Here is a 68,674-nt window from a genome sequence, read left to right on the forward strand (position 1 = left end):
TGTCCAACACGTAACTTATGGGCAGGTTAGATTCTGAAGATTGTGACATCACCGACATGATGGTGAAGATGGGATTAAGGTAAAAAAATGAGGGATTTGAGGGAGGAATGAGGATGGGGTTTGGTATGCGTTCTTAACTCACTGCTAATGGACCAATACCTGATTTGTGGATGCACCAGCTCTACTCCATTTTCAACATCTTCCTAAATTTGGCCCACCCCACCAATCCCACACATGCACACACAACCCTTGGGCTTACGCTGCAACATATTCCACAATAAATTCTATTTAAATTTTTCAATATAAAAAATATTTTTTTTGATTTTTTTTTTATAAAGCTTCTTTATACTTATGTCTTTCATTTTCTTTAAATGCTGCTTAAACTCTACCATAAAGAACAATTTTTTTTTAAAAAGTTCTCAAAGAATAGTTCTCAAAATTTGAAATGTTCTCAATTTATTTTTTATATTTTTAAAAAATAATTTTAAAATAAAATAACTGAGAATAAAATGTATTTTTAGAAAATATCATATTTTTTGTGATAAGTTCTCAAAATCTGATTTTTATAAATAAAAAAATATCAAATATATTTTCAAATTCAAAAAACACTTCTCAAACAAACTCTTCAAACTTATTCCAAAGAATAAGTTATTTTTTAAATAAATTCTAAAAAAACTATTGTTTATGAAAATTAAATATGTCAAACACGTTTTTCAAATTAAAAAACAATTTTATTTTATTTTTTTTCCAATTTCAAGAAGAGTTACAAACTGTTTTCAAGTGAAGAACAGTTCACAAAACAAGGTCTCCAAATTTATTCTAAAAAATAATGTGTTCTAAGTAATCAAAGATGTCATTCCTCTTTCAATTTAGACAGTGATGTGCCTAATCTGAAAGTCTGAGAGTCACTTACCCTTTAGATGTGCTATATGAATTCTCGTTTAAATTTTCACTTTTCTTTAATTCCATACTAGAGAAATGGATCTGTAAAAAATTATTTTAAAATATATAGGCTTTTGGATTATTCATTTTTACGTAAAAGAGAAAATAAAATAAAATAATTAAAAACAAACAGCCAAGAAAAATTTATTAACACTGAGGACCAAGGAAGGGAAAAATAATTAATACTTCCTCTAAATACTTTTTCTGTTTTTTTAATTTTTTTTTTAATATACATATGTATATACATGGAAACTCGTATAAAAAAATAAATAAATAAGCTTACATTGTGTTTTAAAGAATCATTTTCGAGGATTTAAAAAGAAATTAAGATTATAAAATTTTTTGAGTCAAATTCTTTTAATCAATTCTTTAAAAACCTTGATATTTTTAACATAGGTCTCTAAGAGTTTTTATATTTTACATATTTTATATAATTATTATTATTTTCTGTTTTTAAAATTAAAAAAAAAAAACGAAAATATACCTGTTTCCACTGAAAAAAATTATTATTTTTACATTAATACCATAGATAAAAAGTAGGGGGAAAACCTTAAAACAGTAAGAAAAATGTTATAAAAAAAAAATGGAAAAAAATTCTCCAGTAGAAACTTAGCAAAAAGCACATTACGCTATGATATATATTATTTTCTTTCGCTTTTCTCTTTTGCCCTAGTTTCTACTCCATTTTCTTTCCTTCCAACTTTCCTCTTCCCTGACTGGAGATTTCTTTTACCCGTAGATATGCATTAAGGATCCCATTTCCATGCAAATATGGACCACAAAAAAAGAGAAACATTTATGAAAATGAACACCCGCAAACAAACATCATACTTCATTTACTAGCATGGAAAAAACCCAAAGCTCCCAATTCCCCGGGGACTGAATAAGATCATAAACCCGGTTCTCTCAGGTTTTATGTCTCAACAGAATTTGCAAATAAAAATATTCAAGCTCCAATAGGGATCGGTGAGGAAAATACAGAGACAGAAAACACTCTAGGGCTTAATTTTCGGTATTAACTGTCTGTAAATCTACAACACATAAAAATGCCAATCATTATACCAGTCACTCACCTTGGGATCATGAAGACACATGTGCCTGCTCTGGTAATGCCTTGATGGATTTAGGGTTTTGGAGGATAACTGGCAGCTGGATAGCCATGAGCCTGAGGAGGTGGGTAACCGTAGGGCTGCCCGTATGCAGGCTGAGGTGGATATCCAACTGAAGGAGGAAATGGCTGATCAATGCGTGACATCTGCTGCACAGGGGGTATGGCCATGGGTTGTGGTCCAAACATGCCATCTCGCTTGTCCATTTCAATCTTGTGTTGGGTCTGCAATACTCCACAAGAACATCAGTTAACATAGTGTGACGTGATATTTAGATTTAGATACGGTTTCTCATTTGCATGTGTTTGTTGTAGCTCTTGCTTACCTGCATACATGCACAAACCCTACAAAAACAAAATCAAACAGTAAGATCAGAATGATGTCTTACAATTCACTTAGCCATTAGTTCAATAGAGGGTAGGAAAAGAAAGCCTTACGTGCAATATACCATATCAGCCAAACAAGATAGTAACTGAGAAGCCTCTTGAATTTCATCACTTCCAACAATCATTGCCACTATGGAAAATATGCATGCAATTTGTTGGAGGCAGAACATGAAACCCTACATATCAGCAGGTAACAAGATTAACCAAATGCAAATGTGTATAGATTGGGTTTGATTGATTCATTGAGAAAGCATACGTACAATGATGCAATTGTCACATTTTGTTGTCTGTATGTTGAACTCATCTTGCAACAGAAAGCGGGTTGATGCTACCGAATTTCCAAAGCAGAGGAGAACCTAAACAAAAAGTGGAAAAGAAGCTTGGAATAATTGCCACATCAAGATAATTGACAAAGCCTCAGTGAACTGACTAAAAGAATCCATGAATTTGTTACACCTTGATAAAAAATATTCTTATCCCTAACCGTCAAACTCAAGATAATGTTGTCTTCACAAATGAGATGCTCCATGATGCAAAAACAAAAAAGCCTATATTCTGGTGATGGAGCTAGACAATTGTGAATCTCACAATCAGTAGTGCTAAACAAAAGATGGTATTATGTACAGTGCACTAGAACAATTTGCCATTGATCCATCACAACTGAGAGCAAATATACACACTGAATTTGAAAAATGGATTGTGATAATGCCATTCATTCTCCCCTACAGTTTTATTACAAAATGCCTATCTTTGATGTCTAAATGAAAGATAGCAAACAAGTAATTGAAGGCAGCCAAATTTTGAGTCAGAAAATGACAACAACGTGTGAATTCCCTCAATTTATAAAACCAGTCCCCCCTTTTTTTGTCATCCCATTAGAAAATCAGATGGATGATTAAAGTATTCCAATAAAATCCTGAAAGGAAGTGGAACAAGTGAGCAGGATGCAGAGAGCACACACTGAGAACGAGCATGCGCTCACACTGAGAACGAGCATGCGCTCACACACACACACACACACACATAATATTCTAGCTTTAAAGAAAAGATTCTACCCTTTTCTTTTTCTGGCTTTCTGATAGCATCTGCCTCCTGCTTCTCAGAAATAATATACAAGATGTAAAATATTGGCACTGTGGAAGAGGGTCTCAAAAGAAAAAGGAGTCTGTGTATTCTACAATCCCCGGTACAGCCTCTTGGGCATGCAGATCAGATAATGCTTGTATTTCTTGGTCTAGCCTTCTTCATGTTGATGCTATAAAAATATTTCTGGAGGATAAGAGAACAGGAGTTTTTCTTCCTTTTTATTAATTTTTTATCACTCAATAATTTTGGCAAAAATAAAAAGGAAGAAAAAAGGAGTACAGTTGAATTACAGCATAGGCAGATATGTTCAACCAAGGAATTTCTGGAGACATAAGATACGGTTAATTTAAGAGAACAACAAAGGAAACCAAAAAAGGAAATTTCATACCTCAGTGCAAAGGCAAAATTCTGGGCATCGGCTTTCTCCACACCTTCCACTACAGGGCATATAACCAGCACAACACACATACCTATGCAGACATGAGGAAACAATATTTACACTGACATCAATTCAGTTGACATCAAGACTTCCAAGGGAAATGGAGAGCACCTATTACCTTGACATATCATTATAAAGAGCTCTTTTGCGAAGCAAGTATGACACACATGGTGCACTGCAATGAAAAATTGGCAAATTAGACACTATTGTAATGGGATGAAAAACTTTTTTTTTTTTTTGACAAGTAGGGATGAAAAACATATCCATGTCTATGGCATGTGAGTTTAAAAAGTAACCAAAATCTCAAGGAACAAAGGTCAAGAAGCCCTTTTCCTGGCACATGAGAGAAAGAAAGAGAGAGAGATAATACTAAATGATAGATTTTAAGAAATAAAATAAAATAAAGCTACAAAAAAGATGTTAAATAAAAGATATAAGAAATTTTCAATTACAAACTTGGCTGGGTGATCTACACTCATCAGAAGCACGATATTCAGGATGGATGAGTGTTAAACTATCAGGTAGCAGGTTGACAATGTATATCAAGCTTATCCAAGCTAAATCCGGACAACCTTCCTTTAGGGCTTGCACATAAGCTCAGGAAATAAACACCAGTGAGGATTGAACTCATGGCCTCCCACAAAACAAGGTTCTAATCCTATGTTATGTTACTAATTAACTTAAAAGTTTGAGCTATTAGTTAGTGGTTAACAATGTTTGTCAAGGTTATTTGAGCTGAAGGCCTACTAATCCTTGGGCCAACGATGCATTTATTTGGGCTAAAGCACTAACAATAAGCATAACAGTGATAACAAGGACACTTCCATTCACATTTTATATGCAAGATTAAAAGTTTAATCATGGCAGTGAGCTCTGATCAGCAAAAATAAACATTTTGAAAACACAACAGAAATACATTGAAGTATGAAAATAATTTCAATACTTGATAAAACAAAACTGAATGTGGTGACAAAATCACAATAAATTGCATGAACAACAAGAAAACAATCTAGCTTTCTTATTTATTCATTATTTTTTGTTTGTCTGTGTGAATGGGGCAGCATGTGGGTATCCTCTATCCCATTTAACCAATCCACTCTTAACTTTGCAAGTACAAGACTTCGGAAGTTTTTGCAAGTAAAGCTGCGTCCTTGAGCACTCAATTCTTGCCCATGCTCCACTGCAATATTTTACAATCTACACAGCAGATTCGATCAGTGGCACCCTGATGTGAGAAGAGATATCACAGTACTTTGAAAAGATATCACTTTACTTTGAAAATATCTGTTCTACTAACAGTGCACTCTCCACTGAAACCTAAAGTTCTAGCACACGCCTATTGCTTTTTTGTAGGTAAGAGAGAAAAACACCAAACAGGGCACATCCAAGTACACAGGAAGTATAAGCAGCCTATAACTCATCTGGGGACCAAAGTATCAATAAAATCAAAACAAAACCCTACTTTGCTCTATAGCCTAATCATTCATTCACACAGACAAGAAACACAGCATCACTTCCTTCAATTTTCTTTTCCAAAACTCAAAAGTTCAGTCCCTTAAAGAATTTGCATATTCCGCGCTTTCCATGAACATCAACCCAAACATCTAGGAGAGGTTTTCCACCACTTCTTTCTACCTCTACTGCTGAACCTGCCAAACCAACTTGATAGTACCTCCTTCATCATCCTTGGAATAACCCAACCAACAAACACACACATACACATAAAAGAAAGAAAAACGCTATAACAATATAGAGTCATAGACCATGACCCTCGTGCAACTAAACAATGTATCAATAAATAGTTGAACATCTATTCATCTAGCTTGCAAATAGAACTTCAATTACCAATGATCAACCCTCTCTAAATAAGTTGACCATCCAAAAAAGGAAAGCTACTTCTAATGGAACCCAAGTCCCCCCAAAACTGGTTTTCTGAAAATCTGAAACCTACTCAATTTATTTAGAGAGCCCTAAAGAAAGTTCTTTTAAAATTCCCACCTTTAGAAGTTGTCCAAGCAATAGGATCATCTTTATCCCCCTCAATCTTCACTCTGTAAACATGCTCTAAGAAGGAACGAACTCACTCTTGTTCAGTCATGGAAGTTTTTTTTGAACCTAATATTCCAGTACCCTGTCTCTGACCACTGTCTGTAATCTGCAACTATGGCTTCCTTCTTCACAGATATTCCTGAATGCCAACCCCTATGCCCTCCCCAAACATATCCACCACTATACATCTCTAGAGGTTGTTCCCTTCCACCTCAAACCTCTGCAACCATATCCCCAGTAGTGCTTTATTTAAGAACTTCAAGTTCCAAAACCAAACCCAGCCAACCCACCCTCATTTTCCTTTTCTCTGCTATACCTGTTGTTGCAGTTCTAGGGAGTCATATTTATTGGTCACTAAACCACAGTAGTCAATGAGGAATTGACGGATAGCCAGCATGGCTATCTCTGCAATGCCCATTGCAGCCAAAATGCCTTCAAAAACCAACTGATGAAGATAAAGACATATGCTAATCAGAACAGTGTTCTACAATATTTATTCAGAACGGGGGCCATTCTACCATAAGTCAAAGGTATTACAGACAGTGGTCATTGTTATTTATTTATTTATTGGATCCAAGGTATTACAGAGGGTGGTCATACTTATTTATTTAATAAAGAAATAATAAGAAATTGGATTTCACAATGTTTCCTCACAACAATGGTTGGGATTGTTTCTGTCTGGAGAAGAAATTAATCTAGGGTTGATTGAGTTGATGAAGAAGACATAAGAAACAAAATTCTAACCTTCAAAAGTGTTCCCTGTGTCAAAGCAATTGTAGTTCAGACCTGTACTTTTCTCTAAGCAAGCTTCAGAGATTTATGTAAGTTCTAAAAAAGTGAGGTTCATTTCTCGACCGGGGAACCATGTGTTTGTCTGTTTTCTCGTTCTCAAGTTTAGACCCAAGAAAACCTCTCACACACTTCAATGTTAATCAATTAATCAATTTGACCACCTCTAAGAAGGCTTTCCACCTAAATCTCAGCCTACTGTGCTCAATCATTGTTTTCTTTCTTCCATTAATTGCTAGCTCTAAGTCTCTACAGTTGAGAAATCCCGAGTGTCACCCTAAGCAATAAAACATAGCCTCACAACAACAATCATGATACGAAAGACAAATTAGAACACCAAAATAAAAGCAAAATCAGATCTGAAACACAGAAAACCCGAAATACACAACAGATCCAAGTACTCACCACCAAAAGGCAAAGCAGCAATCTGCAGATAAACACCCACAAAACACAAACAAGCGATCAGACAAAGCAGAGAACAGTTGAGTAGATAGACAAAAAGAACAAAAACCCAAAAAGAAAAAAGAGAAAAAAAAAAAACAATCAGAGAATGAACCTATAATTAGAGACACGGAGCAAGAGCTTACAACGAGTGTCGGCTTGAATTGTGCCCATGAGATCGGTGTGCCAGAGATTCCGAAAATTCTGGCGCCCCTGCATCTTGTCCAAATACTCCTGCGACGCCATGTTCGTAGGATTCCTGCTTCTCTCCTCTCCTCACCTCACCTCACAATTACAATTACCCCAATAAAAAGCCCTAGATTTCGATATCCCCGACGACCTCAGAAATGAGAAGACTTTTGGACTTTTGAAGAAGGGGAACACGGAGAGAATTTTAATGTTTTTGAAAAGTGGCCGAGAAGGCAGGGCAAGAGTGAAAAAGTAATGCGGTCAACGGGGCTGGAAAAAGTAAAAAACACGAAACTCTTATGCCACTTTGGAAATAAGTGAAGTAGAGGGCCCCACTGAAAAGTTGCCATGCTCGCCATATATGATGTATCTCAGCAGAAGTGGACTGGTCTGCTCACTCGTGGTCGTGGGTCTCTCGCTCTCTCTTGAAGAGAGAGAAAGAAAACCGAGAAAAGAGAAAATGGAAAATGGCTTTTGTTTGTACTGAGAAAGAGTCCATTTGAGGAGTGATTGAATAAACCACGAACCCAAGTGTCCTCATTTGCTTACCTGTGTCTGTTTCGTAACCATATTGAATTGAAGCATGCAAATACAGGAAGCAGAGGAAGAAATATATATGTATTGACAAGCTTCTCCTGCTCTGTCTAGTGTTTTCTTATCTTTTTCCGTTAAGAATTGAACTCCAATGGCTTCTGATCTCTTCCTAATCGACGATGTCGTTTCATCTGATATCGACGTCGACCTCCAGTTCCTGTCCGACGCCTTCTCTCCCTTCTCCGACTCGCCTCTCGACTTCCTCCAAGCAATTCAGGATGACCCAGTGAAGGAGAAGCCAGAGGATGAGGTTGAGGTTGAGGCTGAGGCCCAGGTGGTGGAGCAGGCTGTTCCGTCTGTTCCGATGCTGCATTCGTCGCCGCCTAGTCGGGAAATGGAGAGCCTCTCGCTTCGCCGGAGCACCCATTTGGCGGTGGTGGAGAATGGGACGGGTTTGGCGAGCGGGTTTGTGGGGCTTTCTGGTTTGGATGCTGTGAAACCAGAGCAACGTGGGGTGAGTTTGGAGGAGTGTTTTTACAATCCTGTTTTCGGCGCTCACAGCTATGGCGGTGATGAGAGTGCAGCGAGGATGATGCAGAGGAGCTTTAGCAGCCACTCGTTCGACGGGAGACGTGGGTTTTTGTTTCAGCCTGGCTTCAATGCTCCGCCGGGGTCTCCCAATTTCCAGAATCCAATCATCCGCTCGCCGGAAAACCTCTTTTTCAACGGCCACATGAGACGGGTTTGTAGCGCTGGAGACTTACAAGTTCGTTTCTTATCTGTTTTACCTTTCCTCCCACCTTTTTTACTCTCAGGAATATGACAGAAATAGAAAAATAAATTAATGAAAACACCGTTTCTCACACATTTTCCTTTTCTCTCATTTTTCCGAGAAAATGAAGTCTTAAAATAAATAAAAACTCCAATATCATATAAAATTTCACTGTCTCCCACACAGACCAACCACAGGCAATTCTCACCGGATGCGGCCAGCTTCAGGGTGGGGCGTTACAGTGCTGAAGAGAGGAAGGAGAGGATTGACAAGTACAGAGCCAAGCGCACACAGAGGAATTTCAACAAGACAATCAAGGTAACTTTCTTGATCACAATTCATTCAATCAATCAAATTCATGCTCTCCATCACTCTATCACTAATCTGAAAATGTGATCGTTAGTATGCATGTCGAAAAACACTAGCAGACAGTCGCCCTCGAGTACGTGGCAGGTTTGCACGCAATGATGAAATTGAAGAAACTCCCAAGGCTGAATGTTTCAATGCCTACGAATACGAGCAACAGCCATGGGTAATTCTCAATTTTACTCTTGAAATTGAAAGCACTTTTGTTACCTTGGAAAGCATCAACATTGACTTTCTCGCTCAATATATGAATAAAAGTTGGTGCTTATACAAGTGAAATGTTGATAGTCAATTAATAGGAGTTGTTCCCTGCTTACATGAGCACCAACCGACCTGAGAAACAGGACAAGAGACACAGAAAATTTAATTTATGACTCAGTAATGAGGTTTGGATTTGTATGTGCAGGCTCATGACTTCCATGAAGGAGGATATGGTGGACGAGCAGTGCGAGGAGGACCCTTGTACAACAGCTATGGCTCCACCCCATTTCAGTACTATGGCTTTGGGTAGTCCAAGCCTTTTCAGGAGGAGCTTTCTTGGGATGTATAGATCCGAAAAATGAGCCCACACAATCCTCTTATTCAGTAGAGAGGTACTTGAATAAACCACCAACATATGGGTACATAGTAGTTGTCTCCATTAGATAGAAGCCTTTTCCAAATGTTTCAGGCAAATGTAGTTGCGCTCTTGTCTTTTTCTTTTCTTTTTGGCTCACTTTTCATTCTCTAGTTTGTAAATGATACAATCAATTATGACTTTGTTATGATATAAATCTTTTACCTCATCTGGCATATCATGTGGTTATATCAATGGAGCTCCACAGAAAAAATTACCAACATACTAATTGGCCTAATTCCATTGAAGTGACTAAGATTATGTTATTTGCATATGGTAGTAAGAACAAGGTTCACAGTAGCTCCTGTTGCCTGATAATTATGGGAAGCGTTAATCTGGTTATCTTTAGTTGCTCAGTGTTGTTCATTAGCTGGTAGTTTCTGGTTGGTTCTCGTTACTGTGTACTGCATTGTTATTGGTTGCAAATTGGCACGCAACAAAAATGTTGTACACCATTTATGTGTAACCAGCTAGTTGTAGGATGTAAGATCACTGATGCATCTAGCATTTGCTTAGGTCTCGCTTCAAGCTATATGCGACAAAATTGCTTGGCGTGTGCAGTCTGTATAAGGTCTATCGTGAACCTTTGTTTGTGTACGGCGATTCTAATTACCATATCTGTACTATGCGTTAATCCTTAGTTCACTCTTGTATTGGCACTGTCGCCTATCAAGACACGACAAAAACATTCAACTTGTATCTTCCATATACTCTCTTTGAAAATGTAATTCTTCTTTAGTTTAACTCAACCGAGTTATTTTATTTTTGAAAAGCTGGAAGTATGAAATTTGCTGGTACATGAAGTACCTAAGATTAGGGAAGGTCATGTTGAAGGGCAGCTCAGAAATCATCAAATGACTGGATGTATTTGACAAATAAGGTAGCTATGTTCAAGGGCTGCTTCCAAATCTTTAGATAACAGGATGGTAATGGATGTCCTTGAGAATTAAACATCTAGTTCTTTAATGTTTTTTACAAATTGGGATGCAGGAGTCTAATTTATTAGACTAAGTATGCATGTTGGAGTTCAAGACCATGTCCTACAGACATGGTAGTTGCCGATATGTTAAATTCTCTTAGACAAGGCCAGACTTCTCTCATTTCAGGAAGGGCCTTCCCAGAGAGGCCCTAGTGAAGCCATTGTCTGCCAACAATGTTAAAAAAATATAGTAATGTCCCACCAAGATTCTTATGGGTATAAAAGTCTCTTTGGAGATAAACAGAATACTCTGATGAAGTTACAGCTTCTTTTGCTAAAAGGGACATCTCATAGGTGTATGAAAGAGACAAATCAGGCCGCATTTGAAGTCCTTACTGCTTAGGGCCTCAAAAAGAGGAAGTTGAGGCTTGTTTGTTTTAATCTGCAGGATGTTTTTTTTTCTGGTTTCCCTTAGAAACAACTTCAGTAGCTGCTCGGTGAATCAAGTTTTGCACGAACATGAAGCACCTAACAAACATATGAATCAGGTTTTCCACAAACACAATGCACCTGAGCCCAACACTAGTGAAGTTACACTTTTTCTTCTCATAGTCATTGTTGTAATCGATTAAGTTGAAAGAAAGCACGACGCTTGGCAACCATAACGCATGATGCTGCACTATGGAGATGCTCTGGTGGGGTCCAGTACATATAATCATGTTCAATTTGTTGTTTAACTGTAAGAAGCTCTATAAGGTTTTCTTGGGCACGACCAAATTTGGGGAAATCATAAAGGCAGAAAAGAATTAATTGTTTTCCATATCTTTAAGACAACAAAGGAAGAGAGTGGGACCTTGGTTTTCCATTAGAAGATTTTTTATCAGTTTTTTATATAGGTGTGGGGGTTGGAGGTTGGTGTTATGTATCGAATCAAGACCAGTCAAGGAATTTCCAAGGCTAGAGGATAGCCAATACCCAATTCTGCTTCAATCATTTTCTGGTTTGGTCAAGTCTTTAGCCCCAATGATAAAACTTGTGAAGAAGCAACAGGTGTTGAAGAAGTGTGAATGACACAAACCCCATCTTGCCAACAAGGGGAATATCTTTTTCCCCAGTTAGTATGATAAGAACTTTAAAATCAAAGTGTTGTTGATGAGCATCTTGTTTTATACCGAAAGCAAACCTATACGTTATATTGTAGCCAAATATGATTTGAAATCCAAGGGAAAGAACCGACCCAGTTTACAGGCATTGTCCACAAAAGGAAACAAGCTTAATATTCACACTGTCGGATCTCGAATCTTATTAAACTGGCTAACACCTTGAAGATTTAGAACACAATAGGATAGTTTTTGGGACCATTCCAGCATTTCCTTTGTTGAGTCTGGGCAAGCAAGTGATGGTGGAATGGTTTATTATATTAGGCAATAGAAAGAGATGCTTTGATTGTAAAGCTTGTATCTCACTAATAAATTCTCAGGTCATAACCCTCATCAAATTCTTAGCATCTTCAACTAACCATTTTTATATATCATTTGACCAGCTTCCTTTTACAGAAAGATATCAAGATTTTTTACTGATGGGACCCCCTGAAAGACTAGCTTCCATGTTTAGATGTACTGCAGCCTATGCTATCAGTGAAACCACATAGAAACACCATGTGCATGCATCCAAATAAGCCACAAAAGTAGAGACAAAGACATATCGTTGATCCAAGGCCCCTATAGGCTTTTCCTGGCCACAAATTCGATCATTCATGGTTGGTAGATTGCTGGAAACAATCTTTTCTGTTGTGATAATCAAATGTATGCGTGTGCGTGTGTGAAGTGAGAGATGGAAAGAGATGGGGAACTGACTTAATGGAGGGAGCAGAAAGCAAAAGAATGCTTATTAAATTGGATCAACAGCATGCACCCAACTAACAATGATTCCAGAGACTCACTTTTGACTAAGCACAATCTAAGAAGCATTAGTTCTTAAAAACTCTACTTCAATACCCTATCACTGCACTGCTATAGATTATGAGATGATTAGCCCATAAGCTTGTTATTCTAAGATGCCCTAGCTTTTATCAGGGCAAGAAGACTATGAGATGGAAATGAGTGATCGGAAAGTAGAGAGAATTGTGTTGTCCTTTTGTCCAGTCCAAGAAAAGGGCTCCTATGACTTGTCTTGCAATAATATGCAGAAATTCATATTATAAGCTTAGGTGTGCACGAATGGAATATGATTATCTAGTGGACCGGCTTATTTTTTTTGTAATATTGTCTACAGTTGACAGGGAGAATCCAAATGCCCATCAATGATGAAACTTTTGATAAAAGGAAACAGAATCTTTACGAAAAGAAAATCAGGAAAAGGAACCCTCACAAGCATTCAGAATTCGCGTTAGTTGTCATTTAACACCTAGCAGGAACTGAGAGTTAGAATCAGTTAACCAAGACATTAACAATATTGCTTTACCCTGAAAATAGGAACTTGGTCTTAAAACCATTCCAAATTCATTTCAGAAAACTGATCGTGGTACAGGTTGAGTTGGATTGCTTCTGGGCATTGTTCATTTTTTTTCTTGAGGCCACTGATGGCTTGTGTTTGACTAAACCACAAGAGGGTTCTATTAGAACAATATAGTATAGCAATTGCATTCAAGACTTTGTTATGATTTGTGCACTTAGTCCTCCTTTGCTGCAAACAATTTTTTATTCTCTCCTGTCTCCACTACTTACTGATATGGACGATGTACATGTATACTAAAGCAGAAAGTGTTGTAATTTGCTTTGTGCTCTCTCTCAGCCTAGTGCTTTTGAGTTGATTAAGTGAATCTTTTGCCTTGCTGGAAGTGGGCTTTTCCTTTTCTTTCTGTGAGCAATAGGTGTAATTACACTCTTTCTTAGGAGGGCATTGATAATCAACTGTAATTTATAAGACCTAAAGGCACCAAGGAATGTTGCAAAAGCAGTCAAAATGCTAGTAAGTACCTAGGTCCTTTGCAATGGAAAAAGAAAAAGGAAAAAGATTCCTCCAACGTGTGAAGAATCCAAAAAGGGTTCCATCAACTCTTGCTCTCTCTGGGAAAGTTCTTCAAGTTGTGTTGTTAGTGGGGTCTTTCACCAACTTCAGGATGGTGACAGCTTGGTGCATGCTTCATGTGGCTGCGCTTCAGACAGCTTCAAATTCAATACCTAACACAGAGTTGAGGCTTTCCCATCACCATTCAGCACTGCTTGTGACATATTTCTAAAGAAGCACAGAGCCGCCTCCAATCGCTTCTTCCACTTTCCCACTCCCAACTACTACATCCCTTTAGTGGAGCAGACTCTCCCAGTGACACTATGAAAAGTGTTTGATTTTGTAGAAAGTTACTGAGCTACCGGGTCTGTTTCTCGTTTTACCTCTCACAACCAGTTAGCTACCATTTAGTGCTGTTTTCACATAAGGTTTCTCACCAACCAAACATCATTGCTTATGAAAATAAGAAGACAAACGGAGAAACCCTTATGACTCCTTTCCAGAGTTTCAGCTGGGACCGACTCTGTCTTGATGAGGAAAGTTGACTTTGGCTGTGAGGGCCTCCCTCTTCTAGTTAATCAAATTTTTGCCCCATTCAAATAAAAATTTTGAAAGAACCACAACCAGAAATTTCAAAACATTTACCCCCTAGAAAGATAACTAAACGAGAGAGGGGAGAGAGCATTCAATATAGAAAAATCCAGCACAACGCTGCTTTCCTCGTAGACCCTGTTGAATGATTAAGCTATATTTCTATTTTGTTGCTAACACTAAAATATTTATTAAAATTTGAAAACACACATTGGGAAGATTCAACATAGGATAATCACCTGAAAATATTGGTTCAGAATCAATCTACTTTCTGCACAACCAGTCCAATTTTCTTTTCTTTCTTTCTTTCTTTCTTTTTTTTTTTTTTGGAAAAAAAAAATCTCCACGTTCACATAGGTTTAAACCAGAGGTATTTGTCAGCAAAACAATGCAATTCCAATCAAAACAAAATTTATATAAAACCAGTTTCCCATGCAGCACCTCTCTTCTTAAGGAGCACTGGATTCGTGGTTCTCTGGTGATCTGTTTGTTTCAAGGGGTGGTAGACTCAACACAGGCACTCTGTTTTGAGAAATATACAAAAAGCCTACTCATCTTGGCATCATATATTATTATTAAAAGGAAGCCCATCATTGTGGATGGTTCTTTAGTCATATTTCTCTCAGCCAAAGCGTCTCTTGAATAAATGATGTCTCTTGGATGGATCCTTGGGCTTACCCTTGATCTGGCCCTGCCCACCATGTTTGTTGCGTCCAGTACTGCAGTAAAGGAAAAGTAGAGTAAACACCATGCAAGTTAAGAGCCATATGAAAGAGTGGTAGACTGATTTTTCCGTGTTGAATTTAAAAAAGTGAAGCAGGACACGAAGGGATACCCATACTTGTATTCCATGTAAACCATCCCACTAGCACCAGACATGGCACTCATGGATCCCACAGATCGACGAGCTTTTTGGAGTGCTATGTCATCTGCATCTTCATCTAATTGCTCTAGACCAACTGCATCATCACCTGCACTTAATACCTGTGGTCCAAAACAGTTTAGAAATTTCTAGCTCGGTTAATAATGCTTGAAGTGCAAAGGGCACTAGAAGTGAAACCTTTCCAAGAAGTGCCAGTTGCTCATCCAGGCGGTGGTAGCTCAGATCAGCGCCAGAATCAGGCGGAGGCAAGCTTGTTATTATCTGTCAGTATAATTGGGAAAATGAGCATAATTGTGCCGATTATGACCTCCAAGAAGAGGAAGACAAAACACTGTAAATACATTAGCATCCTGACCATGGAAGTTTCCTACAGAACACACATAACTACAACTATTGCAAAAGGAGTTGAGCTCATGAAGGAACAGCCAGAGATGTAGCTGGCTCACTATTCTTGATATCTTGCCACATTTTATTGAAGGCGTTCATAAATAGGATAAGGTATTAAAAATGAGATAAATATAACAGAAAATGGAAAGAAAAAGTTTTCCTCAACTTATATAACTTCATTTTAACTGCTAAGCATCAAATGCCACGCTGCCTGATCACACTGGGAAACCATTCCTGAGTGTAACAAACAAAAGTGTGGCATGTTTAATGGTATATCTAGCTCTAGGCCATAGTGACAATATCCCCGCCGATTGCAGAAAGTGATCTGTCTGGAAAAAGGTGCAAAGTTCAATAATAAAATAATAAAAGCAAGTACCTTAAAGCTATAACCTTGATCAATCAAGAACTGCTGCCTTTTTGTTGAGTAGTACATCTCCTGTATTCAACAGAAAGCTCATGCATGAGCAATTGTAAGGAGGATAGATTTGGCAGTAAGGAGCAATTCTGTTAAGATGTAATTTAAGCATATCAAAAAAGGTTGGCAGGAGAAAAAGATAAAACACCTGTGTATCTGTAGATACGAGGGAATAGAAAAATGCATTGTACTCCTCTTTACCTCCAGCCAACCTATCCTGAAGTCGACCCTGCCAATCCAGTTGAAAAACTTGGGATAAATTATAATGAAAAACTTCAGAAAAGAAGCTTAAATGAATGGCATTATAAAATTAGGAACAAACTTATGGACCGAGCCTCAGATAAATGGTTGGCAGGACAGTAGATGCATGAGATGGCATATTTATATCCAATGGCTACTTTTCTTTTCTTAAGATGAAAAACAATTGGAATCTCATCCCCGTACAAAAACAGGTTCAAGTTTTACTAATAAGCATCCAACCAATCTCTATAACATAGGGTATCATTAGTTTTAAGAGTTACAAGGATACTAAAATAGACCATACTATCACAATGAAAATTTTCACATTATATAAGAGACTGAAATTAATAAGCACTGTATAATATGACATGAGGATTCAAATGAAGTGTGACTCAATATTGATTATGCATAATCTTCCATAATAATGCCAACCAAAGCTATTTTTCTTCCCATGAACCCACCATTAAGGTGGAGCTAGGAATTCACATATACTCATTGAAGATGAGGGAAACATACCTTTGCCCTAAGAATACGACCCAATCGCTGGGCTTCTTGACGTCTTGAACCAGCATGGGAAGAAATTTGAATAATCACATTTGCTTCAGGAATATCAATTGAATTATCTCCCACCTATGAACATCGAAATCAATGGTGTACCAATCGACTGAGATAAGTTGCCTCAACCTTCACATGCATGTGTGTTGTAATGGATATGAGAGATATGGTACTGGTAGAACCAAAAACTAATTCCCTTTCTAGATTGGTAATTGATTCAAAAACTGATGATGAACTTTCTCATATGAAACTAGCCCAAAAAAGCAGCCCTCTCCGACCAGTAGAAGCAACTAGTTATCATATAACTGAATTTCACCAGCAAGAATATGTGAGCTTGCCTACAGCCCAAATAAAACTTAACCACCCAGGCTTTAAAAAATGTAACTTCAAATAATTGTGTTGTAAATAGAGAAAATCATGAGCCACATAACATAGAATCTGAGCCTAATTTCAAAATATGCAGACCAATAGGATCATATTAACTTTTATGCAAAATACCTTTGAAAGAAAAATAGTGTTCACATCCTTGTGAGTTTTGAAAGCCTCAAGAATTTTTGTTCTTTCAACGTGGCTGCATGTCACACAAACAAATCACTAGTCATTGATGGGAAATAGCACATGGAAAAACAAGTTCCAATAAGTGGTAAATATCCATGAAAACCTGGTGGCACCATAGATCATAGGTTTCCGAAGCTTCATTGCATACTCTGTGAGTGCAAAAAGATTGTCAGCAAAAACAATTATCTTGTCACCACGCTGCTGCTCATGGAACCGTATTAAAAACTCACAAGCCCTAAACTTATTAGGGTTCATCACATAAAGTGCCTGAAAACATAAGACAGCAGTTAAGATGTCACAAAAATTACATAAACAAATGCATGTTGACATGTCACAAAGAAATAAATAAATGCATACAAACACATAGATTCATGCATATAAGTATGAATGTATGTGTTTTTATTGAATTAACCAAAGAAATGCTATACAGCTACAACTATGGTTTCGTAAAATAGTAATAAGGAAAGCCCATTTAAAGAGACTGACAAGCATAAAGTAGCATACTGATTTATGATGTTTAAATATGATATATTGATTTTTGAAGACCATCAAACCTGCTTTTTCTTGGAATTTTCTTTCTTTAAATATTCAGCAAAAAACTCCTTTGTCATTGGACACCATACTTCAGCACACTGTACATTTGCAATAAATCCTCCTTTAACTAAATCCAACCAGTTTGCTTCATAGAGCTTGGGACCAATCAGGAAGTTCAAATCTGTAATCCTCTCATCCTCTCTGACAAGTGTAGCTGTATTTCAATAAGTTAACAATTTTAAAATTTTCGGCAAGAAAGGTAAAGGTTGAATGTGAGGATGTGTATAAATGAAATTTATCAGGTAGCTACCAGTAAGCCCAAGTTTGCAGTGAGATTTAGTGATGCTGATGACCTTCCGAAACATGTGAGCAGGAACCACATGCACCTGAACAAATAATGACATATTGAAACAGATGTATGCATCATCAACCCACATTGGATGATTAATATTACCTAAAAAGCTAAAGGCCATGGAGCATAAGATAATTACCTCATCCATGAGAAGCAATCCCCATTCTCTATTTCTTATTTCTTCAATAATCTTCTCAGACTCTTCAGACCGCTTGCCACCAAAAGCAACCATGTTATATGTTGTCACAACCACCCCAGCATTACCCCGGAACCTTTCCTTACTATCAGATGTGAACCGACATATCTGTTCATCTCGTATGGTAGACCACAGCTTGAACTGAAAGGCCCACTGATCCACAGAAACAGCATTTGTTGCTAAACAAAGGCAGCTCTTACGTATTCGGCAGGCTGCAGAAACACCAACTAAGGACTTTCCTGCACCACATGGTAGTACAATAATACCAGATCTTGCTCTACCTGCAATTCCCCAAAGAAGAAAAATAAATGAATGAATAAAAAAAATATAGAAATTGCAGGTTAAGATGAACTACGAAGACATGCTTTAGAATTTAAATCATTTTGTTAACCAAAGCAGATAGAACATAGGGAAAGTAAATCTTAATAGAACAACAAAAATGAGGCCTCCAATGATATTATAAAATTGCATATAACATCATGTTTCTTCCATGTCTTTGGAAATTTTCTATGATGCTAAGAACTGGGGTTGATGAAGGCTGTAGATAATGGGGGATGTGACTTTCATGATCCAATATAAGTACATCAACAATTATTCAAGGTAAGTTGATAGAGAGAAAAAGGCAGCAAGCCGTAATTATAAAATAACCTCACCATTCCCAAACATTTTACTAAGACTCTTTTCCTGATAAGGACGTGGCTGTGCTTGTGGCTTCAGTTCCATATCAAGATCAGGGTTGACCTGTGGTGTGAAAAGAACATTAATCAATAAATTGAATAGACTACCAAACTCCATAATGTTCAGTCATGTCAAAAATAGCTATACATCTTCCTTTACTCAACATCCCTGATTACTCATCTAAATATTCCTATATTTCATTTACAACAACAAAATTAATAAGTATTAACTCACAGTATCGTTCCTGAAGTCATACTCCTCCAACATGGGATAATTTAAAGCATTGGGCAAGCACCGTTGCTTCACATTTTCAACCTGTCAATCAAGATAACATTCATAAGAAACTTACCAACTAAAGGCACAAAGAATCTAGATCTCCTCTAATTCAATCTAAAAAAAAAAAAAAAACATTAAACAGCAATAGTTATAAACTTTGGTAGTTTGCATTGGAATGGAACTCTGTTCAATTTATAGATGGGCTAATTTCCCACAAGATTTTCTGGGGAAAAAAAAAAACCTTCAATAAAAGAAACCTATAGGTCAAAACACAGGAGCCAAGTAAAAGGTAACATGTGCCTGCCCATTATAAGAGCAGGGCCATCAAATTCAAAGTACTAACTCCCATGTGAGGTTCAGTCTTCAACAAAATGGTTCTTAGGGACCTAGCCAACGCACAGATGAATTTATACCAAACAACAAACTATTTATACGGCAGTTCCTTGATATTATGCATAACACCCAGCAAAAATTGTCCAGTCCTAATGACTACAGAACATTGCCTTTCTAAATAACAAAATTAAGATAAAAAAGGCCAGAAAATTTTGAGAGATGAGGATTAAGTACAAAATATACAGAAACTGCAGCAATCATATCTACAAAAGGAAAACAGACACGCCTTGCCTGTCCACCATTCTCCTAATCTTAGGAAGCTCATAAGTATTGGATGAAATGGTGATCTAGAGTCATTCAGGTAGGGTTTGGGGAAGACAAGAGAAAAGAAGATGAGAAGTGAGGAACAGATTCTGTGAGCCATATCTTGGCTTACATTCTAAGCCGTAGGTTTTATTATTAGTTCAGTTTGGCATACGTCCTGTGTACTCTGGTATACCTTTTTCTTTTACTAATTTATACAAACCCATCTTTACCTATTAAATAATAAAAAAAATAAAGGTTGTCATTACATTGTGCAGGCTCATAGTCATTTTGACCAAGTATTTTAATTCCAACAAGAACCACTAAACTGAATCAGGATGACCAGAAGCAAAATGATTTGTGACAAAGTGAAGGACTTCTAGTCCCCTTCAGCTGGAAGGCCCAAAAATACCATAAAAATGACAAAATTGGCAGAAAGTCCAATGGTGCATGGGGCAACATGTATCATGGATAATCTAGTACAGTCAATTTCAAAGTATCAAACATTGCTTACCTGAGCAGGGTCAACCTCAAAAGAATGGGTTTCTTTTTCTTCAGCTGCAGCTGCCAATTCTGCTTCATTTATTAACTCATCATGGCGACCTTCGATTTCACCAACTGTTTTGCTGATTGTAAATCCGTCATTTCCATTTGAACCCTAAACAGGAGCCGATAATAGTTAGGTCTAAAGATATAATTTATAGGACAAAATTACAAAAGCATAAGATAGTGCTCCTAAGAAGACAGTATAAAGCTGCTACACTGGACAGCCACATAGGATATTGAACCAATACAAGGAGGTAAGAAGCAAGGTAAGTTCAAAAACATACAATCTAAATAAGCGCATATCACAAGAAGCTACTAAATTCAATTACATAATAACACTCAATAGTATGAATTCTTATAGTATTATATGCATATACATATTGAACAGAGAAATTTAAAAAACTGTAGGGCATAATATTGAACTTTACATCATGCCACAACAATATTACTTGCATGTGAACAAACTAGCATACAAGGAATTAAGATGGCATGTCAATATACAATGTGCCAGGGGTCATGGTTACATGGCAAATATTCATAGTAGGTTGGACTGACATATAGTATTCATCATAACTTCCAACCAACTAATCACCAAGATCTAAAACCATCAACTAAATTATGCACGACAATAAAAAATATTCTGTGTGAATCATGACATTGAGAACAATATAAGTATCACCATGGCGTTAAATATAAGTGGGTATCTACAATTTTACAAGTACCAGTGTCTATTTCTAAAAAATTTTGTCCAAAATTGCCATGCTTTATTACTTATTACTAACATTTTTCTAAATTGATATTTATAATCATATCTATGTATTATTTAGCCTCAATATGATGGAATGTATCAATACTTTCTTCCTAGGAGGTCACCATGAGAAAATGCAATTAGAATATAATTATAGAAGAATGCAATCAGATGCACCACAATAATGTGAATGAAAAACACTAAATCACTGTCACCATATCTCCACATATTCTTCCAGATCATGAATTTCAAAACACAGCAAGGAATTTGTACACACACTTTAAAGACATTAAATAACCTCGTGAGAAATCCTAGAACGAGATATCACTTCATCCCGAAGCAATGTCTTCAACACCTACACATAATAACCATTGGATCAGAAAAATTTAACCAAAAGCTCTGTTTGATTATAACTGTTCAACACACAAATGCAGAACCAACTTGCCTCTGGGAATGGGGACTCGACAAAGTATCGATTTTTTTTAAGCACGAGCTTTACTTTGCCGTAATTAGCAGTGGAAGCATGTATAAAATCAATCATCTCCTTGGGGAGTTTGGTCTTTGACAATTTACTCAAAACAGCTATAATTGTTTCTGTTTCAAGACCAACCGACACTGCCGCATACAATGAGTGTGGGGTCAAATTGTATTCGTGCATGGACTCAGGCCTGCAAATTTTTTTCATAAAGATAAGTGTTGGGCAAGTTCGGAAACAGCAACTAATATCGCTTAAATTTACAAATGAGTACCTGCAAACTGGTTCGGCTATGGCAATGAGAAAATCATAGGCTTGTTTGTACAAAGGCGAGAAAGTTTCAAGAAAGATTCGGCCATCAGCGCAGGCCCATAATGGTCTATTGGAATGATCGACCTTCAGCTCTAACTTGGTGAAATCTCTCTTCTTCCCTTCTTTCTCGCCTTGAATCAATCACAATTCAATTCAATCCCAACCAATCAAACAAACAAGAATAATACACAAACATAAAAATCACGATCAAGAATAGATTTAATTTGTTGGGTATCAAGATGTCCAAATACCATCTCGATAATCATCTTCGAACTCTTCACCATAATACGCATCTTCATCTTCAACAACCGGGTTCTTGTGCTCATCCTACAAAAGAAAAAAAATATATATATAACCCAAAATCCAAATGAAAATCAAATGGCGGGTTTCGAAAAACCTTGGAAGATGATTTGTGCCTTTTGCTGGGTCGGCCCTTTTCACCTGAAAATGGGAATGTAAGATTCAAATATATGATGATTCGCCAAAAATAAATAAAATATGGGTTTGTTCTTTTAATCTACCATGGCCCATTTTTAGGGATCGATGGATGGAAATTTGAACTTCTTCGTGTGAGCCTGACGAAGCGAGGTTGATGGGTTGTTTCACACAAGAGAAATTTCGAGATAATTAGGATGAATGAGGAAGCGAGATTGTTTTCTGGGTGGAGCGAGGAACCGCCTCCTAAGTTTATAGGGTAAGCTGAAACTCAGAGCGGGGTCCACAAAAGGTGTGGGATTTTTTTATTTTTTTCGTTTTTAAAATCCAGTGAAAACGAAAAATGTGTATATATATAATAATAAATAGTTTTGAAGTTTATAAATTATTTTGAAAAAAAAGAGAATTACTCTCTAATTTTAAAAATATAAAAAAAATCTTAAATTTTATAAACTTGTTTTATTTTTATCTATTTAAAAATATTTTTAATCTACTATTTATCATTTACAAAAATCAATAACAAGTTGAACATAAATATTTGATATTATATCAAATCATACCTTTATGATATTTTTATAAAATTAAACCTGTTTGCATGAGCGATATGAAGTATTATTAAATTATAATAATAAGATTTTGATACATCTGAATTTGAAAAAGGATGATCACAAGATTTATATCAAGTTATAAAAATATGATTAAAACATATTTTAAACAATAGATTATAATAGTATTATTTAAGTAATTTTACATATGATATCACATGTGTATCTCTTTTAATTTGAATTAATGAAAAATAAAATAACAATCATTATTATTAGCTTGAAACAAGGAAAACAGACTTATAATGAGTATTGCTATGAAATAAAATCGATGAATTTTCTTTTAAGCTAACTTAGCTTGATTTTTATTTTAATGCAGCACAAATGTACAATTACGTCTCTTCAATCCATGAAAACAATTAGACCGAATTTGATTTTATTGTTCAAACGCAATTTGATGGGATCGTGCATCCCCTGGTGGCATAAGAAGGGTTTAAAAACAAAAGTAAAAGTATTATATAAATAATTTTAGACATTAAAACCGGTAAAATAATAATAAAGATCCCGGTTTATTCATTTCAAGTTCGAACAGGGCCTAGAAGACCGGTCCTCAAACCGGCTCGGTTCCATTTCGATTATATTGACTGGACCAAGGCCGAGCCTTTTATTCGCCATTGTTGCTGTGTTCCCTCCTTCAGAGGTCGTCGACGGAGATGAGCGGCCACGATTCCAAGTACTTCTCCACCACCAAGAAGGGAGAAATCCCCGAGCTCAAAGAGGAGCTCAATTCTCAGTACAAGGTCCGATTTTCTCAACTCCCGATCTGTACCTCTCAGCTTTCTGATTCTACCGGAATAGTGTTTTTTCTTGTCAAATTTTCGAGTGCTGTCCTCGGATCCGTTGTTTCCTGGCTGAGATTTGTATCGTGCCGATCGGTCGTTGACTGATCTGTTTGTCTCGTTTTGTTTTGAGTTTTTTTTAGGCGTCTGTTTGGTAGCGGATTAAATTGGAGATAAAATGAGTTTTTGGAATTTTATTCTTATGTGTTCTGGCGTAGGTTTGAGATTCGAAGTTTAATGAGAACGTATGCTTTTGCATAATAAGAGAATTTGTTCAAGAATTTATGTTTTTGTATTGTATTGGATTTATAATAGAATCGGCACGTTAGTCCTACCAGTAATGTATTGAGATATTTAGTTTTCTTATATTATCTTGAGAACCAAAGAGTGTCATGTCTGCTTGGTTCGACGAGTCATGTTGTTTTGTCCTTTATGTGCTAGGATGTGGAGAATAGCTGCAAGGGATACCAGTTTGGAGAGCCTGCATGTTTATTAGTAGGTTGGTCTTAGGATCTTTTATGTTTCTCTTGGCGTGCCTATTATAATAGGGATCGTTTTCTCATCAGCAAGCGAAGTATCCAAATGTCATGCCTTTTTGTTAGATTGGAATTTTATGTCTTTCTTTCTTTTTTCTTTTTTCTCCCTATTGTGTCAATTTTGGAGTTTAATTGACACATTAATTTACAAGGATGGTTTTGAGGTTCAAAGTTCTCTCACATTTTTCTTGGGAACCATTGCCTTGCTATGTATACAGTATCCTTGATATCCCTTCACGATTTATGGTATTTTGGCCTTTTGGGCGTTGGACAGGGAGGAAAATTTGGTAGATGGCTAAAGATTATGGGTTATCTGCTGCTAGGCTGCTAGCTGAAAGCAATTGCATGTTTCAGTACCTAGTATGATTTTAAGGTCTTTAATCTCTTGTTTTGAATGACCACACAATAGAGATCATTTGGATTGATATTTGATGTACCTGAATGTCATGCTCCTTTGGTGGATGCCCTCTTGGTGCTGGTTTTCCCATTTGATGGAGATGCTTTCTTTTGTTGTATTTGTTTATGATCATACTTATTTGGTATTCTATAAGTGACAATATGAATCCTGCTCTTGATGTAATATGCTAGGATAAGAGAAAAGATGCTGTGAAAAAGGTGATTGCTGCAATGACTGTTGGGAAGGATGTCTCATCGTTGTTCACAGATGTTGTGAATTGCATGCAAACAGAGAATTTGGAGCTCAAAAAGCTTGTTTATTTGTATCTCATAAATTATGCTAAAAGCCAGCCGGACCTAGCAATACTTGCAGTGAATACATTTGTGAAGGTAAGAGCTACTATGAGCCTTCCATATTGTACAGATTATTGTTACCTTCAATGGTATTGATATGGACATCGGAATTCATGGTTATTTTGAAGGGATTCTTTGCTGTGCTAAGAAGTAGAGGACTCATTTGTTTTTCTTTGAATCTTTTTAAGCTATGTGTTTCACAGTCTGCTAAGCCTGCTGTATTGCCTCTACCCATGTTTTTCTAATGAACTTTTAAATTATGAGCATTTATGCAGGATTCACAGGATCCAAACCCTTTAATTCGTGCTTTGGCAGTACGAACAATGGGATGCATTCGTGTTGATAAAATCACAGAATATCTATGTGACCCCCTTCAGAGGTGTCTCAAGGTTGATTTCTTAACTAATACAATTTCTGTATTTTCCTGTTTGTTGGAACATGTTCCTAGTATAAATTTTGTATTTTCCTGTACACTTCCTGCAAATTTGAATCGTCAATTTATTATTTGCCCTTTGACTTCATGTGTACCAGGATGATGACCCATATGTTCGCAAGACGGCATCTATATGTGTTGCTAAACTTTACGACATAAATGCTGAGTTAGTCGAGGATAGGGGTTTTCTGGAATCTCTCAAGGATTTGATCTCTGACAATAATCCGATGGTTGTAGCAAATGCTGTGGCAGCTCTTTCTGAGATTCAAGAGAACAGTAGCAGGCCTATCTTTGAGGTCACCAGCCACACTCTTTCAAAGCTCCTTACTGCTCTAAATGAATGCACAGAGTAAGTTTGTGGTTGAAAATATTACCTTCGTTTTGTTAAACAGCAAGAATTGAGTCTCATTCTCACTACCATGCTGAGGTGGCTTTGGCAAATGTAGAGTTTAGGCTGATGATGTATTGGTGAAGCATGCCAATTCACTCTAAAACTACATACTGATTGTTTAAAAATAACAGTTTAGTATAATTTATATGGAATGGCCCTCAATAGTCAACAAGAAAAGAACCTCTTGTCCTAAGCAATATCTCATGTCAAAATAATGTTTGTAATTGGCTTTTGCGGTTCTCAGTTTTATATCCTGCTCATTTTAGTGCTTATGTATTGAAAGACTACATGTTATAGTTCCGATTCTCCATACCTACCTCGGATTTGGTGATAGATTGCTTGTTGTACTCTATTAAGGGGCCTTTTGTATACTCCCTGTATGCTATTGGGTTTTCCTCTTGGTGCCCTTTTCTAATATATTTCTGCTTTTGCCTATCAAAAAAAAAAAAAAATTATGATACAAGGGGGTGTGATGTATGGTGAATGCATGTTTGTATGTATGTGTGTGTGTATGGTCACTTCTTATATGGTTATAATTATAATTTAGAACTTTCATCATCATATCTGAGTAAGTGTATCATCACACAAGACTTGTCTTTGTTTTTATATATTTATCATTTTTGCACTTGAATTGAAGGCATGTGCTGTTGTTGCTACACTCCTCACTTGCCATGCTAAATCTAGAGATTGAGCTGTGAAATGGTTGTTCTTCGATAAAAGGGATAATGTCTGATATGGGAAAAAAAAGAAAAAAAAATCACTTTGAGAAAGGTGAAATTGATTTTTTATGTTATGGTTTTGAATTCTTTTGGCAGTTTAACATATTTTTTCTGTAATATGTTTTCCTTGACTCTTTTTTTTTTTTTTTTGGTGGGAAAGGGGTGGAGGGTTGGGTTGGAGTGGTTGTGTTTGGGTTCTAAAAACTGCATTTTACTGTTCTTGTGGAATGTCAATTATGATGTGCACTTGTTCAGGTGGGGTCAAGTTTTCATATTGGATGCACTTTCCAAGTACAAGGCAGCTGATGCTCGTGAAGCTGAAAGTATAGTAGAGCGAGTTACTCCACGATTACAACATGCAAATTGTGCAGTTGTACTTTCAGCTGTTAAGGTAATATTTATTCCTTTGTTTAATTTATAGCACTTTGTCTTTATTAGTATTCTTAATACGTTAAACAATTAGCTGCTCATTGACCATTCATCGTTCATATTTTGCCTCTTTTTGTGCTGTAGATGATCCTCCAACAAATGGAACTCATCACCAGTACTGATGTTGTCAGAAATCTTTGCAAAAAAATGGCTCCTCCTCTTGTAACATTGCTCTCTGCAGAACCTGAGATACAATATGTTGCATTGAGGAACATCAACCTTATTGTACAAAGACGGCCTACAATCCTTGCCCATGAAATCAAGGTGATTTGATATCATTACCTTCACTTGATACTTTAAACAATGAAGTTATAGTTTCCTGTTTCATGTCCATATTGCAGGGGAAGTGCTTACCAGAAACTCTTTTCTTTTTCCAGGTATTCTTCTGCAAGTACAATGATCCAATTTATGTGAAGATGGAAAAATTAGAAATCATGATAAAGCTTGCTTCAGACCGAAATATAGACCAGGTTCTATGTGAATTTGTTAATTCAAATAAATCTTATTCTTGTGCTTTACTGATCAGAGTTCATCCCACTGGTGAATGTTATTACAGGTTCTATTGGAGTTCAAAGAGTATGCTACAGAAGTAGATGTAGATTTTGTCAGAAAGGCTGTTCGTGCTATTGGCCGTTGTGCCATAAAGTTAGAGAGAGCAGCAGAGCGATGCATCAGTGTTTTACTTGAGCTGATCAAGATTAAAGTAAACTATGTGGTTCAAGAGGCTATTATAGTTATCAAAGATATTTTTAGGAGATACCCTAATACGTAAGTTAGTAGATTTTTGGTGCTTCTGATAGCATATTACGGTGGAATGATGGTTTTCTTCCTGCTGAACTTAATTTTGAATTTCTTTTCCTCCACAGCTATGAATCCATCATTGCAACACTCTGTGAGAGCTTAGACACTTTGGATGAGCCAGAAGCAAAGGTATTCGTGTTCCAAATGAAATAACTAAATGGTTTTAAATCTTATGCTTTCTATAATTGTCTACACTTTCTAAATGCATATTTTTGTTTTATTTGTTTGGCACAGGCATCAATGATCTGGATAATTGGTGAATATGCAGAAAGAATTGACAATGCTGATGAGCTCCTTGAAAGCTTCTTGGAGAGTTTTCCTGAGGAGCCTGCACAAGTTCAATTGCAGTTGTTAACAGCAACTGTCAAACTTTTCCTTAAGAAGCCAACTGAAGGGCCACAGCAGATGATTCAGGTTTTATTTTTGTTTTTAGTATATTCTCTTTTACTAGTTCCTGATCAATTTGTATGTTCTGGAGTTCTTAATTCATTTACTTTTTCAAATAGATTTTTTTGAATTATTGCCCAACCCCACCTACTGGGAGATAAGAATTTATTGGAGCATTATGACCATACATGGGGCCTGTCCAAGGAAAATGTTGTCAGGAAGAGGGTCTATAACAGAAACAATATAGCTTTAATGTACCATCCTAATAGGAAATTTCCCCTATTATATCTGAAACCAAAACATTTTGCAGCAAGTAATATCCATTTGAGCACCTCAAATTTTGATTATAAATATGTGTGCATCAATGTTAATGCTTTATTCTCTTTCTTGAAAAAAATTTAAAACTTGTGATTCAAAATGAATTATGAAAATAAGTTTAGAATCTTAGACTATGTTTAGTAGGCTGGATATAGCATGTGATAGTATAAAAGATGATATAATATATCTTATCCCATGTTTGGTTGATATTAGAATAGCATCCAAACATGAGATAGGATAAGTGACAGGATAACTTATCTAATCTCATTTTAATATTCCCTTTATATGAGATAGAATAATCCTAAGTTAAGAAATTATATATATATATATGTGTGTGTGTGTGTGTGTGTGTGTGTGTGTGTGTGTATGTATCTCATGAAATATAAATTTATTCCTCTCATTGATATTCTTCATTTCTTTTTTAAATTTTTATATCACTCATTTTGCAAAACAAAAAATTTGATTAAATTTTTTTAAAAAGGAATTAAAATATATGTATATAGTATAACGTATAATAGTACTAATATTAATATATATATATATATATATATATATATATATATATATAAAATAAAGTTTTTATATCTTGAACAACATAATGTAATCTATTTTTATTTATAAATTCAAAATATTTTAATCATGAATATTATTAACAAAAAAAATTTTTAAAATTAATTAAATTATTAATTGTGGAATGATTTCCAAATAATATTAAGCATGAGAGATATTTCATATTTTTTAGTAGCAAATATTGAGATACGATAGTTTTTATTTTAGAAAAATATCAAAAGTTGAAATGTAATTTGTTTTCCATTCCATTTTTTGTTTTTGTTTTTTTTTTTTCTGGAAACCTAACATAAACATGATATAATATATCTCATTGGATATTATATCTTAGGATATCATTTTCATTGGACATAACATACAAGGATATCATATGGTTTTCACTCTTTTTTATAGGCTAATTCCAGTTTCAAATGGTAACGATATGCAGCACGTTGATTTTATTGAGTTTGATGTCAATTGTATTTTTTTTTAACATCTTTCAAACATCGATGCCAAAAGGATAAAAAAATCACCACTTTGGAAAAATAGCCTTCATTTTAAAAAAATGTAAATGTAACCTTAATTTGACATAAATACACTTGGTGTTTTTTTTTTCCAAAAAGTGATTTGATGTGAGAGGAGTCTAAAATAGTTGATGGATGGAATTTTTTGTCCAAAAAAGGTTGTATTTCATGTTTAAAAAAGGTGGAGATTATTTTTCCAAATCAAGGATTATTCTATCCCGTCTTAATCAAATAAACCTAATATTTTGGATGCTTGGCTATTGATTGATAAGATTTTTAGTATAATGGGGAATTACATGACAACATATATTGGATAAATGATTATGTTTTTAGAATTGTTCCTCATATATAGTATACATAAATTAGGGGAGCCAACTTGGCCTCCCAGGAACATATCTCATTGCCTCCTCTTTGAGGAAGCAAAACCATAGATTGAATATGAAACTGGTATATGTTTAATACATGCGTTTGGGTTTGGTCCAATTTTTTAGTGCTCTGATCCAGGGCCTGTTCAAATTGCATTGAAATATGACCTGTGGCCTTCCCCTAACATGGGAAGGATTTTCATCGTAATAGGTATACCATAATAAGACTTGCACTCTTCAAACTGCTACTTTGCTTCAGATGCAAGCCCACAGTTCTCAGGAACAGCACTTCCAAGACTCGGATCCTTCAAAGCACATGTTTCTCACTGCATGTTTTCATGTTTACAGGTAGTTTTGAATAATGCCACTGTAGAGACAGACAATCCAGATCTCCGGGATCGTGCATACATTTATTGGCGTCTTCTTTCAACTGATCCTGAGGTGTGTATTGGCTAAAGTTTGACTAGCTTCTGTACTAATAAGTTTATATCCAATATGCCATCCATTGGTTCAGTTGATATTAGAATGCATTATTTTTTGCTTTGACTTCTGAGGTGGGGTGCGGTTGTATGCCAAACTACTTTCCCACTGGTGTCTTCATACATGGGACACTCTCAGCACACTTCCAGCTCCACTGCTGAAGTAATACCTTCTTGGGACCATGTGCTCTTCGACTTTATACATTACTGATCTACTTTCTCTCTCTCAGGCTGCTAAGGATGTTGTATTAGCTGAGAAGCCTGTGATTAGTGATGATTCGAACCAGCTTGATCCTTCTCTCCTCGATGAGCTTCTTGCCAACATTGCTACTTTGTCATCAGTGTATCACAAACCTCCAGATTCATTTGTGACTCGTGTGAAGACTACACCACAAAGATCTGAAGAGGAGGACTATCCAGATGGGAGTGAAGCAGGGTACTCTGAGTCATCTGCTCATGCACCTGACAGTGGGGCATCACCTCCAACCAGCTCTAGTAGCGTTCCATATGCTTCACCCAAACATCCAGCCACAACACAGGTTTCACCTCCACCAGCTGCTCCTGCCCCAGATTTACTGGGCGATCTAATTGGGTTGGATAATGCTATTGTACCTGTTGATCAGCCTGTTGAACCTGCTGGGTGAGTAGGACAGAACTCTAAGCTTCTGATTGGTGTATTAATATTTGAGATGCAAAATTGTTTGGCTGCTAGACTAATTTGCAACGTGTGCTATAAATCAATTCTGGAATTATTAGAATAATCTGTAGTTTTTATTTCCCAAAGTTTAGGAGTTATCTGCAATATTAAATACATCTGTGATTAATTTGCATTTCATCAAATTGTAATCCTTAAATCAGGTTAGTTGATTTTGATGAAACATTAGTTATAACTGTTACTGACATGTCTTCTGACTTTCAACTGCAGCCCTCCTTTGCCCGTTCTACTACCAGCATCAACTGGTCAAGGTTTACAAATTAGTGCACATCTGGCACGAAAGGATGGTCAAATATTTTACAGTATGTTATTTGAAAACAACTCACAGATCCCTCTTGATGGGTTCATGATTCAGTTCAATAAGAATTCATTTGGGCTTGCTCCAGCTGGACCTCTGCAGGTAGTTATCTTACATGGTCTTGAATCAGTTTTAGTTGAGGCTGTTTTAAATTTAAGTCCTCTTACACAGGTCCCTCAATTGCAACCGGGGACATCAGCAAGGACTCTTCTGCCTATGGTTTTGTTCCAGAATATGGCTCCTGGTCCTCCAAACTCACTTCTGCAGGTTGCTGTGAAGAATAACCAACAACCAGTGTGGTACTTCAGTGATAAAATCTCATTGCTGGTTTTCTTCTCTGAGGATGGGAAAATGGAGCGTGCAAGCTTTCTGGAGGTAAACATTCTCCATACCCATTTCTCTCAGCGTTTGCAAGAAATTGATTTTTATATATGGCAGTGGTGGTGGTACTGGCTCATCCTTTTGACGTTTCTTATGGAGCTTACTCACCAGTTCAATATTTGGTAGCTATTCATTAATAGGATGAAGAGTAAGAACATATGAAGGAATGATTCTAGGAAAAGATTGTAGGGTGACCCTTGAGGCCTGGCTCGAGTGGCAAGTGGTTGGGTGGAACATGAGATTTCTGGTTCAATTCTTGTCAACTCCCCACTCAAAGAAAAAAGAAGGAAAAAATTGTAGGGTTATTGGATATTCTAGAGTTTTGAAATATTTGGCTTGATAATTCATTGTTAGTTGGGATTAACACTTGTTGAAAAATTTTGGAGAATTTTACTACATTCAGTAGAGATGGTTTGGATTGCCTATTTCGATTATATCAATTGGAAGCTGATGCTTGTATATATCTTCTCCCCACCTCAGGCATGGAAGTCCCTTCCTGATTCAAATGAGGTGTCAAAGGAGTTTCCTGGCATCACGGTGAACAGTCTGGAAGGCATCCTAGACCGGTTAGCTGCGTCAAAAGTGTTCTTCATTGCAAAGCGGAAGCATGCAAACCAGGAGGTGCTGTATCTCTCTGCCCAGGTCCCTGGAGGAATCACATTCTTGATTGAACTCACTATGGTTGCTGGGGCCCCCGGGGTGAAGTGTGCAATCAAGACCCCAAGCCCTGAAATGGCTCCTCTCTTCTTTGAAGCCATTGAGACCCTCCTCAGAGGTTGATTCTGTTCTCCATATCTTCCTCTTTTATTTTCCTTTTGTCATAATCCCATGTAAAAAGGGAAAAAATCTATATTGGCCACCGAGTTTTTTGTTGTTTCGATTTTTGTATTCTACCCCACTGAATACCCGAGTTGCTATTTCAAGTGATGTTAGTTTGTTGGAACCGAGAGCCTCTCGCAAGACAACTCGGTTTTGTCAAATGTTATTTTTCAAATTTCATCGCGTAACCACATTTCTCTTGCTCATTTATCCTTATTAATTCATTTGTTTAGATATTTTCTTCATAGAGAAGGATGATTCTGAAGTACACCGAGTTCAGACCCGGATTCATGAACTTCTATAATACATATACGATTTTAACGGAAGTACTAGTGCTACATGCTAATAGTGTTTGTGTTTTTAACTTTTAACGAGAGTCGCTCTCGGACGACTCGAGTCTTTAAACTAACTGCTATACAGGGTTTAATCTAAGATGTAGAGGCTGATAAAAGACAAGTTGTTACTCATCAGGATTCATCGACCTGGAGATGGGGCAGAAACGAACTAAAGCTACAGGTGAAGGGATTGATTTTGTAAACATGTGTATAAATCTTGCACAATCGAACAGATTAGTCGAGGATATCAAATTGGTATCTATGGAAGTTCTCATAAAAGTGCATGGTGATATTTATACTTCATTGGTATCAGGAAGCTAAGGTAAAATAAAAAAATTATACGATTACTTAACAAGAAATGAGACCAAATTATATGACCTAAAGTATAAGCAAAATACAATTACATATTACCACGTTTACTTCACTTACAATTACGATAAATGTTTTAGCGCATATTTGATAACATTTGTTTATTTAGAACTTAAAATTGTTTTATGATTTAGAGAACATGTTCGTGAAGTTTTTAATCTAAGATAATCTTTGCTGGACTTAGGATTTGTTTTGAAAATATATTTTTTTAAACAATTTTGAAATGATATTTTATAGAGTTTTCCAAATTGAAAAAATGAAAAATACTTCAAAACTCTTTACATGTTTTATAACCGTTTTTCATATTTAAATTCCATTTTTATATCTAATTTCTAAATTTTTATCCTCCAAAATAGAAAAGTGCTTTGAGAAATGGTTCCTAACATACATTAACCCAAACTCAAATAGGTTTACACAAAGGAATAATAATAATAATAATAATAATAATAATAATAATAATAATAATAATAATAATACAAATAATGTTTAATCCTAAGTTGTTTCAAATCTAATTTCTGAAAAATATTTGACAATTAATAAATCTGTGAGCACCTTCAAATCTCTATAACATCTGGTGGTAATTATTATAATTTTATATAAAATTACATGATATCTCATCGTATCTTTCACACATAAACAAACATTTTTTTTCCTTCTAAACTCATCATTTTTCTTTAACAGGGATAGAGACTTTGACTCACCCATAACCAAACATAACCCAATCTATCAGAACTGTCCACGGGGAGTGGGACCCATATGCATTCAACAGCCCAGATTCACCCACGCCATCTAGCAAATATAAAGCAACTCCGAGTCAACCCCCCACACCCACACCCAAATCTCTGTTCTAGGGTTTCTCTCTTCGACTCTAACCCAGAGGTAAGCATTTATAAATCTCGCGATTTCTCTTCAAATTTCAGTAGTAAATAGGTACTAGATTCTTACAAATTCAAAATTTGACCTAGATCTACGCAATAATCTCATTCTCTTTTGTGGATTTTTGAGATTTTTTTTTTCCTTTTCCCCAAAGATTGTTTTTTTTTTTTTTCTCTCTTTTTTCCGCGATTCTTTGAGATTACTTATGTTTAAAGTTCAAACCCAGTTGCTGTATGGACTTATAGATATATGCATGCCTATGTATAAATGTAATGATTTGTAATGTTGAAGGTATTCTGATGTATTCGTACCGTGTGTTTTTGTTAGATGCCTTATTCAAGGGAAGGAAGGTGAGCTTTTGAATTGGAAATTTTCTTATGATTTTGTGTATTCTTTTCATCTAATTATGGACTACTTAGAGTGGTGCTTGTGCTCCTAACCTAGATCTGTTTCACCTGCCAACTCGGGTTCACCCATTCGGGGGCGACGATCAAGGTCAAGGTCGAGGTCAAGGTCATTGTCGAGGTCTAGGAGGAGTCGCTCGAGGTATATATTGATTGTGTATGCCAAATTTTTTAACCTTCTGTTTGAGTGAAAATGTCTATTTGTGTATGTGAATGTATAACTAGTTTGCGGTTGTTTTGTTTTATTGCATTAGGAGCCGCGACTCGGTAGATGCTGTTAACCCGGGAAATAACTTGTATGTGACGGGTTTGTCAACAAGAGTTAATGCCAGTGATCTTGAGAAGTATTTTAACAGTGAAGGGAAGGTATATGCCTTCTCAATGTTGTTTTTAGATGTGTGTAGCAAATGAATTTGCCATTACTTTATATTGATCAAGGTTTGATGAGCCATTGATATTATTTGGGAATTACTAGGATCAGGCTTGGTATAGTGGCTAAGTGAGTACCAAGGCTTCTGTTGATTGATATGTTTATGCTTCATTGGTAAATATTTGGATGGTGACTCATCATTGTTACACTCAAAATGTATTGGATTGTTCTTTTGCTCTTATCATACACTATGATTTCAGAAAATTATAGGACATTTAGGCTCTCAGAAAGAAAAAGTGGATGGGAAGGAAAAGGCTAAAAAACAATTGAAAATTGAAGACTCAGGTTACTTTCAGCATATTCTTTCCTATCTTTTTCTCTCATCTGTTCCTTATCTGATCCAAACAGGATCTTAAGCTACCAGAGAAATACCTTGGATTAGATTAGTGGGCTACTTCTAGTGTTGATTCTGTCCATGCTTAAAAATAAGTGATTTTTTTATTTTTTGATCATTTTTGAGTATTTGTAAGAAATTGATTCTAAAAATCTCATGGCAATTTGTTGGTTTAGGTTGTTGAGTGCCATCTGGTAACAGATCCTCGCACCAGAGAATCCCGTGGATTTGGTTTTGTCACTATGGAGACTGTTGAGGATGCAGACCGCTGTATTAAATATCTTAATCGTTCTGTGCTTGAAGGTCGCCTCATCACTGTGGAAAAGGTACAAGCTTCCGTGACAGGGTTCAATTAGTTATTGTTTTTGAAGAGTCATAGGACTCTGTTATTTATGTGTAACAACATTTTTCTTTCCTTTTTTTTCCCTTTCATTTTTAAAGTTCTGCTCATTTTCAGAAATGTTGCCTGATAAACTTTGGCAGCAGGTCTGGTCTGTGTAGCTCCGTCGAATTCACAATCTAAGCACTAAACAGTCGAACCTACCCCTTCACGATATGAGCTGTGCATCGACATTCCAAACACATCAATTCAATTCGACTATTTCCCAGAGGGCTGTATTCCCTTTATTCACAGCATGAGCTCTGCATCGACATTTCACACATATCAATTCAATTCGACTATTTTTGCAGAGGGCTGTATTCCCTTTATTCACTGCATGAGCTCTGCATCGACATCCCAAACTCATCGATTCAAATTCGACTATTTTGCAGAGGGTTGTATGCCCTTTATGCCCTTTATTCTTTTTCTTAGTTAGTAACAGTACCTGACATGGTTGTTTTTTCTTTCCATTTTATGTTTTGGAGAACCCTATAGACACAGTGAACAACTTGTTTCGTTGCTTCTTTTTTTCCTTCTTTTATATTCTGCTTGTTACACAGAATGTGGATCTCATATTCTGTTAAGAAAATTAGGTAAATTAAGGGTCAGAAAAAAAAAAAAAACAATTAGCCTCCAATATGATAGGTTATATATGCCAAATTGCAAGTTTTGTGCATCCTCCTTTTTTCTTTTCTTTTTCGAGTGATATCATCATCCAGGTGCAATATCCAGTTATTTTCTTGAAACTTCCTTGAAGCTGTGTGCAGGGGACCACCATGATCTTTGTTTTTGCTAAATTGGGTTTTGTCTAAATGCCAGGATGTTATGTTGCATTTTGTGTCTATGCAGGCAAAACGAAGGCGTGGGAGGACCCCAACCCCAGGAAGGTATCATGGGCTGAGGGAGAGGCGAGGTAATTGTACAAGAATTACTTATGCATGTATGTAGGAATTATATTTAATGTACTGAGCTCATTTAAACTTAAGCTGGCCTGGAAGTCAACTGTCCATGGAAAGAAACCTCAGGCCAGTGCTGGGTTGCTTTTGAAATCTTTTGATTCTCCTTTTGTGATCAAGACTGGTATGGTTGGTCTTAAACACACATTCACTTTCAGATGATGGAAGATACATGCTGGCTTAAACTTCATGTCTCTCTTCAAATATATTAGCATTTGCTTACATTTTTGTACAAAAACGTGGGGATACTTCTGATAACTTGGACCCAATTGCAGCTTTATTTAGTTCTAGCTGGATGAGTGAGCTTCTCTAAACTGTGTTGTATTTCTCAAAGTTGAGGCATTTGCACTCAATCATGAGTGCAAGGCCAAGTTTTAGTCTTGTTAAATATCATAGGCATGCTAGTACGCCTTCCCAAGTAATGAGCAAGTCATGTTTAATTACCTTTGTTTCTTTTTTGGTAGGAAAAATTTTCCAGTTTGGAACAGTGATAAAGTCGTTATTATATTATGTGTGGAACGCCCAGGAAATGATGTGTATCAGTATCAGTTTCTTACATTTTTTGGGACAATATGCAGGACGAGGTGGCCGCAGAAGGTCTCGGAGCTACTCCCCTCGCCGCTGGCAAGATAGAGACTCTTATGCAAGAGACAGGCGTGGAAGATCTCGCTCCCCATATGGCAGAAGGTCCGATGACTACTCCGACTCCAATAGGAGGCGCAGGGAGCGTTCATTGTCAGGGGCAGGCAGGGACTACCCTTGAATCAATCAAAATCCGGCCCCAAGTTCTATTTTCTTTTGATTTGCCCCTTTTGATCAACTCTTGTGCGAATCTTTTTTCCCCAAGTCTGGAGTTACAGTTACTGTTTCCATTGCGCATTGTATCTTAATGCATTTCATTATCATATAACTCCATTGGATGCTTTCCAGGCCTCTGGTTTTTGCGTCAAATTCTTATTAGAGGAAAAAAAACAAAAACCCAAATTTAGAAACTCTAGGTTTGAATCTAGATGAAGTTGCAGGGGAGAAATTAGGTCTACCCACCACCCAGGAATATGAAAGTTTATAATTTTGTTGGTATTCAGGTGATGTCCCAAAACCAGAAGAGGAAGAGGCCAAACTGTCCTTCCAAGGTGAATTCAAAATTATGAAGACCAATTCAAACGCCTTGTGATTTGGACCAAACAGAAAATAGAAAGAAAATAAGGAAAATGGGAAAGAATAAATGAGACCATGTGGGGGTGGGCCCCCCATGCTTTGAACCGGAAAATCTGAAAGCGGGATTTGTTTTATTTTATTTTATTTTTGGGATTTCAAAGTGCGTTCCAGCTGCAGGGAGCGGACTCCAAATCAAATTTCAACTTTATTCAATTTTTCCTTTTTTTTTTTCTTAAAAAAAAAAAAATCAACTGCGGTTTTTTGGGTTGACGTCTTTTGGGGAGGTGGTACAGTACAATACTGACTTGCCTGGATAAGATCCGACAGCTGGTTCTGTGACACGTGTACGTCATTCGCTTCCCCCTCTTTTCTAAGTTACCGGTCATCCCACGCTCCTCTCTTCTATTCTATCGGCTTCGCTTGGCTCCCTTTCTGTCTGACCTCCATACTTTTCTAATGACGCAAATGCCCACCTTGGCGAGTCCCTCGCTCCCTTCCAACTTGGTAAAATAAAATCATTGTTTTTGAGACGGGTGCATTCATTGACTTTTTATTGTAGTATATTTACAAAAGTTCTAAATTTATAATTTTTTTGGAGCTTGTAGAAGAAATTCTAAAATTGAAAACGCATTTAGATTAAGATCTTACAACAATTAATTTTATTAAGAAGGTGAATGGAAAGATTCTATCACATTTGTATCCTGTAATTATTATTAAATTATTAAATTAATAAGTTATTCGTTATAAAGTGTAAGATAATTTATTTGTTTAAACTCAATTCCAAATAAATAAAATAAAAATATATTAAATATATTACCGATGCCATATTTAATTAAGGAATAATAAATTCATAATTCCTTCTCGTGGTTTTTTTAACTTTGTAAAAGGATAACAAAATTATAGTTTATATAAATCAAAATAAAAATATTTACATATACCTCTTATTAAATTTAAAACAGAAATAAAATTCAACCTAAATAAAATCATAAAAAGTAAAAAAAAAAAAAAAATGAAACACTCTAAAAATATGTTTGATAAATTAACTTAATGACTCAAAGTAATTTAATAACTTAAATTATTAAGTAAATCAAGAATAGTTCGATGTAACTTAAAATTAAAAATGATTTTAAGTATTAAATTAAAATAATTAATTTATTATTAATCATAATTTTTTTATCTTATTTACCCACATCTAATGAGAATATATTTAATAACCATAACTCCACAATTATGATTTATTTTTTATAGTAAAAATTTTAAAATTATTTTATAAATTTATAATATTTTAAGTATAAATATTTAATAAATAAATTTATGAAGTAAGATTAATGAAAATAAATACTAACATTACAAGTGAAAATGACACTTTAATAACTTAAAATAAATTTTTTAAGTATAGTTTTACCAAACAACCTAAACACTTAAAATAAAAATGAGTAATAAATTTTAAGTTAACGAATAATTTAATTTAATTAAACTTAAATCATTAAATAATAAAAAATAAGTTTTATCAAACACCTATAAGATATCATTTTTTTTCCTTTTTTGTTAGGACTATAAATAAAAAAAAAAACCCATTTCTTTTTATTATATCAAGCTCCACTTGGATATAAAATTTTGAATATTTGAATAGCTTCATCCCATGTTTTTCCATTACCCATCGAAAAATACTAAGTATAGAGATAATTAAAATTAAACGTTTATAAAATTATAATATCCTAGGAGATTTTTATTTTGACAAATCCACTTTTATTAAAAAAATAAATAAAAACTAAAAAACTAACGAGGCAAACTTGTAAATTTGAATGTGTAAATTAAGAGCGGGAGAGGACTAAAGGGCAGCGAAGCCAAGTGAAAAAGGTGTAAACGGCTAGAAAGCCGGTGACAAAGGCGTGAGCGTACGGACAGCGGAAGAGGGCCAAGTCGTTTGCATGGCAGTTGGTAAGCATTAAAGTTGGGGCTGTTTCCTGCTTTCCCCCTCCTCTGCTTCTCCTCACTCCCATTTTCCTCTCTCACTTCCCCTCATTCCTCCATTTTTTCCTACCAGATCCGCTGTTTTTCGCCCCTGAATTCGAGTTTTCGACCCTGAAAACCCCTGGTTTAGTGCTCTTGACGACCTAAACCCGTCACATTTCCGGTGTTTGGGTTAAAGGTATAGTGGTGTTGCTGTGATTTGGGTTTCAAGTCTTTGTGGGTTGGGTGGGATTCGTGGGCTTCTACTTGATTTTATTTTTGTGTTTTTGATCTAATTGGGTTGCTGGGAAAATGTGGGGAATGAGGAGGAATCGGAATTTTGGGTGATTTGATTTTCTCTGAATTGAGCCATTTGCAGCTGTACTGTGGAGAAACGAAAACCCCCAAATTCTATTTCTCTTATTTTCCTCTGGTTTCTCAGCAACCAAACGGGTTTTAGTGAAATTGGGACGATTTTGAGGCTCATGTAATTGAACTTGGTTACTTCAAAAAATTTCAACCGAGTTATTGCAAAAATTGGGGCAATAGTGGAAGTTTCGAATTGGAATTGAAATGGGAGATTGAAGCCCTCTTTTTGTGGTTTCATTTGATGTCTAATTTGGTGGAAATTTCAGTAAATTGGTTGAAGAAAAGAGTTCTATTAGAGTGTATTTGAGTTCAATTACAAGGAGCTTTGATGAGTTGAAGATCTTAAAAAAGAAATTGAGAGTTAATTGATATCGAGTTCTGTTTTTTCAGGTACACTATGGTGTCACTATAACTCCGAAAAGAGGTTTAATGATGGCCATCGTTTTGGAATGAACTCATTTATTGTCGTCGATCCAAGTCCGTGAATGTGAGATTGAAGATTCCACTTTCTTCAAGCTTCTTTGCATTGGACATATTCGGAGATATTCCGGGTCAGAGTTCAATGTTCACTCTCTTTCACTTCAACTCTGTGTTTCTTGGTTGTAGGCTCTGAATTTCTTAATAATTTATCCTTAGTTTTTTCTATTTCAGGGATTTCAGTTGGAGGGCGTTTCAGAAAACCTGGTTTGCCTTGCAACTCGATATGAAGATAAGTTAAGATTAAAGTAATATGAGAAAAAACCATTCGAAAAGGAAGGTTCTGTTTACTGGGATTATGGGTTTTTGTTTAGCAATTCAACTAATTATGGGGTTTTGCAACATTTAGAGGTTCTGGGTATTGGATTTTGGAGGTCAATTTTTTTGTGGATTTGTTTAATTACTGCTTCTTACTTTAAATTGGGAGGGATAAGTTTAGGGTTGCACAATGCTGGAGCCAGAGCTTTGTTCTGCTCGGGTTCTATCGCCTTTTCGCGAGGAAAGTGGTGATGAAGAGCTCTCTGTTCTACCTAGGCACACCAAGGTCATTGTTACTGGTAACAACAGAACAAAGTCTGTTTTGGTGGGCTTGCAAGGTGTTGTGAAGAAGGCTGTGGGCCTCGGTGGTTGGCATTGGCTGGTATTTTCCCTGATTCCTTTCCCACTTTGTTTTTTAATCCCATGTTCAGTCATCACAGAATTGGTATCGTTTTGATTTATTGATTCTATACGCTACTTTAATACTTAAAATTTTGTAATGATGAAGAACCACATAATGCTAAACTTCAGTTTCCCGGAAGTTTCTGAGGTGGAACCCCTCTAGATTCCTGGAGTATTATAAGCTAATATTCAAAATAGAAGAGTCTGTCTCAACTCAAATTTTATTTCAATTTATTTTGTATTTATCTGTGGAAGCTGTTCTATTCCTTGGTTTCTTCAGTCTGTTTGACTTTTACCATTTAGTTTGTGGTCCTGAATTGTTGCAAAGCTTACGTCTTTAGTTGTTCAAGTGATACAATTAAAACAAAATTGGAAAAAATAAATGTAGGGATTTTATTTATTTATTTTTGTGTCGTATAAGGGACCTGAAATTGGAATGTGCTTGTTTCCCGATAGGAGGGTGACAGTACCTTGAACCGTTTGTGTTGAACTATGATCTAGAGTGATCTGTAATTTTTTAGGGCTGAATTATGGTTGTTATGATACCCTAAGAAATCGGTGGCGCAATATTATATCTAGAAGTTTAAAACCGTATTATATCTTGACTTTTCGAAGTCTTGTTTTGGAAGGCTTCTATTTAACCCTATATAAATTGGTAAACTAACCCTACAGAAAGAATTTTATTGTGGAGCGAATAGAGCCCGGATGAAGTAGCATTCCTTTTCTTCTGGAGATTATTATTAAATAGCAATGGATGTATTAATTTCTTCAACTCTCTGTTTTGTGCTTCAATTAATTGATTTTCATCTATTAATTTCTTTGATGCATTATTGAGATTATTTTTGTTTTTGACATACAAGGTTTTGAAGAATGGGGTTGAAGTTAAGTTGCAAAGGAACGCTCTGAGCGTGCTGGAACCCCCGACAGGGAATGAAGAAGATGATGATCATGACTTTGATAACTCTAGCAGTAGTTCCGACATTGGTGAGAAGGACAACGATTTCTGTGAGTTCTAGTGTTAAACCCTAATTCTCAAGAGGTTGCAAGGATGCTAATGCAATTATTTTAATGTTGTTACTGTTTCTTGTTTGGCAGCCAGCAGCATTGAGTTCCACAAATTGAGCAAGCCAAGAGCCCGACATACAAGGCCCTGGGCACCATCTGCATCAGTGAAATTGACCAACCGCAATAGCCACCGCGAAGTCCAATCTGGCATTGATGCGCCTCAACCAGTAGGAAACTCAGACCAAGATTAATGATTCCTCAAAATTTAAATTCTGCATTTTATTTATTTGTGGGGTCTTGTTTATTTGGATGATCAGATTGTGAACTTGGCAAAACTAGGAACTGATTCATTGTGGAGATATTGCAAAAAATTCAACCTTGTGGGTACCACCAAATTTGGAATTTCAGCAAATTGTTCTTTCATTGAACTTATTTTACATTGGATTTAATTTAATTAATCTAATAGTAGTTTACAATTTGAAACTGCAGGGGAATCTTAACTCTAATTCATCCAGGGAACAAATGCTTAAGGCCGTGCAGCAGCACTTCACAGCACAGGTCTGTGACTGATACATACACAGCCTCTTAAAATCACTTTGATTATCGTTCTTATTGGTTTGTTTTATAATTTTGATACAACAGCAAGTGGAGGAGGTACCTGTGATCATGGGGTTCATCCGCGCAGCCAAGAGACTGAAGACAAGTGGAGGAAGTAGCCGTGATCATGGAGTTCATCCGCACAGCCAAGAGACTGAAGACAGCTAACTCATAGAGGAAACAGAGTGAGAGAACTGAACCCTAGAAGTTGAATGCTTGTAAAATTATATGCATATGCAGTAGTTTAGCTTAGCTTAGCTAGTTTCCTAACCTTTAGATGAGCTCTAATCACAAAAACTTGTCCTAACCCTTTAACACATACTATAAAACCCCTTGCTTTGCTAATTCAGTAGAAGGCATTAGTCCTTTTGGGTTGAATTGAATAAGTTAAGAGTATGATTTGTGGATATTGTGGAGATGTTTTGGGAAAAAGGGGTGGTGGACCCACAAGTAGGATTGATTTATGAAGTGAAATGGCCCCAGATGAGGGTGTCGTGTTGGGTAGAGGAAGCAGAGGAAGCCAGACTGGCATTTGGTGTCACGAGGGATGGGTAAAGAATGGTGGGGTCATGAGTCTGAACTCTGAAGACTAGTGTACCCGCTTCACCAATCACATTCCCTTTCTCTTCTTTTGTGTTTCCCATGGTGGTGGTGGGGGCTGTTATTGATATTTCAGACTCACGGACACCATTTCTTTTCCTTTCCTTTCCTTGGCATGGTTGTGGTTGTCATTCCTGCCCCTGTCCCCACCTCAAACCTCAAAGGGGATTTCTTTGCGATCCTTCGTTTCACGCCAATATAGATACTATTTCCTCCCATGTTTGCTTTTGAATCTTCTTTGAAATGTACATAGATATGCAAATGATCGTTTTCATGAACTATTGGATTAAATTTGTTTGGGTTTTTTTCAATTGAGAAAAAAAAAAAAAAAATCCTGAAATTCGATTTAGAAACTATTTGAAAAGTCAAAGACAACAGTTTTGGCCACAGTATAAAAAGAAAAAAAAGGATTTGACTTGTTTTCCCTTATTCTCATATGAATTAGTGGTGAAATTTATAATATTGCATCCTTATTCATTGATCTTAATTTTGATCCCTATTGGATATCTTACATGTTTCTAAGAGAATATATGAGATGGATGGTGGATTTGAAAGTGATGGGAATATTCATGGTCCATGGATTCATGCCAGCAAGTTGCGCCATTAATTCTCACCTCCACCTCCATTATTTTACAAGCTCTTCAATTAAATATTATTTATTTATACATAGTCTGAAATTTTTATTTAAAGTTTTAAATTATTTTGGTAACATTTTAATCCAAATATACTTCTTTAATGTTTGAATAATTTTACTTATATAATTAGAAATGGTTGAATAATTATTGAGCATAAAAGAAGTGAATATTTTATCATCATACATTTTATAATAAAATTAATCAAAATAATAAGATGAAGATTTTGTTTGGCAATGGTTTTAGGAAATTTTTTTAATCCTTCAAGATAAATTTTTTTAATTTTTAAGTATTAGAAAAGGTATAAAAGCTTCTAATGTATTAAAAGGTAGGAAACGTTTTGTCTCATTGCATAATTTTTAAAAAGCTTAACATAAAGTTGTATTCATTAAAATTAAATTATTAAATATATTAAGAGCAAGATTTAGAGCGATTTTAAAAATATGTTGCACTGTAGCATTTATGTAAAAGGCATTTTATAAATTAAAAATCCCTTTTTTAAAGAAATTGTTAGTATATGAAAAGGCTTTTAATATCTATAAGTATGGATATATATTTTTCACATGCATGATGCCAATAATTGGTATAAGAACATCATGTTATAAGTATGCTTAGATTTTTGTTTGGGGTGTACTAACCTTTTTTTTTTTGAAGCTTTGATATTATCCTATGGCCAAAGGATGCATGTATGTTATTTATTTATTTATTTTATTATATGTGATGATTGAACGAAATAATAATTTTGTTTTTTCATAGATTTGGTTGTAAACTCCATTAAAGGAACTTAGATTTTCAAGATTTTTTTTTGGTAAAGTTTTGATATTTTCTACATATTAAGATTTAAGCTCCATTATAAGAGCATAGGATTTAGTTTTATAATGTAAAGTTAAGTTTTTATCATCTATGGAGAGCTATAAGAAAATAATTCCTCAATGATATAAATAAAGATTTAACCTTTATTGGAGCATCATTTATAGAGTATCAAAGAGATTAATGATGGCGAAAAAGGGTTGAATCTTTCCTTCAAATTTATACAAAAAAGAAGGAAAAAAGGGAAAGAAGAATTTTTGAAAGTTTTTTTTTTTCCTAAAGATCCATGACAGCAAAGTGATGTTAACTTTGACTCAAAATTGGAAATGTCTCGAGTATAATTTTGAAGTTTAAAAAGTTAAGAATCCAATACTTCAAATGGAGACTTTTTGAAGCAAGACTACACAATGGACATGTTTAGAGATTGAGTATAGGCTAAATTCTTTTTGTTATTTGAACTCAACTTTGGGCCATTTATTGGGCTCAATTTTGTGGCGGAAATCTAGTGCCTTACAAATTGAAGTTTTATTCAGAATTAGAATGTTGCTAAGAATTTTTTTTTTTAAACAAAAAAAAATTGTGAGAAAATCTAGTTTCTTTTTCTATAAAATCCTTTGGTGATATGACTTTCAAGGACTTAATTTTCAAGATTCTCTTATTTTAAAATCTTTATAAAATTAGATATTTTTTTTATAAGCACCCTATTCCAATTTGTAGAATTGAAAATTCTTATAATTGGTAACTTGTATTAAGGTTACCAGAATTATTTAAACCAGCGAATCCAACTTGAAAATTAGATTTGTTTTTTACTTAATTTTGAAATAGTGTAGATTAAAGTTTCCCTTTTTAAAGTGTTTCTATTTCTTTTTCTTTTTCTTTTTTTTTTTCAGAATATTTCGTGTAATAATTAAAAATATAAAAAACATTTCTAAAATTGTTGTTATGTAAGTACACATTATTTGAAAAACTGTTTTTTATAATTGATTTCTTGAACAAAAACCTAAAAAAACAATGGAGAACTGTTGACCATTCTCAAAACTGTTTTTTTTCAAAATGATTTTCAAAAATCTTCACAAGTAGACCAGGGAACAAATTTTAGATACTAAATTGTTTGGGTTTATTCTAAGAAGCAAATCAAAGAGCTTTCTAGTGTGATTTAATATGTGTCCTCAGGCACCATACAGATTTTAAATTTTAACAGAGATGTATGCATGCATAAGCAGGGGAAAAGACCGTCTGCTTCAGTTCCAACAGAAAACAAATAATTGAAACATGTAAGACCCAGTAGATTAATTTACACATCAGCCACGGAAAACAAAGGGCAGAAGGGTGAGGACTTTTTCCAGATTAGAGCTTCCTGCTGCCAGGACTTTGGGTTTTCATTGTCAGAAGTTGAATATCATGTACAGACACCGAGATGATTCAAAGGGCATGCATGCATATGCATATGGAGCTACTAAGGATCAGCCTGGCCAGCAACTGCCTCATCGCTGGATTCATAATCATCTTCGCTCAGCTCTTCATCACTGGATTTCTCTTCTGGAGCAGCCCCAATGTTTTCTGGCTTGGCATACTTCTCACAGTACTCTGGAGTGCAGAAAACAATGAGCAAAGATTGAGAAATAACAAATACATAACATAAAATAGAGAAAAGCCCTTCTGAGTTTCTTCATCTAACCTATTCTAAATTTTGGTGTTGTGCATGGATAAACCTTCTTTAAAATGTGTATGGAGTATAGGAAAATTGCCAGGCTTGATAGGAGGATGAATGAAATTGTTATATGCTACAGCAAGGGCAAGTTCTCTTTGTTCAGGAAGACTGTAGCACGACCAGTCTAGGTAGTGCTTCAAGATTGAACAAGCCTCAACAAAGACAATGTAATAGATGAAGGTAGAGAGTTTTCATGTTCAATGCTGGCCAGGGGTGCCAGTTCTGGTTAGGATGGATCCTAAAGGTTTTATTTATATTTATTGATGATTGAATTCTTCATTTATATTTTCAAATGGAACTTCTTGAAGGAGGCAGCAAGGAACTTGATCACTTTAAAACTGAAATTAAAAGATAGCTATTTCACATGTTAGCCAAATATTTCCTTACCAAAAAAATTCTCTCAGAAATTGAAGAGGTGTTTCATGGTAACTTCCTTAAAAGAAGCAACAATGAGTTCTATCACTAACACTGAAAATTTAGTACATAATCTATTTCATACAGCAACCAAATATTTCATTTCTAAATAAGTTTTGCAATTCAATTAACACTTTTCCCAATTTAACACATACACAAAACCTCTTTGCCTAGTTTAACAAAAGGCAAGTGGTCCCAACTCGGTCATGACCTCAAATTGGATAAAGTTATTCAAGGGTCTATGTTATGCATGGATATGAACTTCAAGTTTGATCAAGACAGAAAGGAGCTTACACTTTGGAAGCACTTAAAAAGGTCTCTTTATGTGGAAAGGCCAAGAAAAGTTGAATTGCAGTTTCTGGAAATCAGAGCACCATCTTGCTTTCAAGGTTTTCCAGTTTTAGGCAACAGGGTGTTGTTTTCCATGAGTAGTAAGAGGACATCACAAGTGAAAGAAATTTCAAAATCTAATGGTTTTTATATCAAAGATTGATTAGCTCAAGTACTGATCATTCTAGTTATAAACAACTAGATTCTATTTTGAAACCCATTCATACACTGATTACTCGAAACTTTTAATTTCTATTCTCATGAAGGCAGGTGCTTTTGCAGTACTCAAACCATGGAGACCAAACCAACAACCAGAGAAAACAATGTAAGAAGGGCTAAAAGACTTCTAAAGATATCAGCCACTATCATGTGCTTTAGGCACCGATTTCTTACCTCTAGGGCTCAAACACATCCAGTTGGTTAGATGATAAAGTTTCAACATGTGGGAAATTAGTACTCCCCCCAACTTGTTGAATTGTCTCATGGCTTGACCGAACAGGGACAATATTGGATGGACATCTTACCTATCAAAAAAACAAAAAAAAAAATATATATTGGATGGACATCTTTCAATAGATCAAGAAATGGCAACCCTTCATCACATTTCAGGCCAAACATGACAAAGCATCACCTTCTTCCTTCATATACAACACTGCATGAGTGAAATTCTGAGTGATGAAGCTTCATAGACTCAGCAAGATGCTCTGCTTATACAAACTACCAGGCCACTAAAGATTTCTTACAGAAATGAATTTCTGAGGTGGGGAGGTTCAGTGTGTGGGGGTCTACATAGGAAATAAGGACACAGAAGGGAAATCACCTAAGAAAACAACAGAAAAGAAAGGAACACCTCCTAGGGGCAGAAACTACACAATATGATATAAAATCAAGATGGCATAGAGAAACAAAGACACTGTTGATAAAATTCACAAAAGAAAACCTCTAGTCTACCAACAAGAGATCCACAAAAATAATGAAGAGGGGGAGGGGAGGGGGCTGTCGGGGCGTTGTTCTTTTTTTCTTTTAAGAAATGCAAGTATGTGCTAAGGATGCTCAAGAATGGGCATTCATTGAACTAACAAATAAATATTTATTTGCATAACTTGCCCTGTTTGAAAGTTGAAAGCAACAAAGGATATAGGAATGGTTTCATTTGCCTGTTCTTGAAAGCCACATTAGAAATACACAATTTTGTCAAACATAACTACCTGTGAACTCAAAAGCATGTGGGAGGAGTATGACATCTTGACACTGGATTGTTTCAATGATTGAAATCATTATTCTATGGTGAAAATTGCACTATTACCAACAAAGCTGGTACTAGATGAAAATGGAACATGATCCTTTCAAAACAAAAAAATTCAAGATTCTTTCAAATCAGAAGGTGGTAATGAAAGATTAGGATTTCTAACTCAAAACAGTCAGTGACATATTATGTATATGGAGATAGACATAAACAACCAAAAAGTTATGATGCAGAGTGAATAAATGTTAGTTAGAGGCAGAAATGGAAGTGAAAGAGGAAAATTAGGACCAGCCAATTAATGTGCATCTCATTAGAACTGGATCAAGCTACTGAAAAGATATATTAGAGAAGCTAAAATCTTTAGCAGCTGAGCCTGGACTAAAGAGTTTTTTGGCCACTGGATCTAGGTCAGGATAACTGAAAGTACAAAATTCTCTAAGAAGATTGAATGCAACGGCCTTTCCAGAAATTGTTAAACAAGCATGCAGAAAACAGGTAAAGGGTTGTGTCCCGAATAAAAACAAATGAGTTGTCCCTAACATCCTGGGTTAATGACCTTAACTAATTTCCTTTATTGAATGAAGTACCACTTGAAGATTCACCATTATTTGATCTTGCCACCTTAAGAGTAAACATATGTACTATGGGGACTAGAAGCTTGAGAAGGACTGCTACCTTTCACTCTTTGTTCATAAGCAGGCCGATCTCGCATCATCAGGGCTGCAGCCTCTCCATTCAATGGATCTGATGGGTTGGGGTAGAGAAGAAGTTGAGGAAGAAACACTTCAAACACATTTACCAAATCTGTTAATAAATAAAAAAGAAAGATATCAACTTCTTAAGCAGACAACTGATAAAACAAGGAAGAATCTATGAGCAAAAGGAACATGATTTTGAAGTTAGTAGAAGCCACGGAAAAAGAAATATTGTAGGACATTATCTTACCAAACATTGGGCTCCAAGTCTGATTGATGACATCTAAACAAACTGAACCAGACCTGAAACTCAAAGACCCACAAGATTGTCATATTTGAGAAAACCATTTCTTCATTATGTTTGTCATATATAAGAAAAATGCAGCCCATGCAAGCTGAAGTACTAGGTTTTAAACATCCACTAACTCACATCTCATCAACATTTGGGTGGTAGATCTTGTTGACAAAACCAATAGATGGAGATTTATAAGGATAAGCATCTGGTAGCTCCACCCTTATCCTCCACACACCTCCATGGTAAGGACCTGCCACATTCATCAAACTGGAAAAACTCCCCTTTTGGTTTAAATACTCAAATAACCCACCAGCGATCTAGCAACAAAACTTCCATCCAGCAAATATGCAACTCAAATAAGCACAAAAAGTTGACAGAAATGAGCATATATTTACAAAAATCACATTCCTCTGTAGACAAAGAGTTATTTTTGGGCATAAATTAATGGTCTAAATTTTCAAATCAGAGAACTATAATTAGACCCCAAATCCAAATTATCTAATAGAACCAAAAATTGTTCAACCCAAAATTTGAGCAAGTATAATAGTACATGGAACCTATGTATATGGTTAGCAGCTATATCATATGGCACCAAATTAGAGGTAAATCCACAGCCAAGGCCATCCACATACGGTCAAGTAGCAAAGCAGTACCAAAGAATCAATACAAAACATCAAAAACCCACAAAACCAAACCCCATAAATACCTCGAATCTTCAATCACAAAGATACACATCCCCATCCTGATCAACCAAAAAGGCAAAATAACAAAAAATAAGGTATGGGTGTTGAAGATTTACTGTCACTGGGTCCATGGAAATCGACATAAAACTCTTGCATGCCATCATTCACCATCTCCACCTTATAATCACTCATCATCCTGGAACAAAACACAATGACAAAAAACCCAAATTAAATCCTTAAAAAAAACACACAAAAAAATCCCAACAAAAAAACTTACAGTTTCATCAAATCCATCTCTCTGCGTTTGCTTGGGGATGACATGATTCTATTTTTTTCCCTCTTCTTTCTGAGACTTTCAGTGTGAGGCCGAGTGAGATGACGCTAACGCGGTTCAGACAACACTGAGTGAATTGAGGAGATGATTTTGTACGTAAAATCCGAGTCTTCTCCAGTGAATAAGTCTACAGTGATTTCCAGTGACCTTTCTCGGTCCTTGCGGTGAATGCAAAATGTTTTTTTTTATCCGTCTTTGTCCAAATGTTTCATTTCTTTTGACCAGTGGAAAAATTCTTGTACCAATATTTTCTAAGAAAAATTCATGGAGGCAATTTTCTTTTTCCTTTTTTTTTTCAAAACATATTAATGGAAAATTTCTCTTTAATGTCATGTTATTTTATTTATTTACTTTCTGTATATACGTTTTAGGAATGAGGAAACATTTTTTGTTTTTGTTATCAAAATGTATTCTTAGATTTTGGAAGTTTTTGAAATTATGGAAAAACAAAGTATTTTAAGAATGGTGGGAAAAGGTGAAAGTACTTTCTAAAGGGCCACTTTTAATACAAAGTTGATTTTGCAAAATTAATGTGGTTTTCATGAAGTAATTATCATTTCCATTTTGATTTTTATAATTTATCTTTTTATTTTTATTTAAGATAATACCATTTATTCTTTTCATTTTGATTAATATTTCATGTTAAAAGTGGAAAAAATAATGTCCATTTAAATTCATTTTATTGTTGAAATTAAAGTAAATCACAATGCCATACCAAAGAAATAAATCATGAAAATGAATTTTTATCTGTGTTCTTATTTCTAAGCTTTAACAAAAATTAATGCGGAAGGATGTGCCATAACATTAATTCCAAGTGTATCAAAATGTACATTTAGAATTTATTATTTTGAACCATGTTCCAAAATTATTTGTATCCTCATTCGTCGGCACTTTCAAAGAATGAGATAAAATATTCGATGGTAACGTCCACCAGTCCATGGTCCTTCAAACTTTTTGTAATATGGAATGTAACAAATTTCGGTGAAATAACAAAAGAAACGGATTTGCACAATCTTTACAATTTCCATTACACATTTTTCTCGTACCTTAAAACATACCATGTGGACGTTTACATTCAAAGGCGGAAACACTCCTGCCAAACCAAAATCAACATCTTAGATTGAAAATAGGCGAATTCCAATAATTTGTTTTTGCTGCATTAAGGAAAATAATTGCCTTTTGTGTTCCGGTAACATCATGACTCATGACAGCTTAGAAAAGGAGTTTGAACTTGCGAGTAAATGAAACTCCAAAAGGAGAAAGCAAAATAAATGGTGCATACCCACGATAACCACCTCCGCCACTAGCACCCATCACTCTCTCCCTGACCAGCCCAGATGAAGAAAATCCTAATATAAATACAAATGCTTAATCCTCCACCAACCCTAGTACTCATTTTTTCTGCGTGTTGCTTTTGAAATCCTACAAGATTCAAAGAGAAAAAGGAAAGAGAAGAAAATCTATGATTTCTTATGAACCCTCTTAAGAATAGGTACACCACAAAATAGAATTTAAATAGATGTAATGAAAGGAAATAAAAAAATGAAAAAGACTAACTTATCCTTAGTCCTCAAAAGAAAAATAATAATAGTAACTAAATAAATAATTCTAATATCCCCTCACAAACTCATGATGTAGCTGCAAGAAGTATTGGGAGTTCGTCACCCAAAAACTGAAAACACGAAAGCAGGTGTGACTTGGTAATCAAATCCGCAATCAGTAAAAAAAAAAAAACAAATAGCAAAGTGAGATTGTTATGCTGAAGTTGACGACGAATGAGGTAACAATCAATTTCAATATATTTGGTCATTTCATAAAAAAACAAAGTTGTAAGAAATTTGAATGACACTCTTAATGCCACAATATATCAGAATGAGATAAGAAAAAGAAACACTCATATCAGCAAGTAATCAATGTAACCAAACTATTTCACCGGTGGTAGATGTCACATAGCATGATATTCAGCTTCCATGGAAGATTGAGAAATGATAGTTTGTTTCTTGCTCTTCCAAGAAATAAGAGAACCTCTCCAAAATATATAAAATCCAGTGGTGGACTTGCAATCTTTGTGATCATTGGCCCAATTAGCATGCGTTCCCACTCGATGTGGATGTAGCTCTAAAAAGGAAGTGGACGGATGTGGACCCTCATTTTTCACATGCTTTTCCACTCAATGGTGAGACTCGCTTTTTTATATTTGTAAAAAACTAATTTTATAAATATTGGATTTGCCACTTATTTTATTTTATTTTATTTTTTTAAGGAAAAACAAAATAAAAAATAAAACCGTAAAAAAATGACTCCTTGTTTTGGAAAAACATGTCTTTGAAAACCCAAGTCTAAGTTTAGGGGTGAGGTTACTTATTGGGAAAGTACCATAACGGTAATACCCCTCTAAGCCTTAAAAATGGTCTCTACTAAGAAAGTTGAAGTAATTATGATAATTAATTGGTAAATTAGTGGATGCCATGGGTCAAAGCATATATCAAAACATGCCCACTCAATGAGCAATAATCATAGAAAGTGGAGAACATACCTTCATAGCTTGTTAAACATTTCCATAAAACAAAAGAATTAGTTCACAAACAATAATATCATAACATATACAATATGCATTCCACTCAAGATCAATAAGCAATGACATATCAACACAAAGATCAAATAAAGCAAAGCCAACCAATCATATGAATCAAGCATGGATACTAATGTATACAAAGTGGTAAGGGGAGGAAGCGTACCTTGATAACATTTAAAAGCGCTTTATAAAAATGAGGCTAATTCACAAATAATAATAATGAGATTAAAGAATAATAAAAAACTAAACCAATATATATATATATATACTTAGCATGTCTCAAATCAAGGAAGGTTCACAAGCATGTTCAAAAGTGACCAAATTATCAAAAGTAAAGGAATTATCATTAACAAGGTAGAATGTTAGTTCATAAAATAAACTCCCAATAAATATCAAGAAATGTTATCTTATCAAAATAAAAATTAGGTAATATCTTCAACATGTCCATATTAATATCCAATAGACCAAATTAATTAATTAATTATATTCCCATTAATATCAAATTTATTCACAAGTTAGTTACTTCACGGATAAATTAGCAAATGATCAAAATAGAAGACTCTACAAAATAAATCTAAAACAAATATCTAGAAATTAAGTTTTATCATGAGAATTTTGCAGAGAACATTTTCTATATGTCTAGTTTTTCATACAAGTGACCAAATTAATTAACTAGCTCTCATTTAGTACCAAATTTCATAATGATGATAATAGGTCCAGAACAGGGAATCTTTTTAAGGTATTCAATAATTGATTTTTTTTAATTAACTTACAAATATCCTAAAATCATACAAAAATTCACACAACTAGCCTAATATGCCTATTTTATATGAAAAATAATCACAAGGCAATATCACATTCATAACATATTAAAAAATAAATAAACATTTTTTAGCTCCAGAAGAGCACTTGTGCTGTGGGTGCAAAAAGAAAAAAATTATATCTCTCATTTCAAAAATCATTTCTTAATATTTTATGAAAAAAATTAAAAAGTCTAAATTAAGAGAAAAATGTTCAAAAAAATTATAGAGATCGTTTAGTAATTTAATTTTGCAAAACAAGACTCGGTATAAAAAACATAGCGAAAATTGAACCTTTTGAAATATTGATAAATATCTTCTAATTGGAAAACCATATTTGACTCAAGTAAGATTCTAAAATCAAGTTCAAGGAGTCTAGAATGTCATAGAATAATTGGAAAAATTTTAAAGGGTTTCTAAGTTGTTAGATTCCAATTTACGAATGCAGAAGTACAGTGAACTATCCACAATTTCATTGAAAAACTGTTTTGGAAAAACTTTGTATGTAGGGATCTATTAAATCCTATTTTAATTTCCACGAATTTATCCATAAAAAATCCATTGATTGGAGCTATGAAATTTAATTCATGTATATTCAAAACCCAAATTTATTTTAAAACTTTTTTTAAATATGCATATCGAATAAAATTGGTTGCATGAATTTTGGAAAATTGACCTTTCTTTACCAAATTGATCTAAGATTAAATTTAAAATGAAGTTAGAAAATTAATTTGGCTATAAAAAAAAAGTTGAAAACAATTTTAAAAAATATTAAAACACAGAGAATCTCAAACACAAAATATCAAGAAAAAGTGTAAGTGTGTATATGTGAATTCTCTAGTGTGGCAAGGAGAAACTCAAGTGTCCTAAATATTAACCTAAGGTGCAGCTGCATTTAAAACTAATTGTGTTTTAATTTGGGTCTTAAATTATGATACAAAAGTGTCCTAAGTGTGTGCCTAATCAAGCCTAGACAAATAATCATTTATTGGTGTCAAATGTATGTGAACTGTGATAGGTAAGCTGAAAACTTACATTAACCGAAAACAAAAAATCAAGGAGGCATGAATCCAAATTAATGGATTTATTCAAAGGCGATTCTCATGCAATTATCCAATGGCTTATTCAAATAAAGAAGTTTGAAGAAAAATGAACTCGATCTCAATCATAGTTTATCAAACAATCAACATTCACTCAAACAATTTCCTAAATGTCAAATCTAACAATACTCGTGTGGCCTAGTTCGTCCACACCCAAACCTAATCTAGGATATTCCAAAATTAAAAGAAAAGGGTAAAGGAGATAAAGAAGATGAAGAAGATAATAGTAGAATCAAGAACGAAAGAAAATTTTCAGCAACTTACCTTTAAAACTTCTTCGAATCTGATGTTATCTTCAAGTTGCTGGTGTGAAACTCCACCATGCAGCTACGATATCTTCAAAGTGATGAAACCAGTGCTCTAATTGTAGTCATAGAGACGTGATGATAACGTAACTGACAAAGGTACCGGAACTATATGCGTGTGATGTGCTGATGAAGAGAAAGAGACTATTGGCATGTATTGCAGGTCGTCAATGGCTGTGATGTAGTGTTGACCTGGAGATGAAGATCACGAACACTGATCTCCATGAGAGGATCCCTAAACCTTCCGAGTTAGTCTATGATGATCGTGAATAGAAAGAAGACTCCAAAATCCTCTTTATCTTCCCTAACTCTAGAAGAAAAGTGCTCGGTTGTTATCCTCTCCCTAACCGAAAATGAAATCCTTAAGAATCCTAAAACATTCCCCTGTCATGCTTCTTCTGTTCCTCCAAAGATTGGTAATCTTTTCTCCTCCTTCATGCTACTCACAACTTGCCTCCCGTTCCACTGCAACATGATCTGATGTAGTCTCTCAAAATTGATCATGGTGATTTATTTTTTTATTTTTTTATTTTTATTATTATTATTTTTTCTGCAGGTTGGTGGTGTGTTCTTCCACCTAAAAATCAAGATAGTGCTCTCCTTCCAAAAAACAAAACTCCTCTCTTTGTTTATTTCTTTTCCCACCAAAATGTCCCCCCAAAAAGGTCTATTCTCCCAAGATAGAAACTGAAACCTTTTTTCCTTCCAATCTCCTCCACATGATCTCCCCATCTCTAACTTATTAGTCTGCAGAATCTTGTAACTGCCACATCACCCCCTTCAAAATGCACACCCCTCTTACCTCTTCTCTGCTCATTTTCACATGATTTCCATGCTTCCTATCTTCTAGAATTTTCCATTCCCTCACACTTCTGCCACTCATCTTCTCCTGGACAAATTCATGCAGAAATTCCTCTTCTCTAATGTGATGACTTCACATGTTGAAAACATTTTTAATCCACCATGCTCATCTAAGACCTTTTAATAATCTCCAAGTTCACATATTCTACTCATGACCTTATAAAGAATCCATACATCCATTAAAAAGTGATCACATGCAAAAAAAAAAGAAAAAAAACCAAGGGAAAAGACAAAACTAAAGTTAGTGCACCAGCAATACAAAATTAAAAAGAACTATAAAATAAATAAACAAATAAATAAAATAATCTTATGTCAACCAAAAATTAAAGTTCAAATTCATGAAACTAAAATCAAAATGTTAGTCACATGAAGTTAAACATGGAAAAAGTCAATCTCATGCAAATCAAGATCAAAATATCAAAACTCACCTAATCCTAAAACCATGCAATGGAAAAACAAACTTAAACCTAAATGCACTAGAAATCAATCAGAGTCAATCCAAACAAAGCCCTAAGCTAAAAAAAAAAAAAAAAAACTAGAGGTCACTTATCATCACACTAAGGATCTCTAGAAAGTCCCCCCAAAGTATCTCCAAAGAAAATCCAAAGGTAGTAACCGGAAAAGTCACGGTGGAACACCGAAAAGAGCTCAAAAACAGTTCAAAAAATGACCATAAGTGCGCGATAGGGCAACAAAGGATATAAGAAGGTAGTCCTGGATGGAATGTGCTAAGTGGACAAAATAGAGGATCTACAATGGAAATAAAAGACTCTGAAATATAGTTTCCCAGAGATACCACAGAATATGAAGAACAACAACCCAATGAACTGCAGTAACATAAACAATAAACTAATTAATATAAACAACATAAGCAATGTTCAAACGCGCAATGGTGAGATAAACTAAGCTACCAATAATAGTATGATATAAAGTAAGGTTTGGCAAGGGGTTACCATCAAAAAAAGATAACCAAACATTAATGTTAAGAGGAGTATTAATAGTCTTAGTATCAATAAGGTAAGCACGATCAAGAATATCAACTGTGTACTTAGATTGTGAGAGAAGATAACCTTTAGAACAAGAGGTTATCTTAATACCCAAAAAACATCATAGAGAGCCTAAATCCTTCATTTCAAAATGGGAAGCCAAGTCTGACTTCAACACTATAATCCCATCAACATTTTTTACCTATAATAATCATGTCATCAACAAATAGAATAAGGAGAATATGACCAGTAGTGGTGCACTGTAGAAAGAGTACAAGATCATGATGACTGGGGTGAAAGCCAAAAGAAGTAAGTGCATCAAAGAACTTTGCAAACCAAGCACAAGGTGCTTGTTTGAGACGTGTAAAGTTTTATTGAGCCTACAAACTTCTCTAGGGTTATAAGAAACACCAAGAGGGGAGACCATGTAGACTTCTTCTTGAAGATCACCATTCAAGAGGGTATTTTTAATATCTAACTGAGATATATGTCACTGATGAATAGAAGCAATTGCAATAAGAATATGAATGGTAGTCATCTTTATAACATGAGTAAAAGCCTTCTCATAATCTATACCATACTATTGAGAAAACTCCTTAGCAAGCAATTGGGCTTTGTACTGCTCAATCAAACTATCAAACTTAGTTTTGATTTTATAGACCCAACAAGAACCAATGACACTCTTTCCATGTGGCAGCAGTCATAGCTTGCTGCCAAAGAAGATCAAGAACAACTTCTTTATATGATAGAGGCTCAGAATTGTAAATAGAAGTTAAAAAATGATGTAAGAGAATTATAATAAGAGTAGTAAACAAAATCTAGTAATCGAGTAAACTTACAAAAACACTAAAAAGAATGTGGGAAAGAAGGATCCATAGTCTCAAAAGGTGTTGAAATAGTCATTCAAGAAGAGGAATGAACATGACAATCAAGAACCAAAGTACTAGAATCTATAAAAAAAAAACTATCTATATCATTCAAGAAAGGATTAATGTGAATAAATTCAAACTTAAAGACATTATGAGACTCAACAAAAATAAAAAAGAAAGATATATGCTCAAGGAAGAAAACATGACAAGAAACATAAAATTCATAGCTAACCGGATCAAAGCAATGGTATCTTTTTTGATCTTCATCGTATCCTAGAAAAACACAAATGACAAAATGAGAAGATAACTTACTATGCTCTGCATGAGGACGAAGAACATCGTATCCTAGAAAAACAGAAATGACAAAATGAGAAGATAACTTACTACGCTCCGCATGAGGACGAAGAACATCGTATCCTAGAAAAACACAAATGACAAAACGAGAAGATAACTTACTACGCTCCGCATGAGGACGAAGAACAAAACAAGTACAACTAAAGACTTTTTAAAGTAGAGTAATTAGGAGCGTGGTCATATAACATTTCAAACTGTGACAGATCAAAGGTATGGGATGAGGGGATTTTTTTTTTTTGATAGATAAACACACACAAAAAAAAAAAAAAAAAGAGAGAGAAAATGGGATGAGGGGATTTTATTAATTAAGTGAACTGTAATAAGAACTGTTGCCCCCTAAATTCAGTAGGAACACATGCAGATAATAAAAGAGAATGAGCAGTTTCAACAATATGCCTTTGTTTCCTTTCAACAATGCCATTTTGCTCTGGAGTGTTAGTACAAAACATGTGGTGAATAGTTCTATGTAAAGCAAATAATTCACGGAATGCATTGAAAGTATACTCCCCACCCAAATCACATCTAAAGTACTTGATAATAGTAGAATGTTGAGTTTTGACATAGGCTTGAAAGACATTATAAATATTTAAAAAATGAATTTAATACACTTTACCCCTTCAACCCATCACGTGTTTTGCACATTGCCTCCTTAGGTTTAAAATCGAACACATTGCACTCTAAGCTTCTTAAATACCAGCACTCTACCTTTTTTGTTAGACATTGTTAGTTTCAATGGATGGAAATGTCATGTGCTATGCACATGACTGAATAAGTAAGGATAGATTTGTAAATTAAATCACCCAAAAGCCCCAAATAAAGCTCTTCCTCCCTCCTTCTTCTTTGTTCTAATAAATAATAGGATAGTAAAGTGTTGAATAGTGCACCTCAGAATAACTGTTCACTCAGAATGGTTGAAAATATTTTCAATATAAGTTGAAAAGATGCCTTTCAAAAGATATGACTCAACATAAATAGGTATGTAGTAAAGTGATACAGCCCAAATTGAATGGATGTAATGTACAAATGATGCAACCCTACAAGCCAATGTACCTGGTTTTAAACATATAGTAACTCGCATGATCAACATCTGGGTGGTAGATCTTCTTGGCAAAGCTGGAGGTTTACAAGTATAAGCATCCGGTAGCTCCACTCTTCAGAAACCTCCATGTGAAAACCTGTCACAATCAAATAAACTGGAATAACTCAGCTTCTTGTTCAAAAGCTGAATCAACCATAAGCAATCTATAAATAAGCTTCCATCCTTACTGCAGAAGACTAGGGAACAAACTTGAAAATCATGTAAGAATAATTAACAGACGTAAATTAGTAACGCAAGAGAGATGATTTTTTCTTCTTTTTGTTTTTGTGTGTGGCAGAGATTGGTTGAGTTTGGGTATGGCTGAGAAAGATATAGATGAACATTAATGAGAGCAATCAGGGGATCATAGAAATATATTAAATCAGAAAAAATAAGAAAATATATCCATACACAGATTAGTATAAGAGTACATACATCAAAAGTGAAGAAATAAATTACCTATAAAAAAAAAGTGAAATAATAAATTAGTAATGGCACTACTTTAATCCAAAAAGCTTATGCGCAAAATCATGCCCAACAGATTATAATGCAAATGCTTAATTGTCCACCACTAACTTGAGCTTAAATTGGGCACACATAGTGGAAATGAATGCAAATGAATTTTAAGCAAAGAAGGATCAATTTTCTTCACCATTGAAACAAGTTCAGATGCTACCTTTACAGTTCTGTAATGAAGCAAGTGCATTAGGTTCTTCAAATTGCTAAACACTTGAGACTTTCTATACTCAATTACCTTTATATACTGACTGGAGAAACAGCAATCTAACAGAATAAGTTGAGAGGACAAGGATAAAAATTTGTCAACACATTCCAAAAACTCAACCTCCGAGGTCATCAAGAACCCAATCAAGTCCTGCTTCCACCAACATGGGTGCAACTTCTCTTTAGATTGCACCACTCCTGACTGTTATTATCTTAAGCCATCCAAATTTTCAGAGCATTAAATGAGGATCTGCTGGTAGATAAGGAGAAAAAGAATCGTAATAAAAACTTCATAAATGGATAAGTAATGCAAAACTGGCACTAATTTAAACTCCTCAGCAGAAAAACCAATTCCTGTACTACATCTTGCACTAATCCAACTCAGTAGAGTGCTTATTCCAGGCACATTTCAGGAGTTCAGACCCTGAAACTTTGACTGCTCCATTCCTAAAACTGCCACATTAGGATCCAAATTCAGATCCATCATCATCAGAAGCAATATTTTTTGGAGTCACTAAAGTCTGATAACTTCTTCAGCTGATAATGAATAGCAAAAGTCAAGTAATCCCATTAAAAAATTACAGCAATGTTCCTGCAGCCATCAAGATTCTACATAGTTCGTATATGTCTCAATGATGCCCACACTTTTCATCACTCTCTGACTTTTTTTTTTATTTTATCAGAAAACAAATATCATTGATTAGGATTTTGAAGTGCATGTGAAGGATGAAAAATCCTTCCTTGATATACAAACTATGATCAAAAGAACAGATAAATACAATATCTCCTATATACCACCCAAAACTATACAGAGGAAATGTGGTTCTGTTGCTTCTTTTAACCCCTTATTACGCACTAAATTCCAATAGAGCTAAATAACATTGAGAGTGTCCTTGAAAGCTGAAGTTGTTGAGGCCCAAAAAGAGGAATAAAAGTAGATTGGCTCTCATATCATCTCTGAATTTCTCCACTTATCCTAAAAAATCCTTGCATTTCTTTCCCTCCATTCTATCCAAATCAATGTGAGGCCTTCAATTGGCCAAAGAGTTCTCTCTACGTGTACCCCAAACCTCTAAAAGAAATGGTCATTGTATTGCATATGCTCCTAGGAGGGACCCAATCTAACTTAGATACTCTGAATCGATTCACCACTTTCCTAGGCATAACCCAACAGTCAAGACTAAGAGCTCTGAGGTCTTCTCCCTCTTTGACATATCTTGATGTCCCTTTTTCTTTGATAGGCCTATTTGACGTCACTTACTCATATGTTGATACAGTTTTAGTTATTGATGAATTAGTGTATGATACTTGTCATCATCAGCATATCTTACCTGGACCACATGCTTACCTCTCTACACTTTTAGCTTATCATGCTGTAAATGCAAAGAAAACCAGTATATACATAACACATGAAAAAAAAAAAAAAGACTACATAGATCTTTGAGCATCTCCATGTTGCAAGTCCGAAGAAAATTCATATAAGAGTACACAGCAGAAGTGGAGCAAGAACAGTGTTATCCCAGTCCAAGATAAAAATGTTATGATATCTTTTCCTTAGGACGTGTTACAACAGCCCTAAGCATTAGTCATCCTTTATCATGTATATAGTTCTCTCACAAATATTATATTTCAAATGCTTAGTTGTCCACCAACGAGGCCTAGCGCATGTTTCTCTGCATTGCTTCATTTGGAAGCACAAAAGTAAGAAAAAAAAACTTAAATTGGGTACAAATAAAGGAAATAAATGGAATGAATTCCAAGTGAAAGATACATTGTTTTACAACTGATGCAAATTCAGAATCCATTGATATTAGTTCTTTTATGGGGAAAGTGCAATGGGGAACTCACATTGTGAAAGACTTGAGAGTACACTTCCTTGTCTACAGTGACTTACCTTTGCAGTTGTGAAACAAAAACCTGACAAACGAAGTATAGAGAATAATAAATTTCAAACCCTTTGGTTAAAAAAGGTAACAACGGATGTGGTATACCAAAAATGATGATAAAAGATAACGGACAAACAACAAAATCTGAACCATTCAGAAAGAAATTCACCATAGAAACTTCAATATGCACATCTTAAATGAAAAAGAAGCTTCCATTGAACTCTAAAAAGCAACCTGTCTGTCTGTCTGTCTATTTCTCTCTCTCCTCATCCAGTAAAAGGACATTCCCTAGGTAATGTTATCCGGTATTTGATGACAATATTTACAATAAAGCCATCCAAATCTGTAGTTTAACTTTCTTAACCAAAACTCCCACAGCCAAAGGTATAAAACTAACAACAATACAAAATTTTTTAGCACATTCCCTGTGCTCAACCCTTGAGGTCATCAAGAACCCCAATAGGTCCAGCGTCCAGCAACATGGATGCAACTTTTCCTCAGATTTGCATCACTCTTAACAGTGATTATCTTAACTCATTGAAATTTCAGGGTCAGAAAATGAGTTTGTACCGGAAAAGCAGAAAATGAATCATGAATAAAAAATTTGGCAAAGGACAAGTATGCAAAACTAGCAGTAACTCAAACCCCTGAGAAGAGACAACAATTCCTATTGCACATTCTTCCATTAATCCAACTCAGTAGACTGCTCATTCTGGGTGCATGTCAGGAATTCAGACCATGGAACCTTAATCACTTCATGCCCGAAACTGCCACCCAAAGATCCAAACTCTAATTCATCATCATCACTGTCAATCTTTCTTGGAGTCACTCGGTTCTGATAAATTCTGCGCCTGATAAGGAACACGTTGAAGTAATAGCTTACCAAGGCCTCCCTTGTCTTGGTAGGAAAGATTCTCAATGCATTATCCCAAAAGGATGGACTCTGCAATGAGGAATTCAACCTTATCATATGCTTGAACCTCTTTTCTTCTTCAGTTGTCCATGCCAGTGAAATTTCTTCACCCATACGATCAAATCTCCAATGATAGAACAATGAGCCCAGGTCAAGCTTCAATTTCATCCTCTTCTCAGCAATATGAAATCTGACACATTCAACAGAACCTGAAAACCGACAGTCACAAGAATCTGGTTTTCCTCTCCCAACACAGTCCTTTTCAATACGGAAACTGCATTCCCCATTTTCCAAAGGCCATACCTGTGTGCCCAGCCATTTGGAGTCACTCTCAGTAACCTCACCAGTCCATTCGGGTACTTCAGCTTGAAAGTTGGGGCCAACAGGAATGGGCTTTAGGAAGAGATCATCTGGAAAAAGGTCATCTAAAGTATTTGTGTTCTCAGGCTCTTGCTCATTAGGGGTCAATGCTTGCTCTTTGGGGCAACTCTCTGACTTTGTCCTGTGAGGACCTGGCAATTTACTTTGAGCAGCTGAACATGAAGATAAGTGAGATTTCACTGAAAAAAGCCTTCTACTGCACCTTGACTTCTCTGTAGACTGGTGATTGACAACAATATTATCCTCATACATGGAGGGGTGCATCTTCTGCTTCTGCATGTTTAGACCATGATACATTTTATAATATTGGCAATAACATACATGCAAAAAGTAAAGTTATTATAGAATCTATATTTAAACTATTTCAAAATAATTAGCTAAACATGTAGAAAAAACAGGAAATCCAACTTTCAGTGTTTGTAGCTCATTAGCAGTAGCAAGCGATTGTTTTCTAGTGTAAATTATGACAAAGGATCAGAGTATCAACACCAAGGAAAATATCAACCGTCTGGACATATGAACAGAAATGTTGTCCAAATGTAAATATCAAGACAAGAATTACTACCAAAAGATTAAAATTAAAAAACAAAAACTTAAGCATTAATAATACAAAAAGTAGTGCACCATTTGAAATCTAGACACTATAAAAAGAATGCACACATGTCAACTATGTGATAGATGGGTAATGCGAAAATTGTGTTCCCTGACAATCTTATAGGTTTTACATGATTAAGGGCCCCAAAAGAGCAAGAGAAGGTCACCAGTGGTTTAACATAGAGAGAAAAGACATAATGGATGTTACTTGGTAGAAGGAATGACTAGGTAAAGCAGAATGGTGGAACAAGATCAGTGAGGCTGGACTAAAGAATTAGGATGACTTATATTTGAGTGATATATTTTGATACGTTTATTATTATCTTAATCCTTTGAGATTTTGGTTAAGGATTTGGGAGGAAAGCTGAAAGGCTGCATTTGACAGAGAAGCAAAGGTGTCTCCTCTTGGATTAGATTCGGGGAGGCTAGTTTACGTTGCTTATTGGATGGAGTAGAGGCTTGTTGTAGAGAGGTTAATAATCGAGATTGGGCTATTGGCTGGGATGAGGGGAATAGGAAGTATAGGTTGGAGCGTCGTTTGAATGAGGCAGGAAGGTTCATTCTCTGCTCAGTTCGTGATATTGAATAAAAAAAGTACAACATTATTTTTCCAGAAGGAAAGGGACAGTCTTTTGGATGGAATTCCTTGGCCGTGAGGTTGAGAGGTCTTGGTATGGCCCCAACAGGTGGCTTACAGGTAACCAAAGGTCTAAAGGATTTGTTAAGGGTGAAGGGGGGCTCGAAGGTCCAGTGGAGGGAGAGAGGGGTGGAGCTGAAATCTTATGCAGATGTTGTTAAGACGAGCCCTTAGAGGTGGGGGAAAGAGAAGTGCGAGGAAGGTTGGATCAGTTGAGACAGTGTCTGGTAGGCTGGTGGGGTTTTAACTCAGCTCATTTTCCTGAGTTGGACTGCGTAAGGAGTTGGGCTTTGAAGCATTGGGCTTTAAAGGGGAATCTGAGGGTTGCTGTGTTAGGCAGAGGTCTCTTGTTGTTTGACTTCGAGTCGCCAAGTGAGGCTGAGCGTGTTTTAGCTAGAGGCTTAAGAAATATAAAGGAAAATGTTATTATTTTGGATAGATGGAACCTTGAGGTGGGATGTCTTTGCAAGGACTCCATTGCTAACGAGGTTTGGGTAAGGGTGGTCGGGCTCCCACTTCATTTGTGGAGTACAGAGGTGTTTAAAAGAATTAGTGATGGGTGTGAAGGATTTATAGCATTGGATGAAGACTCTGTTTCTTCGTCTAAGCTACAGTGGGCTCGAATCCTTGTGAAGCGTGCGAACAGGGGGTTTCTAACTCTGCTCACATTGTTGTGGGGTCGGGATGTTATTCCTTTCAGCTTTGGTGGGAGTCTTCACCTTGGTTCACACAAGTGGTGTCGGTAGGAAGCCTCGACGAGGAGGGCGGCTCAAGGGCAGGAGAAGAAGATGGTGGAACATCATGCGTTTTTTGTTGTGGGAGTCAAAGGGAGAAGGTGGAGCAGTTGAGGATGCAGCAGGGAGTACTTGACGTGTCATCTATTAGAGGTGTTCTTTCCATTCCTCCTGCTGTGGTCTTTGGTGCAGAGACTGTTGTGGAGGGTAGGGTAGGTACTACTGATGGACATGTGAAAGGGGGCAGAGAGACTTCTTTTAAAAGGACGGACGTTTCTGTTCTTGGGCTGAAAGGTCTTCGTTTTGGGCTTTTTAGAACTTGGGGAGACCCAGGGCCCTTTAAAAGAACTTGGGGAGCCCTAGGGCCCTTTAAAAGAAATACAAGAGGGCTTGGGCCAAGACTCCAGGCCCAATGACTTAATCGTTGTGAAAGGCTGCAGAGAGGGGGCCAAGGGAGTGGGCCTTAGGCTTGAAGGCTCTAACGCAGTGGGTGGGGGGTTTTATTTAGGGAAGAGTCTTCTGTCACTCGTCTTAGGGCACAAAGTGTGAGCTCGATTAGCAAGGAGAGAAGTGTAAGAGGAGACGTTGACCCCCTTGTCTGCATGACGAGAGTTGCAATGCCGATGGAAGTCTCTGCGGTGGTGAAAAGGGGGTCGATGACTGATGAAGCATTGCGCGATGAAGCTTCCAAGTATGTTGATACTTCTTCGCTTTCTATGGGGGGGTCCGGAACTCTCTTCTTCTACTCTTTCTTCTAGGTTTGACCGAATTGGGGTAAAGGAGGGGGCCTTTGCTGGTTTGGCCTCTATGATTGATGGAGAGGAGCAACTTCCTCTGAGTATTATTCTGGTAGATGGCAGCAATGGGGAGTTGGTCACCGAGGGGGGGGGGGGGGGGGGGGGGGTGAGATTGAGGATTTGTTACAGGATTTGGAAGGAAAAGGATGTTGATAGGACGATAGCTGCTTGGCGAGGTTCAGCAAGTTTCTGGGTTTTTTGACGGAAGGTTTTGAAGGTGAAATCTTGAATCTGCTCTTAAGGACCAAGAGAAAAAGAGAGCAAAATATTAAGAAGGGAATCTCGGGGTCCACTAAGTTTGATCGTGAATTGAAAAAATTGGAGTGGTCCATCAATTACAATGGCGCGAGAAAGGAGAAATCTCTGGTTAGAGAAGGTGGGGCTAGAATCTCAAACCTTAGATAAAGATAAAGATTTTATCTTGGAATGTTAGAGGGGTCGATGATAGAAATAAAATGAAGGTTATTAAGGCTTTGATTAGGTCGCAAAGAGTGGATTTGGTGTGTCTGCAGGAGACCAAAATTCAAGATATGTCCTGGGGGATTGTTCATAGTCTTGGAGTGGGAAGATTCTTAGGTTGGGGTGCTATGAGTGCAAGGGGGGCTGCTGGTGGGGTGGTAGTTTTCTAGGATAATAGAGTTCTGGAGTTAGTAGGCATGGAGGTGGGTCTCTTCTCAATTTCGGGTCGGTTTAGAAATTGCGAGGATGGTTTCTTGTGGACCTTACGAGGGTGTACGGACCTACCATGAAACGGTACAGAGAGTTGTTTTGGGAAGAGTTAGGTACCATTCAAGGGTTGTGATCTGATCCTTGGTGTATTGGAGGGGACTTTAACGTGGTTAGATTTCCCAGCGAGCGTAGTAGAGAAGGAAGAATGACTAGAACCATGAGAAGATTTTCGAAGGTGATTGAGGAGTTGGCTTTAAGAGATTTACCTCTTCATGGGGGGCCGTTTACGTGGAGTGGAGGGTTGAATGGTCAATCCAGGTCTAGACTGGATCGCTTTATGATATCGGAGGATTGGGAAAATCATTTCAATGGGGAGATCCAATGTTCTCTCCCAAGACCAGTGTCAGATCATTTCCCAATTCTACTAGATGGGGGTGGGGTGAGGAGAGGTCCAATCCCGTTTCGGTTTGAGAATATGTGGTTGAAGGAGGAGGGGTTTAAGGAGCTGCTAAAGGGCTGGTGGCAAGGTTTCAACTATAGCGAGTCTTATAGTTTTATCCTGACAGAAAAATTAAAGGCTTTAAAAATTAAGTTGAAGGACTAGAACATGGAAGTGTTTGGAAAAGTGGGGGTGAACAAGAGGTTGACTCTGGACAAAGTGTCTTTTTGGGATGATCAGGAGCAGCTAAACGAGCAAGAGTTAGAGGCTAGAAAGGAGGCTAAGGAGGACTTCAAGAAATGGGTGCTTATGGAGGAGATTTCGTGGAGACAAAAATCAAGAGAAACATGGTTGAAGGAAGGCAATAAAAACACAAGATTTTTTCACAAAATGACAAACTCTAACAGAAGGAGGAATTGCTTGAAAAAGATTAAAGTCAATGGCACCTGGTTGTCAGAAGATCATGATATTCAGAGGAGTGTGGTGAGGGCCTATCAGAATCTATTATTGGATCCTGGTGGTTAGCGCCCTTGTTTGAACAGTCTTGAGTTTGACAGTATTGGGGTTGAGGAGGCTGCCAGGTTGGAGGAGATGTTTTCTGTGGAAGAGGTGTCTTCGGCTCTTTCAGATCCGAATAGGGATAAGGCTCCTGGTCCGGATGGGTTTCCCCTTACCTTTTAGCAATTCTATTGGGATTTCGTCAAAGACGAGATCATGGGTTTTTTCAAAGATTTTTTTGAGAGGGGAAAATTTGTCAGAAGCCTGAACACCCTTTCCTAGTTTTAATCCCAAAAAAAGGCAGGACTGAAGATTTGAGCGATTTTAGACCCATCAGTTTGGTGGGAGGACTATACAAGCTGCTTGCTAAGGTCTTAGCTAATAGATTAAAAAAGGTAGTGGGAAAGGTGGTGTCTTCATCCCAAAATGCCATTGTTGAAGGAAGGCAAATTCTCAATGCTACTTTAATTGCTAATGAGGCCATAGACTCCTTGCTGAAAAGAAAGGAAAGTAGGGTGTTGTGTAAATTGGATTTAGAGAAGGCCTACGATCATATTAATTAGGATTTTTTGTTGACAGTGATGCAAAAAATGGGTTTTGGGGAGAAATCGGCTGGCTGGATTAGATGGTGCATATCCACTGCCTCGTTTTTTGTTTTGATTAACGGTTCTCCAACCGGTTTTTTCTA

At 35.9% G+C, this 68,674-nt stretch overlaps 8 protein-coding genes across 17 annotated transcripts in view; 4 read left to right on the plus strand and 4 right to left on the minus strand.

Annotated features, from left to right (window-relative positions):
• Positions 1–1,741: 1,741 nt before the first annotated feature.
• Positions 1,742–7,634, minus strand: LOC117933592. The gene is made up of 8 exons (XM_034855028.1): positions 7,388–7,634; positions 7,206–7,227; positions 4,081–4,137; positions 3,912–3,993; positions 2,698–2,793; positions 2,489–2,613; positions 2,377–2,395; positions 1,742–2,275 (listed from the first exon to the last, which is right to left on the minus strand). Exons 1-8 carry the CDS (start codon positions 7,485–7,487, stop codon positions 2,066–2,068), a joined length of 711 nt encoding a protein of 236 aa, XP_034710919.1. The 5' UTR covers positions 7,488–7,634; the 3' UTR covers positions 1,742–2,065.
• A 213-nt stretch (positions 7,635–7,847) lies between these two features.
• LOC117933578 lies at positions 7,848–9,887 on the plus strand. 2 transcript variants are annotated; one of them, XM_034855010.1, is made up of 4 exons: positions 7,848–8,730; positions 8,923–9,054; positions 9,140–9,268; positions 9,509–9,887. In XM_034855010.1, exons 1-4 carry the CDS (start codon positions 8,116–8,118, stop codon positions 9,611–9,613), a joined length of 981 nt encoding a protein of 326 aa, XP_034710901.1. In that variant the 5' UTR covers positions 7,848–8,115; the 3' UTR covers positions 9,614–9,887. The 2 variants fall into 2 exon arrangements, with proteins under 2 accessions (XP_034710901.1, XP_034710909.1); XM_034855018.1 differs by having other exon boundaries at positions 7,848–8,706.
• A 4,727-nt stretch (positions 9,888–14,614) lies between these two features.
• On the minus strand, positions 14,615–22,692 carry LOC117933307 (general transcription and DNA repair factor IIH helicase subunit XPB1). Its single transcript, XM_034854677.1, has 20 exons — positions 22,550–22,692; positions 22,426–22,469; positions 22,280–22,355; positions 21,991–22,159; positions 21,687–21,909; positions 21,540–21,596; positions 20,462–20,605; positions 19,270–19,350; positions 19,011–19,098; positions 18,301–18,638; positions 18,120–18,195; positions 17,830–18,023; positions 17,379–17,542; positions 17,216–17,288; positions 16,679–16,792; positions 16,071–16,151; positions 15,884–15,943; positions 15,298–15,381; positions 15,079–15,221; positions 14,615–14,956 (listed from the first exon to the last, which is right to left on the minus strand). Exons 1-20 carry the CDS (start codon positions 22,557–22,559, stop codon positions 14,860–14,862), a joined length of 2,316 nt encoding a protein of 771 aa, XP_034710568.1. The 5' UTR covers positions 22,560–22,692; the 3' UTR covers positions 14,615–14,859.
• Positions 22,693–23,646: 954 nt separating this feature from the next.
• Positions 23,647–32,975, plus strand: LOC117931427 (beta-adaptin-like protein B). The gene is made up of 15 exons (XM_034852428.1): positions 23,647–23,805; positions 24,969–25,166; positions 25,406–25,519; positions 25,662–25,912; positions 26,929–27,064; positions 27,187–27,366; positions 27,480–27,572; positions 27,659–27,870; positions 27,969–28,032; positions 28,138–28,317; positions 30,392–30,484; positions 30,753–31,162; positions 31,448–31,637; positions 31,707–31,910; positions 32,397–32,975. Exons 1-15 carry the CDS (start codon positions 23,719–23,721, stop codon positions 32,694–32,696), a joined length of 2,712 nt encoding a protein of 903 aa, XP_034708319.1. The 5' UTR covers positions 23,647–23,718; the 3' UTR covers positions 32,697–32,975.
• Positions 32,976–34,180: 1,205 nt separating this feature from the next.
• Positions 34,181–37,751, plus strand: LOC117934057 (serine/arginine-rich splicing factor SR45a-like). The gene is made up of 7 exons (XM_034855655.1): positions 34,181–34,318; positions 34,643–34,665; positions 34,760–34,861; positions 34,974–35,085; positions 35,660–35,809; positions 36,712–36,775; positions 37,397–37,751. Exons 1-7 carry the CDS (start codon positions 34,196–34,198, stop codon positions 37,579–37,581), a joined length of 759 nt encoding a protein of 252 aa, XP_034711546.1. The 5' UTR covers positions 34,181–34,195; the 3' UTR covers positions 37,582–37,751.
• A 2,193-nt stretch (positions 37,752–39,944) lies between these two features.
• On the plus strand, positions 39,945–43,446 carry LOC117905423. Of its 3 annotated transcripts, none has more exons than XM_034818361.1 (8): positions 39,945–40,128; positions 40,689–40,849; positions 40,950–41,415; positions 42,296–42,419; positions 42,531–42,667; positions 42,758–42,820; positions 42,930–42,998; positions 43,083–43,446. In XM_034818361.1, the coding sequence occupies exons 3-8, from the start codon at positions 41,224–41,226 to the stop codon at positions 43,203–43,205; spliced, it is 708 nt and encodes a 235-aa protein (XP_034674252.1). In that variant the 5' UTR covers positions 39,945–40,128; positions 40,689–40,849; positions 40,950–41,223; the 3' UTR covers positions 43,206–43,446. The 3 variants fall into 3 exon arrangements, with proteins under 3 accessions (XP_034674252.1, XP_034674247.1, XP_034674240.1); XM_034818356.1 differs by having other exon boundaries at positions 39,946–40,128; positions 40,935–41,415; positions 42,296–42,440; XM_034818349.1 differs by having other exon boundaries at positions 39,946–40,128; positions 42,296–42,440.
• A 2,762-nt stretch (positions 43,447–46,208) lies between these two features.
• LOC117906594 (ubiquitin-conjugating enzyme E2 4-like) lies at positions 46,209–50,948 on the minus strand. Of its 3 annotated transcripts, XR_004649869.1 has the most exons (7): positions 50,731–50,948; positions 50,570–50,649; positions 49,906–50,020; positions 49,726–49,778; positions 49,456–49,584; positions 47,928–48,058; positions 46,580–46,666 (listed from the first exon to the last, which is right to left on the minus strand). XR_004649869.1 is itself a non-coding variant. In XM_034819701.1 (6 exons), the coding sequence occupies exons 1-6, from the start codon at positions 50,772–50,774 to the stop codon at positions 46,536–46,538; spliced, it is 531 nt and encodes a 176-aa protein (XP_034675592.1). In that variant the 5' UTR covers positions 50,775–50,947; the 3' UTR covers positions 46,209–46,535. The 3 variants fall into 3 exon arrangements, 2 of the variants coding, with proteins under 2 accessions (XP_034675592.1, XP_034675585.1); XM_034819701.1 differs by lacking the exon at positions 47,928–48,058 and having other exon boundaries at positions 46,209–46,666; positions 49,456–49,563; positions 50,731–50,947; XM_034819694.1 differs by lacking the exon at positions 47,928–48,058 and having other exon boundaries at positions 46,209–46,666; positions 50,731–50,944.
• An 842-nt stretch (positions 50,949–51,790) lies between these two features.
• LOC117933324 (AT-rich interactive domain-containing protein 2) overlaps positions 51,791–68,674 on the minus strand; it is a 22,282-nt gene continuing 5,398 nt past the window's right edge. The window contains exons 2-6 of one of the 5 annotated variants that reach the window (XR_004654287.1): positions 62,494–63,891; positions 59,688–62,355; positions 55,527–58,628; positions 52,070–52,209; positions 51,791–51,880 (exon numbers count right to left, since the gene is read on the minus strand). Coding sequence is in view for 2 of the 5 variants with exons in the window: in XM_034854706.1 (XP_034710597.1) it covers positions 63,010–63,891 (882 nt within the window). In the remaining 3 variants the exon portion in view is untranslated. Of the gene's footprint in view, positions 52,210–55,526; positions 58,629–58,667; positions 58,701–59,687; positions 62,356–62,476; positions 63,892–68,674 lie in introns of those variants that run through there. The other 4 variants (XR_004654288.1, XR_004654286.1, XM_034854706.1 and 1 more) reach the window with 4 other exon arrangements.

This window comes from Vitis riparia, chromosome 2 (genome assembly GCF_004353265.1).
Source record: "Vitis riparia cultivar Riparia Gloire de Montpellier isolate 1030 chromosome 2, EGFV_Vit.rip_1.0, whole genome shotgun sequence".
NCBI lineage: Eukaryota > Viridiplantae > Streptophyta > Magnoliopsida > Vitales > Vitaceae > Vitis > Vitis riparia.

Bases quoted from the DNA above. Each gene is read 5' to 3' on its own strand.
- LOC117906594 (XM_034819694.1), bottom strand. From the start codon at position 50,774: ATGTCATCCCCAAGCAAACGCAGAGAGATGGATTTGATGAAACT. The intron at 50,650-50,730 runs GTAAGTTTTTTT...GTTTTGTTCCAG, and splicing joins GAGATGGATTTGATGAAACT to GATGATGAGTGATTATAAGG. The intron at 46,667-49,455 runs GTAGCAGTCCTT...TCTGCACTCCAG, and splicing joins TTATGAACAAAGAGTGAAAG to AGTACTGTGAGAAGTATGCC.
- LOC117905423 (XM_034818356.1), top strand. From the start codon at position 41,224: ATGCTGGAGCCAGAGCTTTGTTCTGCTCGGGTTCTATCGCCTTTTCGC. The intron at 42,668-42,757 runs GTAGGAAACTCA...TTGGATGATCAG, and splicing joins GCATTGATGCGCCTCAACCA to ATTGTGAACTTGGCAAAACT. The intron at 42,821-42,929 runs GTGGGTACCACC...TTGAAACTGCAG, and splicing joins ATTGCAAAAAATTCAACCTT to GGGAATCTTAACTCTAATTC.
- LOC117931427 (XM_034852428.1), top strand. From the start codon at position 23,719: ATGAGCGGCCACGATTCCAAGTACTTCTCCACCACCAAGAAGGGAGAA. The intron at 27,573-27,658 runs GTTCTATGTGAA...ATGTTATTACAG, and splicing joins CAGACCGAAATATAGACCAG to GTTCTATTGGAGTTCAAAGA. The intron at 27,871-27,968 runs GTAAGTTAGTAG...TTTCCTCCACAG, and splicing joins TTTAGGAGATACCCTAATAC to CTATGAATCCATCATTGCAA.
- LOC117933592 (XM_034855028.1), bottom strand. From the start codon at position 7,487: ATGGCGTCGCAGGAGTATTTGGACAAGATGCAGGGGCGCCAGAATTTT. The intron at 7,228-7,387 runs GTAAGCTCTTGC...GTTTATCTGCAG, and splicing joins AATTCAAGCCGACACTCGTT to ATTGCTGCTTTGCCTTTTGG. The intron at 4,138-7,205 runs GTGAGTACTTGG...TTTTCATTGCAG, and splicing joins TGCTGCTTTGCCTTTTGGTG to TGCACCATGTGTGTCATACT.
- LOC117933578 (XM_034855010.1), top strand. From the start codon at position 8,116: ATGGCTTCTGATCTCTTCCTAATCGACGATGTCGTTTCATCTGATATC. The intron at 9,055-9,139 runs GTAACTTTCTTG...TGTGATCGTTAG, and splicing joins ATTTCAACAAGACAATCAAG to TATGCATGTCGAAAAACACT. The intron at 9,269-9,508 runs GTAATTCTCAAT...TTGTATGTGCAG, and splicing joins AATACGAGCAACAGCCATGG to GCTCATGACTTCCATGAAGG.
- LOC117934057 (XM_034855655.1), top strand. From the start codon at position 34,196: ATGCATTCAACAGCCCAGATTCACCCACGCCATCTAGCAAATATAAAG. The intron at 34,319-34,642 runs GTAAGCATTTAT...TGTTTTTGTTAG, and splicing joins TCTTCGACTCTAACCCAGAG to ATGCCTTATTCAAGGGAAGG. The intron at 34,862-34,973 runs GTATATATTGAT...TTATTGCATTAG, and splicing joins TCTAGGAGGAGTCGCTCGAG to GAGCCGCGACTCGGTAGATG.
- LOC117933307 (XM_034854677.1), bottom strand. The intron at 22,356-22,425 runs GTTTTTCGAAAC...TTTCTTTTGTAG, and splicing joins GGCACAAATCATCTTCCAAG to GATGAGCACAAGAACCCGGT. The intron at 18,639-19,010 runs GTGAGGTTATTT...GGGGAATTGCAG, and splicing joins TAGTAAAATGTTTGGGAATG to GTAGAGCAAGATCTGGTATT.